The sequence below is a fragment of the Vitis vinifera genome, chromosome 14 (genome assembly GCF_030704535.1).
Source record: "Vitis vinifera cultivar Pinot Noir 40024 chromosome 14, ASM3070453v1".
In the NCBI taxonomy this organism is placed as follows: domain Eukaryota; kingdom Viridiplantae; phylum Streptophyta; class Magnoliopsida; order Vitales; family Vitaceae; genus Vitis; species Vitis vinifera.
The window spans coordinates 15,117,226-15,189,314 of record NC_081818.1 but is presented as its reverse complement, the minus strand read 5'-3'; the positions used below and the strand labels follow the sequence as shown (position 1 = coordinate 15,189,314).

The 72,089-nt window shown below is 40.1% G+C and overlaps 1 long non-coding RNA gene across 2 annotated transcripts; it reads left to right on the top strand.

The window, feature by feature from the left end:
- Positions 1–24,777: 24,777 nt before the first annotated feature.
- Positions 24,778–29,714, top strand: LOC104881538 (uncharacterized). 2 transcript variants are annotated; one of them, XR_009467690.1, is made up of 3 exons: positions 24,778–25,397; positions 25,554–29,279; positions 29,388–29,714. It is a non-coding gene; the product is annotated as an uncharacterized LOC104881538 (long non-coding RNA). The 2 variants fall into 2 exon arrangements; XR_009467689.1 differs by having other exon boundaries at positions 24,784–29,279.
- Positions 29,715–72,089: the final 42,375 nt, after the last annotated feature.

Here is a 72,089-nt window from a genome sequence, read left to right as displayed (position 1 = left end):
TTTAAAAACTAGACTAAACATGAGATCAACATAACAACCAAACTAATGATTTTTTTTACTTTTTTATTTTTTTAAAACAAACTAAACTAAGCATTAGATCAAAAGAATAACCAAACTAATGATTTTTAAAAAGAAACTAAACTAAGCATGGTATCAACAAAGAAACCAAACTAATAATTTTTTAAAAAAAAATAAATTAAACATGAGATCAATAGACTAACTAAACTAATAATTTTTAAAAAGTATACTAAACATGAAATCAACAAAATAACCAAAGTAATAATTTTTAATAGAAACTAAACTAAAGGTGATATCCACAAAGCAATCAAACTAATAATGTTTAAAAACTAAACTAAGTATGAGACCAAAAGAATAATCAAACAAATGATTTTAAAAAAAATTAAACTAAACGTAATATCAATAGAGCAACCAAATTAATAAATTTTTAAAAACTAAGCTAAACATGAGATTAACGGAATAACCAAACTCATGGTTTTTAAAAGAAACTAAATTAAGCATAATATCAACAAAGCAACCAAACTAATAATTTTAAAAACTAAACTAAACATGAGATCACTAGAATAACCAAACTATTGATTTTAAAAAGAAACTAAACTAAACATAATATTAACCAAGCAACCAAACTAAAAAAATTTTAAAACTAAACTAAGCACAACATTAATAGAATAACCAAACTAATGGCTTTTAAAAAAAATGATACCAAGCATAATATCAATAGAGCAACCAAACTAATAATTTTTGAAACCTAAACTAAATATGAGATCAAATGAATAATTAAACTAATGATTTTTCAAAGAAACTAAACTAAGTATAATATCAACAAAACAACCAAACTAATAATTTTTCAAAATTAAACTAAGCATGAGATCTAAAGAATAGCCAAACTACTTTTTTAAAAAAAGAAAGTAAACTAAGCATAGTATCAACCAAGCAACCGAACTAATAATTTTTTAAAAACTAAACATGACATGATATTAATGGAATAACCACATAACTAATTATTTTGAAAAGAAACTAAACTAAGTATAATATCAAAAAAACAACCAAACTAATAATTTTTATAAATTAAATTAAGCATGAGATCAAAAGAATAATCAAACTAATGATTTAAAAAAAAAAAAAAACTAAACAAAACATAATATGAACAAAACAACCAAACTAATAATTTTTAAAAATCTAAATTGATTTTTAATAGGATTAAACCAAGCAAAACATTAACAAAGCAACCAAAATAACAATTTTTGAAAACTAAACTAAATGTGAGATCAACGGAATAACCAAACCAATGATTTTGAAAAGAAACTAAACTAAGCATGATTTCAATAAAGAAACCACACAAATAATTTTTAAAAATTAAATTAAGCACGAGATTAACAAAGTAACCGAACTAATGATTTTTAAAAGAATTCAACCAAGCATAATATCAACAAAAGAACCAAACTAATAATTTTTGAAACCTAAACTAAATATGAGATCAACTGAATACCTAAACTAATGGTTTTTAAAAGAATATAAACTAAGCATAATATCTACAAAACAAAGAATCTAATAATTTTTTAAAACTAAACTACACATGAGATCAACGGAATAACCAAACTAATAATTTTTAATAGAAACTAAACTAAAGGTAATATCCACAAAGCAACCAAACTAATAATATTTAAAAATTAAGCTAAAGACAAGATTCACAAAATAATCACACTAATGATTTTCTATATAATTAAACCAATATCAACAAAACAACCAAACAAATGATTTTAATTTTAAAAACTAAATCAAACATGAGATTAATGGAATAACCATATGACTAATAATTAAAAAAAAAAAAACTAAACTAAGTATAATATCAACAAAGGAACCAAACTAATAATTTTTATAAACTAAACTAAGCATAAAACTAAAGAATAACCAAACTAATGATTTTTAAATAATACTAAGCAAAGCATAATATGGAGAAAACAATCAAATTAATAATTTTTTAAAAACTAAACTAAACATGAGATTAACAGAATAACCAAACACATGATTTTTAATAGAATAACCAAACAAAACATCAATGAAGCAACCAAACTAGTAATTTTCAAAAACTAAACTAAACATGAAATCAACGGAAGAACCAAACTCATGATTTTCAAAAGAAACTAAACTAAGCATGATTTCAACAAAGAAACTACACTAATAATTTTTAAAAATTAGACTAAGAATGAGATTAATGATGTTAAACCAGAAAAACTTATGAATAGATAAGGAAGTTGGGAGAAATCACTCTGCATAATTGGAGAACAAACTTGGCTATGATATAGCCTTACAGAACAAGCTGAAACAAGAAGACAACAACCCACGTTTAACAGATCCTAATAACGTGGTATGACTAAATCAAAACAAACAACCATCCCTTATCAATAGGGACTTATTGACTGAGTGATAACCAATCACTAAAACAACCCAACATCTAGAAAAACTTAACAATTCCTCCCTTAAACTGAATGCTGCTATAAGCACTCAGTTTATATCCATCTCAGAACAAACTCCCAATAGCCCTCGTAGCTTCAAAAAAGCATCCAACTTCAGTGGTTTAGTCATCACATCAGCCAACTGCTCCTGTGTGCCACAATGCACCAACTCCACAGTACCAGCCTTTGTGAGCTCTCGAAGGAAATGGAAACGCACATCTATGTGCTTACTACGACCATGCATTACTGGGTTCTTTGAAAGTTTAATTGCAGAGCTGCTATCACAATGAATAATAGTTGGCTTGCCTTGATTCTGACCCAGCTTTCCCAACACCCTTTTCAACCATACTGCCTGGCACGCACACGAAGCTGCAGCGATAAATTCTGCCTCTGTGGAAGATAGACTTACTATTGGTTGCTTCTTTGATGACCAAGATATTGCTCCTGAACTCAATAAAAACACATAACCTGAAGTACTCTTCCTTTCATCCAAATCTCCAGCATGATCACTGTCCGTGTAAGTAACAAGTTCATCATCTCCTCCCTTCCTATAGAAAATTCCAAACTCAGTTGTTCCCTGCAAATATCTCAGTACCCTTTTTGCTGCTTATAAATGAAGCTCAGTAGGATTTTCCATATACCTACTAATAAGACTCACCACAAACATCATGTCTGGTCGAGTAGCTGTGAGATACATGAGACTACCCACAACCTGTTTGTAGTAAGTCTTGTCCACCTTAACTCCACCTTCATCCTTCATAAGCTTAAAGCCAGGGACAATTGGATTATGAACAGAATTACTTTTGTCCATTCCAAACCGTTGCAGCACCTCCAATGCATACTTCTTCTGACTGATAAAAATACCATCAGATCTTTGCAAGACTTCAAGACCAAGGAAATACCTCATCTTACCAAGATCTGTCATGTCAAACTCATCCTTCATGGACCTTTTAAAATCTGTAAACATCAATTCATCATTTCCAGTAAAAATGAGATCATCAACATAAAGACTTACAATTAATACTTTGCCTTCTTTTCTTGTCTTGATGAACAAAGTATGCTCATAGTCACACTTCTCAAAACCTTCCTTCATGAAATAGGCTTCTATACGACTGTACCAAGCACGCGGGGCTTGCTTAAGCCCATAGAGTGCCTTCTTTAACTTGTAAACCTTCTGTTCATGTCCCTTTTGCACATAACCACAAGGCTACTCCACAAAGACCTCTTCATTCAATTCACCATGTAAAAAGGCAGACTTCACGTCTAGCTGGTAGATGGTCCATTTTCTTTGAGCTGCAAGTGCTACCACCAAACGAATTGTCTCCATGTGCGCTACAGGTGCAAATACTTCAGTATAGTCTACCCCATGCTGTTGAGTATACCCCTTTGCTACAAGCCTAGCCTTGTATTTGTCCACTTCTCCATTTTCATTAAATTTAGTCTTATAAATCCATTTCACTCCAATCTTCTTTCCTCCCTCAGGTAACTCTGTCAATTCCCACGTGCCATTTTTGTTTATTGCTGCCAGTTCCAAATCCATGGCTTTCTTCCATTTTTCACTCTTCACAGCATCTTCAAAATGAATAGGATCAGCAGCTGCAAACATGGCCAAATGAGCTTCATTATCTTCTTCAGAAAGGCCTTCTCCTATGTCATAGTCTCTCATCCATGCTGGTGGTCTTCGAATCCTCTCTGCAGTCGAGCTAGGAGAGCTGTCTTCAGTCAAAGAATCAGAGGAAAAATTATCCTCTTCTGCTTCTATATCAGCTTCAAGATCAGATTCAGTCCCCTCTTCATTTTCATCAAACATAGTTGCTTCCTCCTCAAGATCACCCCATTCCAAATCACACACAATGGATTTTTCATAAGTCTTATCCCAGTCCCAATTCTTGTGTTCTTCGAACACAACATCCCTACTTATTATGATCCTTTGTGAAGTTGGATCATAGAGTCTGTAAGCTTTTGACCCTTCACTAACTCCCAGCAAAACACAACTCAAGCTCTTATCATCCAGCTTAGTTCTTTTATTGTCAGGCACATGAACATGAGAGATACATCCAAAAACTCTAAAATGCTCAATTAAAGGCTTTACTCCACTCCAAGCTTCTTTTGGGGTCTTATTTTGTACTGCTAATGTTGGACTTCGATTCAAGACATGTACGGTCCAGTTGACTGCTTCAGGCCAAAAAGGTTTGGGGATTTTCTTTTCTGAAATCATACTACGAACCATATTCATAATAGTTCTATTCTTCCGTTCCGCAACTCCGTTCTGTTGTGGCGTGTATGCAGCTGTCAATTGTCTTCGTATACCATTTACATCACAGAAATTGGTGAACTCTTGTGATGTAAACTCTCCTCCTCGATCAGTACGTAAGGCTCTAATAAACGAATTTGTTTCCTTCTCAACATGAATCTTAAATCTTTTAAAAACAACAAAGGCTTCTGATTTCTCTATTAAAAAATAAACCCATGTTTTTCTACTAAAATCATCAGTGAAAGAGATCAAATACCTTTTCTTGCTGTTAGAAATGGGTTTGATTGGTCCACAAATATCAGCATGCACTAATTGAAGAATTTGTGAAGCTCGCCAAGTGCTCTTCCTTGGAAATGAGTATCTTTGCTGCTTTCCCACCAAGCAATCCTTACATAGCCTCAAAGGAGACTTAAGTTGTGGTAAACCATTCACCATCTTCTTCTGTTGCAGAGTCTTTAAGCCCTTAAAGCTCAAATGTCCATATCTACAGTGCCAAAGGTGCACTATATCCTCCGTAATTGCATTAAAACAAGTAGATGCAATAGGCTGAGAAATAGCATGCAACATGAACATTCGATTCGAAGACATCTTCATCTCCATGATTACGCCTCTCTCAGGATGAAACACTTTACACTTTCCACTTTGAAACAGAATGGTAAGCCCTTTTTCTTGCAATTGCCCAATACTCAATAAATTGTTCTTCAGCTCCGGCACATAAAATACTCCTGTGATGATTTGTGCTATTCCATTCACTTGCAATCGTACATTACCCTTTCCTGTTACAACCATGCTTGTGTTGTTGCCCAGCTTCACTGAATCTCTGAAACTTCCATCAAAATCTGAGAAGTATTCCTTCGTCCCACACATATGATTGCTACATCCTGAGTCAAGAAACCACATATCTTCTCTATGGGCCTTATTCATATCCACGTAAGCCATCAACAACATCTCTTCTTGAGTATCTGCATAGTTAGCCTCATTCTCCTTGCTTGGACACTCCCATTTAAAATGCGCTAGCTTGTGACAATTATAGCACTCCACTGTGGCCTTGTTGAAGTATTGTCTGCCTCGTCCCCTTCCTCTTCCTCCGAAACTTCCACGACCTCGACCCCTTCCTCCATATTGATCTCCATGAGTAATTTTCAAAGCGTGTTCTTCTTCAACATGAGAACTCATGCGTTGTTCATGCACAAGCAGGCTGCTTTGCAACTCGTCAATGGTTAAAGTGTCTGTATCCTTAGACTCCTCAATGGAACACACGACATAATCAAACTTGGGAGTCATGGATCTCAAAATCTTTTCAACTACAACAACATCTCCCTTGTTCTTACCATTTGCTTTCATCTTGTTGGCTATGGTAAGGGTCCGAGCAAAATACTCATTTACAGATTCTCCTGCCTTCATGTGAAGAAGTTCAAACTCCTTTCGAAGAGCTTGCAAGTGTGCACGCTTTACTCTAGTTGTACCTTGATATTTCTGCTTCAAAGAATCCCATATATTCTTCGCTGTATCCTTGTTAAGGATTGTCTCTAAGACTGAACGATCTAATGCTTGAAATAGATAGTTCTTTGCTTTCAAATCTTTCAACTTCTGATCATCAATGTTCTTTCTCTGGGCATCGGTGAGAACAACACCTTCTGCTACTGTAGGAATCCCACTTTCCACCAGGCCCCAATACTCCTTTGAACGTAAAAAGTTTTCCATGAGCATAGCCCAATGATCATAGTGCCCATCAAATTTCGGAACTGCTGGCTGCACAAATGAATTCTCTGCCATTATATTTCGATTACTACACACATAGAAGACTGCTGCTTCTAATTTTAACCAGGCCCCGTGATGGAGCTCTGATACCAAATGTTAAACCAGAAAAACTTATGAATAGATAAGGAAGTTGGGAGAAATCACTCTGCATAATTGGAGAACAAACTTGGCTATGATATAGCCTTACAGAACAAGCTGAAACAAGAAGACAACAACCCACGTTTAACAGATCCTAATAACGTGGTATGACTAAATCAAAACAAACAACCATCCCTTAACAATAGGGACTTATTGACTGAGTGATAACCAATCACTAAAACAACCCAACATCTAGAAAAACTTAACAAATGAAGTAACTGAACTAATGATTTTTTGAAGAATTAAACCAAGCATAATATCAAAAAAAGAACCAAACTAATAATTTTTGAAAACTAAACTAAATATCATATCAACCAAATAATTAAACTAATGATTTTTAAAACAAATTAAACTAAGCATAATATCAACAAAGCAACTAAACTAATAATTTTTAAAAACTAAACTAAACATGAGATCAATGGAATAACCAAATTAATGATTTTTAATAGAAACTAAACTAAAGGTGATATCCACAAAGTGATCAAACTAATATTGTTTAAAAACTAAACTAAGCACAAGATTAACAAAATAATCAAACTAATGATTTTTTAAGATAATTAAACCAAGCATAATATTAATAGAGCAATCAAACTAATAATTTTTTAAAACTAAACTAAATATGAGATCAACTAAATAACTAAACTAATAACTTATTAAAGAAACTAAACTAAGCATAATATCAACATGACGACCAAACTAATAATTTTTAAAACCAAAACTAAACATGAGATTAATTGAATAACTAAACTAATGATTTTTAAAAGAAACTAAACTAAACATAATATCAAAAAAGCAACTAAATTAATAATTTTTTAAAACTAGACCAAACATGAGATCAACAGAATAACCAAAGTAATAATTTTTTTTTTTTTAGAAAAAAACTAAACTAGGCATAATATCAACAAAACAACCAAACTAATATTTTTTTTTGAAACTAAACTAAACATGTGATCAACAGAATAACCAAAATAATGATTTTTGAAAGAAACTTAACTAAGTATAATATTAACAAAGCAATCAAACTAATAATTTTTTAAAGACCAAACTAAACATGAGATTAACAAAATAACCAAACTACTGATTTTTAAAAGAATTAAACGAAGCATAATATCAACAAAGTAACCAAACTAAATCAAAGTAAACCTAAAACATGAACTTTCAAATATGAGATCAATTTTATTAATGAACAAAAATTATCATAGTGCCTGAAATAAAATAAAATAAAATAACAAAATCAAAATAAATTTAAGACTTTTTATTTAATATGATGAACCAGAACAAAACTAAACTAAATTCAAACTTTTCAATTTAACAAAAAGAATCTATCTAAAAGAAAGCAAAATTCAAACAAAGAATCACAACTAAGTTAACAAACTCCTAACTTTCCAAATCAAAATTAAAATAAACTAGGATTTAACTTTTTAAACATAAATTAAAAATTTAAACTAAAGTAACAAGATTCTAATTTTTGAAACTAACTAGTAAGAATTCAAACCAAATCAAAACAAAGTTTTAGCCTTTAAAACTAACATTAAAAATCACTAACAAACTAAACAATTAGAACTCAAAACAACAAAATTAATGAACTAAAAAAATTTATATTTCAATCTAATGGTATGAAAACAAAATTAAAGATAACTAACTTACAAACCACAAAATAAGAATATATATATATATATATATATATATATATATATTAAGGCTAACTTACCTTTCTTGCTCCCAATGTGTGGAATGCATGGCTATGGAGATTTACATGAGTGGATACATTGCCATCTTTGTCACCATAGACTGCGTATGGCTCTTCCTTTTTCCATGTAGCAGCTTGTATGTGAAGATCCTTTTGGTGTGCGTCCTACCCTTATGAAAGTTGCATACGTCTTTTATCTAGGATATTGTGTGCTTCTCCCAATTCTCACATCTTCTAACTGCATGTGAGACTCTATCGGTCTAACGAATGCTTACTTTCCACTTATGTAGGCTTTACGAAGATCACCCCATGGTTGTGTGTTTTCCTTCTTGGGGTGGCAGGTATAGAGGCTTTTAAGTGTGTGTGGGATGCCCATCTATGGATGCATGTGCCGAAAGTGTTGTGCATGGTGGAGGCCTCCTTTTTCCTTCTCAAAAGCGTTGTGCATGAATGCTCTCTTTGAAAAAAATGCAATGGTGCGGTTGCAACCTCATGTGGTAATGATTTCCTTGGAAAAAACAGGTAGTGTGATCGGATGTTGCGGCCTATTGTAAAAAGACCTCAATGGAATCTGCAACCTCCATGCCCCCCAAGAATGCAACCTCCTCCAAAACCCTCTCTGATTTTGAACAAAAATATTCAACCTAAACCTACAATGTTCACATGAATTAAATAGTTGCTCAACCTAGTAATGAAATATTAATACACAACATCACTTCCCAGAATATGAGAACAGAAATATGGACAAGTAATTTCACATTCAGTTCCCTACGGGGTTAGTTAATTGGTCTCCTAGACTTCGCAGCAATATCATATAATTCTGGATAAAATAAATACAATGATATTTTCTTTAAACTTTATATAGGAATAGATAAGAACAACATAAAAAGCCAATTTTTTTTCTTTTACCCAAGCACCCATAAGCAAGGAGAAGACAACACTTGCTTCTACAGCATCCTCAACAACCAATTGCTTCAGTAACCTTCTTTGATCAGGATCCATTGTGGTTTCCCAAAGTTGTGCAGCATCATCTCCCCCAAGCTTGGATTGCACCCACAAAAATTAATATGAAAGCCTCAAAACAAAGATTTAACATCATGATATATAGATATGTAATTTCACATTCAGTTCCCTACAGGGTTAGTTAATTCATAGCCCAAACTTGGCAGTAATATCAAATAATTTTGGATAAAATAAATACAATGATATTTCATTTAAACTTGTCCTCAAAATAAATACAATGATAAAATGACACTTGAACCTATTTTAAACTTGAGTGCCTACATTGAATGCTAACACAAGTTGGAGGGGGGTTCTCGAGCTTAATTTGATACCAAAGAAAAGACTCAAAATAAGAATCTCCGAGTAAATTGAAATCATATCTATAGGCAACAATTAAAATAAATAAAATGATATTTCATTTACTGAATTGTTTGTTTGGTATATGTTTATCTTGGCACTATGAAAACATATAGACATATGTATTTTCCTATCCAACATATGCCATGTGCACCAGCATGTCAGCTCATACATATGCCATGCTAATGAAGTCATCTGTGATTTGTGAAGACAAACATGCAGGCAACAAGAACAGTTAAATTTTCCATCTGACTTTTGAACCACCCACTGAATGCTGTATGATGCATTTGGGGGTAAGGAACACTAAAGATGTTTTAAGTTCTACATTAAGACTATAGCAATAATATACCTATTTTCCCCTCTCAACCTACTCATTTCAGCAAAGAAAGCCCTGACAAGATGCTTATGAGTTGTGTTGCTACCCAGGCTAATGATTTCTAAACCTATCAAAGATGAAGGCTATTCTTAGCTTGCGCCAACATGTTTCTATGATCAAATTTCTATAACAGTCTTGAATAACTTTACATTTTTTTCATAGTCAAGCACACTTGATGATAAAGGGAAAAAAACATCACTCGAACAACTAAAAATTTCTCCATAACATAGGATCTGATGGGTAGTTTAATAAATAAATATGGTTGCGGCAACTTTGTTATTGACATGAGCAAGTCGATATGCCAACATGAAAACATAAACTGTATTCTATAAGCCTACAAGAAGCATGGGTTGGAAGTCAACCTAGACTTTTCTCTACTGCTTGTGGATCAACATAATATGATTCTCAAAATCAAAACAAAGACAAAAGACTATATACAACAGATGACCTAATGAATGATAAGTTTACAGAGTGAATTGTGTCATCTATATGAATAAAAAATTCACTGTAATAGAAGGACATAGAAATATCACAAGTATCTTTATGATTTACCAAAATCAATGCATGGGCTTTATGCATGTCTGAAATTTAGCAACATAAAATATCAAAGTCAGCTTTCATTTCACTGAAGTAATTAGAAATAAAATTGACCAGGGCTTTGGTTACATTTATAATTATGCGATCTTTTAAACAATTGTAGTTGTATAGTACTTACATTGATATGAAGCAGTCACTTGCTTGATTTTTTATAAGATTGGTTCTAGTGTTGCTAACTTGGGGTACCACTTTTGTGCCTGCTTTAGTCTTAACTGAAGCCCACAAATAATTAGAAACGTCACATTCATCAGTGTAGTTCTATGCGCTACATTTTTGAAGAATTTCAAAGCATAAAAGATTGTATCTCACCCAAGAAACTGGATTTTCCTTTACGTTGCTCTGAAGTTTCAACATTTTCCTATAACCAAACAAGAAGATGAATATTTTTTTTTTAAAAAAAATTACAAGATCCAATGGTCATAAGAACCTATATTTAAAGAAAAAATGTGAAATTACACTATGCGATCAAAATAAACCTTCTTTTCTATATTCCATTGAAAAGAGAAGAGGCACTGTAACTATAACAACCTTTAAATCACTTCTATCCACCTTGTTAACCCTCCTTATAATGACTTCCTTCAAGCAAAAAGAAATAATAAAATTGTCATGATTATTTATTTGTTCTTAACAAATAAACCAGACTATATTCTGCAAACTCACAAACCTTGTTAGTACATGAGAGAGCCTCGCAGTCCTAGCAAAAATTAGAAAAAGGAAAGAAAAAACAACTCATTGATTAACATTTTTGTAGGTATAAGAAAAACCACAAAGTAGGTTGTGTATTTAGTTAACAGCATTAAAAGATTCAAGTACTAAACTAAAATTCTTTAAATATGAGAAAACTAATGAAGAATACCTTCGAGCATTATTAACATATTCATGGCCATGACCTTGGTCATTTGGTTATTAGAAGAGACCTTCAAATTTTTTGCACTTGCTATTCTCCAGAAAAATAATGCACCATTTAATCAGAAAAAAATGAAAATAAAATTTCTGAAAAATAGCAAAGTACCTCTCTTTGAAGTATTACAAACACCAGCACCTTGACTTATATTTGTTCCCATTTTACCCTATTAAACAACAAGAAAATTGTCAATACTTCATGGATGCAAGCAAAAGATAAAAAAAAATGAGAACGGAGGATGGAAATATTTTGCCCTAATAACACCACTTTGGCATTTTGCTGAACACATAATAGGGTGCAAGCAATATTAGAGAGTGAGAAGGAGGGAGGATGTTACGCTGTTGCGTGCTCAAATTTATGTCCCTTGAAGTTACCTTTGCTCAAGCTTTGAGAAATAAATGAATTACCAAAACCAACTTGGAATTGTTACTCGGTTACTCTTTGTTAGTTAGCTTCACCCTTTCCAATTGAGTAATTGTTGTCTTTTCGTTTAGCAGATTTCTGCCTCTTATATTTATTCCAATGCATGTTTCTGGCCCTATTAAACACCAATTCCTTCTTTCTTATAACAAATAGTTGTAGGTTATGCTACAAACTTAGGTGGTGTTAGTTTTTTTACTTAATTCTAAATAGAACCTTAATGCTTAATAGTGTTAAACATTAGGTTGTTTGTTTTTGTAGTATTTTATTTCTATTAAATATTAAAAAGTAAATAAAAATTAATATGTTATTTTTTCTATTTAGAAAAAACTAAATATTTGGTTTTTTCATTAGTAAAAAGTTTATAATAAGTCATGTAAAAGCAGAAAAATAAACAACCTAAATTCTAAAAATAAATTGTTTTCAGTAAAAAGCCAAAAAAACAAACACTCTCTTAGTCTAGTTGGGCCTTATAGGAACTATTTCGCTTGCCTTTATCCTTCTAGAAACCCTTGAGATTCCCCTTTATATCAGAAGGAAAATAAAATGAATAAAGACTTCAAAAGCATCATACTGCAAACCTTACCAAACAACTGCCAAAATCAACAAATGCTAAAGAAGAGGAGCAATTGAAATAACTTTTGAATCACTTGAATTGCTCTGAGCAATCCCTTTGTTGAACTGCACAAATTTCCTCTTGTAGATAAAAAAGATAACAGTTAAAAGAACACAAGTTAACAAAAAGGCTCTTCTCTTCCAAGAAAAATAGCCATAATAGGGATACCTAAGGGAAACTTTTGTTCTCTTGGGTACCAGAAAATGTAAAACCTAAGATTCAAGAATTCTAACCCCCATTCTTCACCTACACTATCTTAGAACCCAATCAAATAGGCTTTGGAAATTGTCAATCATAAATGGTTGCTATTTGGGAATTAGAGCCCAAGAATAGTATAATCTCCACTGGACTGAGCTTTATAAAACCAGTTAGGTAAATTGAGGTGGGTTTTTTTTCTTTTGTTTTTCCAATTTTCAATGAACAAAAACATAAAACATGAGACTCAAATTTTCATTTTCCTTTTCATTTCCTCTGTTTTGTCTGAAATCTATACATTACTAATTCAAAAGTTGGTAAAATCACACACCTTGTTGGGATTAAGGTCTCTCTCATGGTTCTACTAAAATATTTGAAAACATAACATTGAATTTTGAGATAGCCATAAACAAAAACTTATTGTTGAAAACCAAATGAAAAACATCAAACCATACTTACATGCTACTAGGACCAATAGAATCACGGGAACCAACGTTAACCCTCTCATTCTCAGAATAAACCTCGAAACTTAAGTCAATTCTTTCCTATTAATATATGAGAATATAAAATTTCTCATTATAGAAACAATGTAAAATGTACCACTCTTCAGATTTTTTTGATCTCCTGCAACTCAACTTGAAGCTGCATTCAATTTTCCCTAAATTTATGGAGACAAAAGTTTGATCATGATTCAAAACACAGGAAAAGAAAAGGAGTTAGATAAGAATAAGAGTTGATATGTACCTTGACAACCACCATTTGGTTTTATACTTTTTCTTTTTCAGAATCTTCTGATGATCCAATACCCTACGAAGCAAAAGCAACATCCAAAGTTCAGGTAGTCAATTTTTGTCTTTCCTTGTCTTTTCTAGGCAACCAAACAGAAATTAGGGTTCCGGGGAAATCGTGACAAAAATTCTTCCTCTTAACTAAACAGTTTCCGTTAATGACCTACTGGGTGAACGATCCTAGTTGCGGAACAGTTTCCATTTATGATCTATTTGGTTACTGAAAAATCAAAGGAAGGAAACGAAAAAGAAAAGAAAAAAGCGAGCAGGAATCTTGGAAACACCCATTTGAAAGGCGAGAATGTACTTACAAGTTTGTGATTTCCTAGAAACTAAAGGACAGGAAAATCTGGATTTTCTCGGCAACCAAACGGAAAAAAGAAAAGTTAAAAAGATTGTAGAAAAAAAGGATAACAAGAATGGTGATCTTTTGCAGACAAGATGAGGGTGAAGAATGGTGAGCGCTGATTTGAAATGGTAGAAAAATCTCCTGTGATGTTCGCGGAAACCAGAAAAGAATAATGATGCATGTGTGATCTCTTGTTTCCTCTGAAAAATGGATTTCCAAGGGAAAATGGTGATTCCATCCTCGAATATGAAGATCCAGAAGCTCCAAAGATGGGTGTCTGATGATCCTTTCTCACTGTCGGTGGACTGCAATGGCTGTGATGAATATTGCTCTCTGATGACAATGAACTCTAATGGCGGTGATGACTCTCTATAAACGAACCAGCAAGCTTCAATGGTAGTGAACTACTCCGGCAGTGATGAACTCCATAGACGAACCAACAAGCTTCAACGGTGGTGAACTACTCCGGCAGTTATGAACTTGCCTTTTTCAAAGAGAATTTGCGCTCCGCCATAAAACACGCTAAAAGTGACTCCCTATGTCGGTGAAGAACTCTCCTCCAAAAAATGCCCAAAAAGACTCTCTATGTCGGTGATGAAGTCTCCTTTCCAAGAATGCCAGAAAGAGTTTCTCTGTGGGTGATGAAGTCTCTGTTTTTTCAGCCTCAAAAGTCTCTAGAACTACAACTGTTACTCCATTCCCGGTGTGGTGTGCATGCTCCCTCAACAGAAAGATTCCTCTTTTGGAGACTTCCCCAAAAACGACCTCACGAATGCCTGGCAGTTCAAAAAGGTGACTGGCAATTAGCTTCCTTGCATGGCCTGTGGTGATGCTCCCTCACGTGAGACTCTTCTCGAAACCATCATGATGTCATGTCCCGGAAGAAAATGGACCCTTTTTAAAAGTCTCATCGTCATGCCGAATGCATGTCTCCATCTCACTCGGAGCGCATGTGTGATAGCCATCCAGAATGCACGTGCGTCTAACCTACTGAGTCTTTTGGATCCCATGCATGGAGGTCAAAATTGTAGCAGATTTTCCATCTTGAGTGAAAGAAGTAATTACACACGTATTCATCCTTTATCTCATCCAAGCACTAGAATAATTGCAAAAAGATAGGGCCTGTTTTTTAAATTTGATTTTAAAAAAGATAACAAAAAATAGGTTTTTAGAATTTTTAAAAAACTAGCAAGATGTTTTAAAAAATAGTATTAAAAAAAAAAAACAAGAAGTTTGTTTGGATTAAAGAATTTGTATTATTTTTAAAAACAATATATTACTTTTATTTTATAAAAATTTTATAAAATTAATTTATAATAATATGACATTAAATTCAAGTTAAGTCTTATTAAAAAAATAAAAATTAAATTCACAATTATATATATAAGTTAAAGATAAATAATTTTTAAAAAATTATGAAACAATTTTTTTTAATGTAGTGAAACAAAAATTTATATAAGATAAAAATAATTTTAATATTCATTTTTAATACAAGTCAATTAAGTATTTTAATTAATTTTTAAAAAATATTGTTTGATCATGATTTTTTATGTTTTTTTTAGAAACTTTTTTAATGTTAAAGAATCAAAAAAAAAAAAAGTTTTTTAATGTTTTATAAAATTAAGGATATTTGATAATTTATTATTATAAAAGGATTTTAAAAATAAAAAACAAAAAGACTTATAACATTTGTATTGGTTCTAGTCTTTATGTTTACAACTCTCTTGACAGATGGTGCAGCTGAAACCTTCTTCTCAGCCATCATAGAGGTTGCTCTTTCTTTGCCTAATCCAATTCCAAACAAACTATCAATTCCATCATTCCCAAGAAGCTGTTCTGAGTATTTTGGGATACAACAAAGAGTTCTTCATAGCCCTCCATGAGCAGATCAACTGAACTACTGCTGATTTTACTAGTGTTAGAGATTCAAATCAAACAAGGTCTTGCCTGATTTGCATAAAGAAGGCAAATGAGGTTTGTGCTTTGCTTCAGAACAACCAGGAAGAGCCTGCTCCAAATACTCTGCCAAAAACTCGAACTGCTCAGAAATTGAAAGTGCCTGAGTCAGATGATCCGTAATTTCTGGATCCCAAATCTATTTCCCAGGAAGCTACCTTCCTCTTTTGGCACATCTCGAATACATTCTTAAATTCCCCAAGGGTTTCATAACCCAATTTCCTTTCCACGTCATCAGGTGAAGACAAGCTAACAAATGCAACTGCAAGCAAGCCTAAAGCAGAGAACTCCACAGGTTCAATGTAACCCATTGACAGACTATAAATTGAAAAGTGCAAGATGATACATTAGGAGGATATTCCCGAATCATAGCCTTAACCTTATCTGGGTGAACCTTGTTCAAGGCTATGGGTCCATCAGATGCAGTTCTATCATGGGAAAAAAAAATAGCACTGTGTTCACGCATAATTTGGGGTCAATGGGAAGGTTTCCCCTAAATTGACTTCTTTGGCGTCCTTCAACTGCTTCAGCATCAGTCATGTTGTTAGCTGAAATCTCCAACTCCAGCATTCGTTCTTTTCTTATTCTCAAAGCAGAACTTCCCCAGAGATAATCCATAGTAGCAATACTTCTAGATTTTAATCTGTCATTAGACTCAATCTCATGCATGAGACTGTAAATTTCAAAATCAACTTCATCAAACATTGCTCCATAAGAAGACCAAAGCAATGAGATTAGTTCTCTGGAATTTATGTCAACATATTTTTTTTTTAAATCAGAACCACCCCAGTTATTTAATTCCTTTGCTAAAGCCACAGCAGACTCCATATTCAAAGTCTTCCTTCTGCTTCCCCAGGCAAACCTGATTTGGTGGGAAATCGTTTAAATTTGCATGGTAGCAAGAACGAGCTTCTGGCTGTTCACCGCATGCAGTGCATTTCTTTCCCTTGAGAACTCCAGTAGCAGCTAAAATTTATTGTCCATGGCAAATGGATGCATCTGGCTTTCCTGTCTCCATGAATTCTTTCACAAAGGCAAAAACTTTCTCATTTAATGCTAAGCATTCTGGTGCTCGGCCTCCAGGGATAACAAAAGCATCATAGCTTGGGATGCTTAGATCTTCAAAAGTGGCTGTGAGAGTGAAATCATGGCCTGGCTTCTAACTGTAAGTTTGACCACCTCATAGTCTTCCATGTAATCCCCACACAAAAATAAAATCAATTTATCTGATATGCTGGTGATTTCCTCCTCGATAGTGGCAAACTTTAATTGCTCAAAAGAATAGGATCTTTCAGTGATTTTTGTTTTCTGATGGAAGGGGCTGCCAAAACCAAAGCAACAGAAGCTCCCAGCAATGTCATCAATTGTCTTTCAACAGAAGCTTGATGGTGGACTGATTCTTCAATCAACTTGGTACACATCCTGGCTTCCTCATCTTGGCTTTCAACTTTGGATCACATAATTCTCAGTGTCTCTCAACCACTTGTCAGATGGCACTTGGTTCCAAAAAATTGGATGGCACCACCCCTGAAATTCTAGAACAAATGATTCACTAGAGAAGTGTGAGTTCTAGAACAAATAATTCACTAGAAAGATAGAGGGAAAATGCTAACAGCCTATGCTTGTGCGTCATCTTCCAGTAATCATCCTGGTCCTGGAAAGAAATTAACCTAAAACATGGGATGCATAACCAGAAAATAAAAATATACAGAAGAGCAACTTTAGCACAAGAAAAGGGACATGTATGATGGTGTTTGCACATTGGAATAAAATTAAAAATAAAAGACTAAAAGATTGTAACGTCTGATGGTTCTAAAGTTGTTGCCCGCATTGAAGGATCAAGCAAAGGAATGAAAATGATTAATTAGGTGAGAAAAACAAGTGTATGGAGAAAACAACTCAAGTAAATAGCTGAGCACAATGGAAATGACGGGACTAGAGAATAGTTTTTAAGGAATAACAAGATTTATAACACAAATTTGAGACAAGAATTGCACAAAAAACTAGTAACCAGAATTTATAATATATTCCCTTTCACATCCCTATAATTAATTTCGTTTGTCACGCTTTATTTATTTTGAAGGCCTGTTTAGCCATGTTTTTTCAAACATAAGAATATTTTAAAAAATCGTATTCAAATTAAAGAAGAAAAAAAATAGTTTTTAAAATCTTTTAAAGACAAAAGTGTTTGACATGATGTTTAAAAAATGATTAATGGATTTAAAGAGACAAAAATATCTCAAATTTGTAAAATTAATCTCTCTCATATTTGAATTTGAAGAGTAACCTATTTTTAATATAAATATATTTGAATATTTTTATTATTTATATATGTATTTTAAAAGAAATGGTTATTTTGCTAGAAAAAAATAAGGGTATTTTTTGTCCAAAGTGGGAATGATTTCATCCATTTTAATCCATTATCCCTTTAAAAAATATTTTTTTCAAACAAAAAATGAAAAACTTATTTAGATGAAATAATTTATATTATTTTAAAAAATAATATATTACTTTATTTTATAAATATTTTATCAATTTAATTTATCATAAGATGAATTCAAATTCAAGTTAAGTCTAAAGTAATAAATAAATAAATCTACAATTATGCATGAGTTAAAGATAAATAATTTTTTAAATTATGAAACAATTTTTTTATTCCAATGAAACAAAAATTAACTATAAGTTAAAAATAATTTTAATATTCATTTTTAATACAAGTAAAATAAGCACTTTAATTTTTTTTTTTTTAAATTTCTTATTTGACCATGATTTCTTATGCTTATTTTTAAAAATTGTTTTTAAGTTAAAGAACCAAAAAAGTTTTTAAATTTTTTTATAAAAATAAGGATATTTGGCAAGTTGTTTTTATAAAAGCATTTTAAAAATAAAGAACAAAAGGACTTGTTTGGATAAATTGTTTTTTTTTGAAAAAAAAATATTTTGATTTTGTAAAAACATTTTAAATTTAATTTATATAATATTAATTAATTAAATTTAATTGAAGTCTTATTGAAAATGAAAATAATGTTGTAATTATATTAGTATTCAAATTTTAACATAATATTCTACAATGTTTTGATTTAATCTATAATTAATTGAATCAATTTTTTTATTACAAATTATTCTTAAAAATTAAATAATTTATTAGAGAATTTAAATTATTAATTATGACTTACTTGATTTATAATATATTTACATGGTGAGAAATTTTTTTTAAAAAATAATTGTGCATATAAGATAAATAGTAAAGTTATGACTATGATATATTAGTTTTTTTTTTCAATGATTAAATTTATTTTTGAGTTCCAAATTATTTTAAAAAAAAATTAATCTTGATAATAATTAAATAAAAAGTGTCATTTGATTTCGAGTTCATTTGCCTAGTGAAAAAAAAATTTAAAAATAATCATTTTTATGTAGAAGAGAAATAATAGAGTTGTTTTAAACTTATTTTTGTTCATAAATTTCTAGTAGTAATGAGTTTATTATTTAAGATTTAATTTTTTTAAAAAAAAATTAATAGACTTGTTATAAAATCTAACACATTAAGTCTTGTTTAATTTGAAATTAATTCGACTAACAAAAAAAAATCGAAAAATAATTATTCTACGTAGAAGAGAAATAATAGAGTGTGTTTTTCTATTGTTTTTAAAAATTGGTGAAAACAACTTTTACTTGTTCCCTATTTCACTTTGATTTTAAGTTAACATAACATCTTCATTTTACTTTTTTTTTCCCTCATTTATTCTAATTACCTTTACAATTTTTTTTGCTACTTTACAACCTCCACTATTACTCAGTCTTCTTTGCTATAATTATAATTTATGAGGTTATATGTCAATTTGATGATTAAGAATAAGATTTAAGTTAATTTTATCAAATAACTTTAATACTTAAAGTAAGAATTAAATAATAAGTTTTAAGTCAATAACTTAAGTACAATTTAACTTAAAAGTCAACTTAAATTATCAAGTAATAAATATTAAGTTTTACAAAACACTTCGTTAGCTTTCCTTGTCACTTCATCCACTCAATAGTTAGAAGATATTCAATAAATCAATTTAATGATTTAATTATTTAAATTTAAATTTATGAATAAATTAAATGTGTTTGATAAAATAATTTAATAACATAACTTCATATCAAAAATAACTTTTTAACTATTAAATCAAAATAATTTACTTATTTTTAATTGCAAATCTCTTTTACCTCATATACTCCCGAAAGAGCATTACACAACCATGAATCTTTCACAACTCATATTTTATAATAAATATTTTTTAATTGTCTTATACATCTATGATATATGTCTCATAAATAAATATTTTTTAAATTATCTTATACATTTATGATATATGTCTCATAAATAAATTTATTACTAGGATTAGTCAAAATAAATATTAGCTAAAATTGATAAAATGTAGAATGGTGTCCAAATGATAAGAGTCCAATGGAACAAATAATAAAATTATATTAAACCTAGGACGGTGTCCTAATAATTACAAACAAAATGAACAAATAATAAACTTACATATATCTGATAAGAGTCCAAAGAAACAAAAAATAAACTTAAATAGAATTTAGGATGGTCAATGATGAGAAACCAAAGGAACAAATAATAAACTTAGATAGAACCTAAGATGTCATCTCAATGATAAGAGTCTAAAGAAACAATGAACTTAGATTTAACCTAGGATGGTGTCCTAATTATTAGAAATCAAATGAACAAATAATATACAAAGAATATAGCCTAGGATGACATCCCAACGATAAGAGTCCAAAAGAACAAATAATGAATTTAGATTGGACCTATGATGGTTTCCCAATGATTAGTAACTAAAGGAACAAAAAATAAACTTAGAACCTAGGATTGTGTCCCAATGATGAGTAACCAAAGGAATATAGAATAAACTAACACAAAACCTAGGATAGGATCCTAATAATAAGAGTCCAGAAGAATAAAGAATAAACTTAGATTCAACCGAGGATGGTATTCCAATGATAAGAAATGAAAGGAACAAATAATCAACTTAGATAGAACTTAGGATGACATCCTAATGAAAAAACTCAAAAAGGAACAAAGAATAAACTTAGATTTAACCTAGGATGGTGTTCCAATGATAAGAAACCAAAGGAACAAATAATAAATTTAGATAGAACCTTGGGTGGCGTCCCAATGATAAGAGTTCAAAGGAACAAAGAATAAACTTATATTGAACCTAGGATGGTATCCCAATGATCAGGAAAAAAAAGAAACAACAACAACAACAAATAATAAACTTAACTAGAACCTAAGATGACATCCTAATGAAAGAGTCCTAAGGATCAAAGAATAAACTCAAATTGCATCTAGGATGGTTTCCCAATTATTAGAAACCGAAGGGACAAATAAAAGCTTAGATAGAACCTAAGATGACGTCCCAAAGATAAGAGTCCAAAGGAACAAGGAATAAATTTAGATTGAACCTATGACGATATCCCAATGATAGGAAACCAAATGAACAAATAACAAACTTAGATAGGACCTAGGATAACATCCTAATGATAAGGATCCAAAGGAACGAATAATGAACTTAGATTACACCTAGGATGGTGTCCCAATAATGAGAAGCCAACGGAACATAAAATAAATTTAGATAAGAGTCCAAAGGAAAATTGAATTAAGTTAGATACAATGTACGATAGCACTGCAATGATAAGAGTCTAAAGGAATAAAGAATAAAATTAAACCTAATATGGTGTCTCAATAATTAGAAACCAAATGAACAAATAATTAACTTAGATGCAACCTATGATAGCGTCCCAATGATAAAAGTCCAAAGAAACAAAGAATTAACTTAGAACTTATGATGGTGTCCCAATGATGAATAACCAAAGGAACAAAAAATAAACTTAGATAGATAAACTTAGATGGTGTCCCTTGTAGAATTGAGTAGAAAAACTGATCTTGGTTGATGACGATATCTCTACATCATTCCCAATGAGTAGATTGTTATCTACCTACAAGATCTTAGAGCACTACCACGCTTCCCTTCACTTTCTTGTACATACAAGACCCTTTGTTATGAAAATATATGGTTATATCATATAGATGTTAATATCAAGATAAACGTTTAAGAACACTATCTTGACATCTTATTGCAATATATCTCATAAATTAGATACACTGCAATGGATAAGAGTACTCTAATGGATTTGATTAAAACTACTGGTGAAAAGGTTTCCTATAATTAAAACAATGTTTCAAACTATAACCTTTAGCTACAACCTAACCACTTAAATCTCAACCTTTCCATCTACTCCTTTGTTCATTTTGTAGACCAACTTCCACTTATGAGTTTTATCCCTTCAGGTGCTTCTACAAGAACCCAAACTACATTAAAATTATAAGGATTCTAACTATCATTCATAGCTCCTTGTCGAGTTATGAGCACCAACACACTCATTGCTCCATCATAATATATGGAGTATAAACCTCCCACTATGATGTACTCATGTATTGGAAGTAATAGGAATGTTATGTCTCTATACCTTTGGATATATAGTATCTTGTGTATAGTGAAACCATCTTCTAATGTTTTTTTTAGTCTATATCAATGTTTGCCTTATTACACATCATACAATCTTTATCAAAAAATTAAAAAACTGTTTTTAAAAATTCCTAACACTGTTTGACCGTTGTTCTTAGGAAAACGATTTTAAAAAATAAAGTGAAATAAAGAATAGTTTTTAGAGAATAAGTAGAAATTGTTTTCACTAGTTTTTAAAAACAGTAGTAAAACACATAAAACTTTAGAAAAATAATAAAAACAAATAAAATTGAATATCATCCCACTCCCTTTCTCTTTTCACAATATAATATCGATATAAAAAATTTTAAAATATGATTTTCCTTTAAATTACACATATTTTTCTTTTTCTTTTATTTTTTTTTAAAAATTCATTACACAAATAAATTTCAAATCAAATTATACTTAATACATAAAATTTATTAATTTTTAAAAATAATTTAAAACTCAAAAACCAATTTAATTAATATTAAGAAGGAGCTCAATAATATTAATAAGCTATAGGCCAAAATTTATTTTAAAAGTATGAGTTAGGTTTTAATAAAACATCATAAAACTCCTTCTTGTTATTTAGCTTAAAAACATTTTTTAAAAATTAGAGCCCGTTTAGCGGAGTTTTTAAAAACAACTTTCTGTTTTTTAGAAGCATAAAATAATTTTTAAAAATTCATAATACTGTTTAATTATTGTTCTCTGTTTCTAATTTTTAAAATCAAAGTGAAATAGAGAATAACTTTTAAATAACAAGTAAAGTTGTTTTCATCAATTTTTAAAAATAATAGAAAAACACACATGCTATTATTTCTTCTACATAGAATCATTATTTTTCGATTTTTTTAGGCAAATTAACTTCAAATTAAATAGGACTTAATATGTTAGATTTGTTAACAAATCTATTAATTTTTAAAACTTAAATAATAAACTCATTAATACCAGAAATTTATAAATAAAAATTGGTTTAAAAAAACTTTATTGTTTCTCTTCTATATAAAATTATCATTTTCTGATTTTTTTTTTTTCAGTTGGTAAATGAACTTCAAATTAAATAAGATTTCATATATTGGATTCATTAACAACTCTAATAATTTTTTAAAATAATTTAAAACTCAAATAATAAACTTATTAAGACCATAAATTTATGAATAAAAATTGATTTATAATGACTCTATTATTTATTTTATGCACATAATTATTGTTTTATAAATTTTCTCACTAGAAAAATGAACTTCAAATCAAGTGGTATTTTTTTATTGAATTTATTAATGAGTTTAAATTTTTTTGAAATAATTTGCAACTCAAAAATAAATATAATCATTAAAAAAAAACACATATAGATCAGGAGTCATAACTTTACTATTTATCCTATATACACAACTATTCTTTTGAAAATTTTCTCACTAGGTAAATAGATTATAATAAGACATGATTAATAATTTTAATTCTTTAATAAATAATTTAATTTTTAAGATTAATTTGTAATAAAAAAATTGGTCCAATTAATTGTAGATTAAATCAAAATATTGTAGAATATTATGTTCAAAATCGAATACTAAATGTGTGCATATATAATAAAAAACTTGCTCATTTATATGTTAAAAAAGTAAAGCTTTATTCATTATTCATTTTAAATAATATACTATTGAAAAGTAGTATTATTCAGTTTAACAAAAATAAAATTAAAAAATATAAAAATGTTAATATCCTTATATTTCTAATATATAATAAAACAGTATATTTTCTACTAAAAATATAATTTATGGTTTTATTATAATATTAGTATTTATGTTTTATTAAAAACAATCTATTTTTTAAAAAAAAGTAGTATTATTCGGTTTAACACAAATAAAATAAAAAATATAAAAATGTTAATATCCTTATATTTCTAATATATAATAAAGTAGTATATTTTCTACTAAAAATATAATTTATGGTTTTATTATAATATTAGTATTTATGTTTTATTAAAAACAATCTATTTTTTTAATTTATTTATAATTACAAAATTATTTTCATTTTCAATTAAATTTAATTAATTAATATTATATAAATTGAATTTAATTTATTTTTACAAAATGAATTTTTTTTTTTAAAACCATTTATCCAAACAAGTCTTTTTATTTTTTATTTTTAAAATCCTTTTATAAAAATAACTTGCTAAATACCTTTATTTTTAACTATTTTTAAAGCATCTAGTAAAATACTTTTATTTTAAAAAAATTTAGTCATGGCTTTTTTTCTCTCTAATTTAGAAACGATTTTAAAAACAAACGAAATTAAAGATTGGGACATGAAAATATTATAAATTCTGGTTAAATGAGGCCGATGAGATACAAATACCATACTCATTCTTTAGTCTTCAGACTTCCTCTCTTTCACCTATTTTCTTCTCCTTTTCTCTTTTATGTACCTTATTGTCGTCACGATCTCACTTTCTCGTTCCAAACAAATTTTTTCCCCTGGTAGCGTAGAAAGTGAAAGAAACTGGAGGTAGGAAGACGAGGCTCTTGTGTCTCATCTATGGTGGCGTCTTCCCGGAGTGGAATCTAGGGCGCAGCGGAAGCCATAGGCTTGAAAGAAGGGGAAGTGAAAGGCGGAGGACTTTTGAGTTTTATTGGCCGAGAGGCTAGGGCACGGTGTGATTTGGTTCGATCTCAGTGTGGAAACTCGGGGAATCAACTTTGTGTGTAGTGGTTTTGTGGTTGTGGGATTTTGGAAACCTTAGATTTGGGTCAAGGTTGTGTGGTTGGCTGATTAAGCTAGGGGCGGGGCTGCCCATGCGATTGACTGGGTTTTCATGCCGTCAAAACCACTGCCTTGGGATCGGAAGGACTTCTTCAAGGAGAGGAAGCACGAGAGGTCGGAGTCTTTAAGTTTGCTGCAAGATAGAGGACTTGCATCAGGGTTCTTGGGAGTTTGCTTGTCGAGATCGGCAGACTTGCGCCGCCCTACAGGTGAGATGAATCCCACTGGGTTCTTGATGATGTCGGTTTTGGTTTAAACCAAGAAAAATAATCGGGTTCTTGGAAAATTTGGTCTTCGAGCCCTTTTGTTTTTTATGATTTGTTCCTTTTTGGTTTTTAATTTTGAATTTATTCTCTGCACGGAAGAAGCACGAGAGGTCGAAGCCTTTAGGTTTGCTGCAAGATAGAGGGACTCGCATCAGGTTCTTGGGAGTTTGCTCGCCAGGATCGGTAGACTTTCGCCCTCTTACAGGTGAGTTATGAATCCGGGTTCTTGATGATTGTGATGAAATTCGTAGGTTTTGGTTTAAACCAAGAATAATAATAGGGTTCTTAGAAAATTTAGTCCGAGTCCTTGTGTTTTTTTTATTTATTTTATTTTTTTATGATTTGTTCTTTTTTGGTTTTTGATTTTGAATTTATTCTCTCCACGGGTCTGATTCTTTGTTTTAGGGAATTAGTTTTTGATGATGATTCTTTCATGGTTATTGTAGATCTGTTTTTTTTTTAGTCCATTTGTTTGTTAATGTGCTGTTTAGTTGTGTAGAAATTGTTTTTATCTCTTTTAAGTCAAGTAAAACTACCTGTAATAAGAAAGTTCTAGGTTTTAAATTTTTGAAGTTTCATCGTGTTCTTTGGTATTTTGATTTACTATGAACTCATTTTGTATGAATATAGGCTATAGTTATTACTGTTTCTGGAAAGGCTTGTTTGGTTCATGATTTTTTTTCTTGGCTTACCTTACCTACAACTAAACTATTGAATGTTTAATATCTGAAGTTGTGATGCATAAGCCACATTTCATTTAGGTTTTTTAAATTTACAGTATCAGTGACGTTCATTGAAGGCACCACTTTAGGTTAATAGTCAACTTTTAACAAGTTATTAATTCTATGGAGTTAAGTACTTTTTTCAGTTGAATTTTTGGTTATTAGTATTTTACCTATTAAATTTCTTATTATGAAAATTTGGTTTTATTATTTCTATTTAAATCTAATGAGAAATTTGTTTTGTGAATATTTTTTTAGCTATCTTGAGTTTGCTTAGGGAGATTTCTTGCTGCAAAATGTTAGAGAATTGTGTCAGTCCAATTGAAATTTTGTCATGAAAACCCATAAAGGTACAAAACAGAGGGAAAAAAAACAAAATTCAAAAGTACTGTTGACAAATGACGAATATTTTTTCTTTGTTCATAAAATAGATTTTCTTATAGACTAGGAAATGCATTTATATTTTTTCCTTTTATTATTAACCTTCTTTGGCCAATTATAAATCTATGACACGGATTTTACCAACCAAAGTTCTTAAAAAATCACTGTAAAGGGGGCATTTTTATTAGACATTGCCTATATGAATTTAACTGTATTTGGAAAGAAATTGTTAAATTTTGAATTCTATTGTTAATCAATCCTTGGTTTGTAATAATGTTGTTGTTTGTGATTTTATTGTTTTCAAGAGATGAGTTGGAGTGAAGTCATCAAAAAGCTATAAAAATCTATTCTTTTTTCCTCCTCAACATTGTCCCCATATGAGTGTCTAATGTTGGTGTCAATAACAACTCCAAGGTACTCTTCCTTTTTATGTTATGTGCCTGAGTGTGTCTAATTGGTCACTTCTAATTTAGTAAAGTATTTTCATCGTGGATTTAAGCAATGCTGAGTTGTTGGAAGAAAGAGCCTATACACTCATGGAATTGGGATCCATAGAGGGTTTGCCTACTCAACATAATAGCTAATTCATTAGAGATAACCTTTTGATGCTCTTTGGGTCATCAGACCCAGTTGAAAATTACTTTTCTTTCATTGTAAAGTATGTTGTATAGTTAGTTTGATATTTTTAAATTTGATTGTTCATGTGTATATTTGTAAATTGGATTTTGTAGGAATGCATTCTCTAGGTTTGAGAATGCAATACTGTTGAAAAATTCAGGGACAAAAGATACTCTCTGTCGTATAATTAGGACATGTGCCACCAAATGCCACTACATGGCGCACTCATATGCATCAATATACACCAGATGCACAACTATGACTGTTATAACACCCCCATGGGTGATTCAAAGGACCAACCTAAAAGACCGAGTGAAGGACACTGTTAGTGCCAAAAGTATTAGGCGCTTTCTTGTGTAGTTCATTGACTAGCTTCCAAAGTTGATTTCAACCAATATTGGTATCTTGGTCATAAACTTCTTAGGAGAATATTAGAAGATGGGGAATGCTCTTGTTGGTGTGTTGGGAAAATTAATTTTGTAGGTCTTTGAGGATGTTGAGGGTAAAGTGAGTTCAAAATCTATTCAGCTTTGAACCAAGCAAGCCAAAATGGCCCATTTGATCTTAGGAAAACTCACAAAAAATGAGAGTGTCATTTGCAAACAAGAAATGCGACACCTCTTACCCTTCACCACTTTTCCCCCTCACACTAACTTCTATAAGAGATTCACCCTCCCTAGCTCTCTTGACAGGGTAGCTAAGGGCTTCCATTGCAACAACAAATAAATAGGGAGACAAGGGGTCCCCTTGCCTTAAGGCCTTGGAGCTTTGGAAGAAACCAAAAGGGATACTATTAGAAATCACAAAAAACCTTGGAGAAGATATGCACTATTTAATACATCCTACCTATTTTCGACCCAAATTCATCTTTTCAAGAACCGAGATCAAGAAATTCTAGTTGGCATGGTCATACAACTTTTTAATGTCTAACTTACACAATACTCCATAAACATTGCTCTTCAATAGAGTTTATTGCTTCATTTGTTATTAGCACTGCATAAAAAAATTGTTTAGCCTCTACAAAAACATTCTAGTTGGCATGGTCATACAACTTTTTAAAGTCTAACTTACACAATACTCCATAAACACTGCTCTTCAACATAGAATCTATTGCCTCATTTGTTATTAGCACCACATAAAAAAATTGTCTAGCCTCTACAAAAACATTTTGGGAATTGGAGATCACCTTGGCCACTACCTTCTTTAGCCTCATTGCTAAAACTTTCACTAGGACTTTATATAAACTGCCTACTAGGCTAATAGGTCTAAAGTCTTTTAAATCCTATTTAGATGTTAATCTATCATGAAAGATAAGATTTGATGATTGATGATGAGGAATTCAAGGTTCATGTGGTTTCTTCTACAAGAGTAAAGGCACTTTTGTTGGATTTATGCATTGCAGACAACAAGAACATGAAAAGTTATTTTCATACTGCATCTAAATAGATTGTTAGGAAATTCATTGATTGGTCATACTTCAGTATTTGAGCAAATCAAACCTTTGGTATTAAAAATCGTCAAGGCTTCATTTGTTGCACCGAAAACTTCCAGCTTTTGATACAAGTCACTAGGCTAATTGAATAAGGACAACTTTGTGACTTTAATTGGATTGTTTAAAATTGCAAATTGGAAGTACATCCATCCTAGTGTTCAACTTCACTTTAATGGGATAATTCCAAATTGCATGTAGGAAGTACATCAAGTGGTTCACTGTGAGGTAAGCTCCATTTTAGTCAAGATTACATTTTCATTAATTAGAATAGGATGTTATGAACATTTGGTTTCGACATTGTGTAATGTTATGTCAAGGCATCTACTATGGGATTTTGATATGTTTTCATTTTCATGCTACCTTATTCATTCATATTGAATTGTAAAACACAAGTGGTGGCTAGACTACTTCTTTGTCTCAGAATCCATAGCTAGCAAGGTTCATATCTCAGACATTCTCCCTGACATTGGTGGCAACAGTCATTGTCCAATTGGCCTCATTCTCAAGCTCTAGTTTTGCAAACAATAACATATCCAATTGTTGATGACAATTTGGATTGGGTGTTTCAGTGATCAACGCAAAATCACAACATGAAAATAAATTTTGATGGTGGTGAGGGAAAAAAATATAAAACTGAATTACAGAAGCACAATGACATCAATATAATGATGGAAGAATATTATTTATGGTTTTTGCATCATTTTTTTAATTTTTTTTCAGGAAAATAGTGAAACTTGTGCAGAGGAGAAATCAAAAGGAATCTTGAAGATTTATTTTTGAAATTTACAAAGTCTCAAAGACCATAAGATTCGAATGGCGGAAAATCTTTGGGATTGGACTCTCTAGCAACTGTTTTTGAGCCCTGCCATGTACTGGATGTTCAAAGTTTAGTAGGTTTGAGGTTTTTGGAGGTTGCAGCTCTTTTTGTCACTTGATTCCTCCTAAATGCTACCATTGAGATGTCTTAACTCTTATGAGTTGTAGCTATAGCTGTGGCGGGAACTGTGAGCACTTAATGAAATCATTTAAGTGTGCATGATTTATGGATGGCTCTCTACCTCTCCACATATTCACAGACTGACACATACAATTGTTCGGAGCATTTCCAAATGATATGTTCTTATTAAAAAAAATTATAAAACTTCAAGGTTGAATTGGGATATACTTCTCCAAATTCTCAAATCCAAATGCATCCCTCTATTATTCTGATTCTTTTTGTACTAAATTTTTGTTGCCAAATTTAGAATTTCAGCTAGCTTGTGTGAAAAATGATTGAGATCATAAATGATCATAATTTGGGATCAATACATGTCACACCAAAAAATGATTGACCAAATCGCATAGCAATGATAACTGAGTGAATGTAGCACAATGATGATGTTGGGGGAGAGGTGGTTTATCTATCACATAAATGAGGCTTCCTACTTTTGCACATCAATGGGTGTAGAAATAAACTCCTTGGAAAGTTCATCCTCTTGCAAATTCACTTTCTTTTTTGGTGGTTTCTTTGTACTAAGCTTAGGAAGGAAAAAATAATTGTAGTAGAAAATATCATCTTATTTCCTGCTAAACATAAATAAAATTTTATTGGTTATGGCCATTTTTTTTAGTATAAGTGTGTTGTGTGACTATTCTATTTAATTTTACCCTTGTCAATTCTTGTTTTACTTTTTTCTCTTTATTATTTGTGCTTATCACTTCTGCTTCTATTACATATTTGCTAAAATAATATTTTAGTTATATCTTTTAATTGATCTATAAGTTCAAGTTCATCATCCAGGTACCTTCATGCATGCAATCATTTTTTTTTTGTTTTGTAATTCCTTAAAACTTCTAAAGAGAAAATTGTGGAAGCCTTACAATGGCATACAAAAATGTAGTAATCCTAGTGTTCCCAAACTACTTTATTGACTTAATTCTCAGGTTTATGAAATACAAAAATGTCACATCTCAAACCATGGGAAAAATGGAAAGTAACATAGAATGCTCCAAAGAGCTTCCTCTTTTCATCTTCATATGAATATCCATGAAAGTACTTTCATCTCTCGTTACTTGTTAGAATAGTGGAGACACATATTTGTAGATGGCAAATATGGGAAATTGGATAGGATGTCAATATATCTTAAGGTAACATGGCCAAAAGTTATATTCTTCCACCTTCAAAATTTTTTGTTTTAGTAAAATTCATATTGTGCATGATATGGCATATATGCCTTCTTTTGCTATTTGATACACCATATATTTTATGTGCCAAAAATTGGCATTGGAAGCTTTGTCCTGAGCTATGTTAGTAAAAGTCCCACCTTCCTATTTGAGGCTGAATAAAGTAATCTTTTTCAGTATGAGCACCCACCATATCAGATGCTTGAATTATATTGCTTGCAGCCTTTGGACTAGCCTTCATAGTTTTTTTCTTTTGGTTTCCCACAACCCCTTCTAAACAACTTTATAATAGTTAACACATCCTTTGTTGCATTCTACGTTTTCCTTTTTCATATTTTATTGTTATATTTAGAAATTAGTATTGTATTCTATTCTTATATCAAAAATAAAAGTTCATTGAAATTAAGATTTGTTAACAGTTGATACTGTAGAGTAAATTTATGTGATGGTACTAATTATAATGGCCTTACCAATAGAATCATTCCGGAATTTCTAGTGATGGTAAATTGTTGGTTAGCATTATTATTAGGGTATTATTAGAATAGTGAAAAGTGCTAGCAATTTGGATATGTATGCTTGCCATTGGGTGGATTCCCTGCTGCTTTGATTTCTATCGACAGTTGCTTGCGGAGTCCTACCTTCCATTCAATTGCTGTAGTTAATGATAATTCTTTCCCTTGAGTACAATGCTTTGTCTAATCCCTACTTTGGTCAACTGATAATTCACAATGTCTTTTTCTAAAAGATTGGCAGTGATTTATTTGATTGAATGTTTATTGGTTGCTTAATAGGACTTATGTTTCCAAATCCTGTATATAATAATTGAATATGTAACCTGCAATTTGTTTTATTCTAGTAGCTTGTACCTTTCCTTAGGTTTTCAATATGAATACACTACAGACAAATCTTTAATTAGTCAAAGATAGATTATTTATACCTCAAGGGCTCATGTCCTATAGGGTGTTAAAAAAGAAGAATGCACATCAAATTATACAAGAAAAAAGGAATTTTTATTGCTATTATTATTGAAAAACATCAGCTCGCCTTTTACCACAATGAGATGAGGCAGAAGTTGGTTTGCAGGGGACTCCAAGTCCTTTGAAGCTTTGTGGATGTGTTTGGGGAGAAGCTTAAGGGGACCATTGTGGAAAGAAGTAGAGGTTTGACGTCGTGGATCAGGTTTAAGGGCCTTAGTTTATGTTGTTTGCTGGAAGGAGTGGAAACTTGCTATAGGGGTGAGTTTGCTAAGAGGTTTGTTAAAAGTTGAGAGGATGGAGGTAGAAAGTTTAGACTGGAATGTCGTGCAAATGAGACGAGTAGGTTCATTCATGCTCTATGGTTGACTTGGAAGAAGAAGTATTGTTTAGTGTTCCCGAAGGGGAAAGGCTTTCTGGGAGGTTGGGCCACGTTGGTTGAAAAGCTCCATTCTCTTGGAGTAATGACACGTGAAGAAAATTGTTGTAGAAAAGACTGGGAGGCTGCTAACTCTGACACTATGTTAGCGAGAGGGTCAGAGGAAAAAGGGTGTCCTCTATTTGGGAGGGGGCCTCAACTGAAAGGTCATTAGCCCAAGGCAAGAGCATTGTGGGCCGGGTGATGGAGTTTGAAGTGGATAGGAGGCCCAGTTGTTTTGAGGTGGGCCAAACCAGTGGTGCTTCTAAAGGCCCATGGAAAGTGGGTCGACCCATTGTTGAGGATTTAAAAGGTCCAACGTGTGTGGGCCGATCCTTTGCTAAAGCCTTAAAAGGGGTTAAGGCTCTTGGGGGCCTTTGAGCTGTTGAATGCTAGAGGCCATATGGGGATGATTTTGGCCTCTAGATGGGTTCGTGATTCGACTCATGGTAGTTTAGCTTTAAAGGCGTATCAACAAAATTTATACCTTGAATACTATTACTAAAGTAGCCAAGCTACTATAGCATAGTGGTTCTAGGATCGTTCACTGGGAAGGGTTTTCGCAAACACAAGTGATATTCAAATTAGGAAAATAGGTGATTTTCTTATGGATGTTAGCTTTAAAAGAATATGTAAATGTTTTAGAAATATTTAAACTAATCTAAGCTAACATTAAAGACTAAAATGAAAGGGTGTAAAAACAAGTTTCTCAAAGATAGGATAGCTATGCTCTGACTCTTATGCAAATTGGAAATCTCAGGATAGGCTCCTCGCATTGGGGTTGCAACTATGGTGATGCTTGCTTCCCAAACCGGTATGGATTTAGCAAATCAAGTTTTAATCCTTTAAAATGGCAAAATAGATGGTAGTGAATTTCATCAATGGTTATTCACCTTAGACTTCCTTTGAATGGCTCGTAAGAGATAACTAATGGTCTAAAGCCAAAAGCTTACCAAATATTGGCAACTCAAAGTCATTCCAGGTAATAAACTCACCTTTCAATGGCCATTGAAATTGGTTCTAACGGATTAATGTAAAACTTGGAATTGAAAACCTCACCTTCCAATAGCTCGTAGGAGATAACTAATGGATAGAAATCCAAAAGCTTATCAAGTATTGGCCGTTGGAAGTTGTCCAAAGGAAATAAAAACCAAACTTTGCATTAATGAACCTTTAATGAAAAACGACTACCTTACCTTCCGGGTGCGAGAAATTTCCATGGGATTGCATCCAAGCCATCACATAATATCCATACTTTGAGAAACTAAAAGTTTTAGCCAATCATCCTTTGAGGAAAAACCCTCAGAGGCTGTTTGGCTACTAAGAAAATAGAAATGGGAGAGCTCTGTAAATATTCTAAGTGTCAAACGTAATATATCATATTCTATATATCAATATATGTTACAACGGATGCAAGGGGATATAAATAGAGAAGTTTTTCCAACATTCCTAGCTAAGAAATCTTATGATTGGTGGATTATAAGGAGAAGAATGGAAATTTATACAAAAATATCCAAAAGAAAAGATCTCGTGTGGAGTCGGCAAAAACAGAGGAAAATTCGCACCACGCATGGGCTGTGCGAATTTGGAAGGTGTTGTGCGAAATTTTCGCACAAGCCTGGAGCAGTTGTCTTCCAAAGGCCATATCTTCCTCATTTCAGCTCCAAATCGTACACGGTTTGAAGCGTTGGATTCTTGACTTCCTGAGCTTTGAAATGGTATATAGCATGTAGAAAATGGACTTTAGGAAGTGCTTCAAAAGTTCCAAAGAAGACTGCAGCTGCTGTCCTCTGTTTTCCTCTTTGTTTCTTTTTGCTTCTCTTTGCTTCTCTTTGCTTTTCTCCTTTTGTTGGCTTGCTTTGGTGTAGCTAAAAGCTTGCTTTAACTTGTCCAAGTAGCTCCTCCATCATTTGGCATGCTTGAATTGATTCATAAGCTGATATAAACATGTAAACTTGCCACAAAATGGTTAAAACCAATTACTAAGGACCTTAATGAATTAATTGGGTTAAATGAATATGATTTCTACTCAAAGGTGCTTAAAACCATTATAATTAGGTCTACAAAATAACACTTTTTGGTAGTAATCAGTTCGCTTCCGCCGACACCTCATTGTGCATAACTCACCGACGAAGCTCTTATGGAGGAGGCCTCTAGGTATAGAGTTTTTCCCTTTTGTTCTCTTTTTTTCCTTGGGGAAGTGGGATTTTTCTTATTTTTCTACTCTTTCTGGCCTGGATGGGGCAATCGTCACCACTGGCGGGGGATCTGACTGGGGCTATGTTTCAGAGGTAAACAGGTTAGCAGTTTTGGACCCTTTAAGGGTAATTTTGGCATATGGGAGGGAGGCGGATGGTTTTGGATTTTTGTGTAAGGATCTAGGGGCCGATGAGGAGGTGATAGATGATTTATTGGAAAGGGCAATACAAGAGGTTTTGGAGGAGGGGGAGGAAACGGGTACTATTAGGTGGTCTTCTAGTTGTTTGGCTAAGTTCAGTCGTTGCATAGGAATGCCAATGGAGGGGTTCGAATGGGAGATTTTAACCTTGTTGAACAGGATGAAAGAGAGGAAAGATCAGAAGGGGAAGCTGGATGGTAGGAAAAGGAAAAAATTGGAGTTATCAAGGTTTGAAAGGGAGTTGAGAAAGTTGGAATGTACTGTGAATTATATTGGAGGAGGAGAAGAGAAGGGGGGCAACATTTTCAAGTCTAGGTGAAGATTCGAATGCTTTCCTAGAATGTAAGAGGGGCTAATGACAATGACAAGAGGAAGGTGATCAAAGCCTTGATAAAAAAGAATAAGGTGGATTTGGTTTGCTTATAGAAAACTAAGATCCAAGAAATGTCAAGGAGTCTCGTTTGCAGCTTAAGAGTGGGGAGATCTGGACTCAAGGGATGCTGTTGGAGGTATAGTGGTTTTTTGGGATAACAGGGTGTTGGAGTTGGTCGATTAGGAAATGGGAGTGTTCTCAATCTCATGCCATTTTAAGAATTGCGAGGATGGCTTCTTTTGGACATTTACAAGGGTTTATGGCCCAACTTTGAGGGGGGATGGGGAGGTTTTTGGGGTGAATTGGGGGCCATAAAGGGTCTTTAGAGTGGCCTGTGGTATGTTGTTGGGGATTTTAACTCGATTATTTGCCCTGAAAAGCGCAACAGGGGAGGGAGTTTGAATTTAGACATGAAAAGGTTCTTTAAGGTAATAGAAAACTTAGAGTTAGAGGACATACCGTTGTTGGGGGCTCCTTTTACCTGGAGTGGAGGGGTGAACAATTAGTCAATGTCAAGGCTGGATCGTTTTTTAGTGAATGAGGGGTGGGATTGGTGTTTTAGCGGGTCAAGGCAGTGTGTTCTCTTGAGACCTATGTCTGACCATTTCTCGATTCTTTTAGATGGAGGAGGTCTGAGAAGAGGCCCCTCCCCTTTTAGATTTGAGAATATATGGCTGAAGGTGGAGGGTTTTAAGGATCTTCTGAAGTCGTGGTGGGAGGGGGACAACTTTAGTGGCTCTTTAGGTTTTATTTTGGCAGCAAAATTAAAGGCTTAAAGTCTAAATTAAAGGAGTGGAACAGAGATGTTTTTGGTAGGGTTGAAGCCAGGAAGGATTTGGCTCTGAACCAGGTGGACTGTTGGGATGCTAAGGAAAAGACTAGCACCCTTTCTTTGGAGGAGTTAGAAGCTAGAAAAGAAGTGAGGGAAGAATTTAAAAAATGGGTTACGCTAGAAGAGATATCTTGGCGGCAAAAATCTAGGGAAGTATGACTAAAAGAGGGTGATAGAAATACGACATTCTTTCACAAGATGGTCAATGCTCACAAAAGGAGGAATAACGTGGACATAATTAGGATTAATGGTGTTTGGATTTCAGAGGAGAATGAAATCAAGGAAGGGTGGTCAGTGCATTTCGGTCTCTACTATCCAATCCGGGGGACTGGTGCCCTTTTTTATTGACTTTGGAGACTTTGGACATTTTAGCTTTGGAGGTGTTGTTCACAGAAGAGGATGTGTTTGGTGCTCTGTTGGGGTGTAGTGGGGACAAAGCATGAGGGCCTAATGGTTTCTCTATGGCTTTCTGACAATTCTTTTGGGACTTTGTGAAGGATGATGTGATGAGATTTTTTAGGGAATTCTATGAACACGGTAACTTTGTTAAAAGCCCGAATGCAACCTTTTTAGTTTTAATCCAAAAAAAAAAAAAAACGGGGGTTGAAGATTTAAGGGATTTTTGGCCTATAAGTTTACTGGGGGGTCTGTATAAGTGGCTGACCAAGGTTTCAGCCAATAGGCTAAGAAAAGTGGTCTCTAAGGCCCAAGGGGCTTTTGTGGAGGGAAGACAAATCCTAGATGCAGTGCTGATAGCTAATGAAGCCATTGATTCGATCTTAAAAAATAATGAACTTGGTATTTTGTGCAAACTTGACATAGAGAAGGTATATGATCACGTGGAGTGGTTTTTTCTTCTCATAGTTATGCAGAAAATGGGTTTTGGGGAGAAATGGGTTGGGTAGATCAAGTGGTGCATCTCCATTGAAAGTTTCTCTATGTTGGTTAATGACACCTGTACGAGTTTCTTTCAAAGCTCAAGGGGTTTGAGGCAGGGGATCCACTTTCGCCTTATTTATTTGTGATTGCAATGGAGGTGTTTAGTTGTTTCATTAAGACGGCAGTGGATTGAGGTTTTTTGTTGGGTTGTAGGGTGAAGGGTAGGAGTGAAGAAGGGGTTCAGATTTCCCATTTGTTGTTTGTTGATGATACCTTGGTGTTTTTCCAAGCTTCCCAAGATCAATTGACCTATCTTAGTTAGTTGCTTATGTGGTTTGAGGTTGTGTTGGATTTGAGAATAAACTTGGAAAAGAGTGAATTAATTTCAGTAGGTAGGGTGGAAAATATTGATGATGTTGCTTTGGATTTTGGTTGTAGAGTGGGTAGTCTAGCATCCACTTATTTGGGCCTTCTTTTGGGCGCACCGTTTAAATCAGTGATAGTTTTGGATGGAGTGGAAGAGCGGGTCCTTAGAAGGTTGGCTATGTGGAAGAGACAATACATATTTAAAGGAAGGAAGGGGACCCTAATTCGAAGCACATTGTCAAATTTACCCATTTATTTTATGTCCTTGCTACGCATGTCAAGCTCAGTTAGACAAAGACTAAAGCAAATTCAAAGGGATTTCCTTTGGGGAGGTGGAAATTTGGAGCGAAAGCCTCATTTAGTAAGATGGGAGTACTAGTGCTTAAGTAAGAAGAAAGGGGGTGTGGGGGTCAAATGCCTTTTCAATCTCAATAAGGTTATTCTTTATAAATCGAATTAGCATTTTGCAAATAAGATAGAGGCCTTGTGGAATCAAGTGATTAGAGGGAAGTATGGGGAAGAGAGAGGGGGATGGTGTTCTCGAGAAGTGAGAGAGGCGCATGGTGTTGGGTTATGGAAAGAGTTAAGGATGGAATGGGACTTTGTGGGTTCTAGGATTTCCTTCCTTGTAGGTAACGGGCGGAGGGTGAGATTTTGGAGGGATAGATGGTGCGGGGATTCTCCTTTGTGTGTGTCTTTCCCTTCCCTGTTTGCTTTAACTGATGATAAGGATGCGTGGGTGGCGGATATTTGGGACCCCTTGGCTTAGGGGGGTTTTGAGAAGGGAAGGGGGGTTGGAACCCTTGTTTCTCAAGAGCCTTCAATGATTGGAAGGTGCAGGAGGCGGAAACCTTCTTGGAGCGGCTGCATGGGAAGAGAGTGCGCAGAGATGTGGAAGACATGGTGTTTTGGACCGAATCAAAGTTAATAATTAATAAAAATATGAATAGTAAAGAAATATTAATTGAATCATTCTCTCGTTCAATTTAAATAATGCACATGATGCTACTATTAATTCCATGAGCGGTTAAAGTTAGGGATACTCCATGTCCAAGTTCATTAACATGCTATTGAAATCCTTTTGAGTTGGGTCCTATTTGAAGGATTGGACAATTAGACACATACACACCTAACTCCCATGGATGAACCCATGTAGAATAGTGCCTACCATACTTAAATTCCCTTTTTTTTTTTTGTTGATTATCTTGCACATGACATCACTTACCACAGTGAACAAGAATGAATACATGGTTCCTCTTGCCTCTTCTTTCTATCAGCCTTAAATTCACCTTTTGGCTTCTTAATTGATAAAAATGACAAAAACAACCTAGTCAAGCTACCCTCATCCATGTCTCCATTTGATCTCAAACTTCTCCCCACTAATGACGTGATCTAAACAATTCAAATCCACATGGTTATAAAGTATTTTTTAAGTAAACCTTGGAAACTACCCTTTTTCTTTAGCAGTTAATTTTTTTCATTTAAGATTTCAATAGCTACCAAGGAAATTGTCTCTTGTCAGGCCTCTTAAAACCTCTTTCATGAGACCTTAGCAATGATATTATATAAATGAGTAATAAGACTAATGAGTCTTAAATTTCTCATGTGGATGGAGCTTTCTTTTTTGGAGCTATAGCTAAAATGATTAGTTTTAATATTATGATTAATAACTCAATTTGCATGGAGCCTCTAAAAAAACTCTTAATCAATCCTCCTTTAAAATCCTCTAAAGATGCTAGAAGAAAACCATACTTGATGCAATATCACCATCAATATTAAAGACAAACTCTCTAATTTGTTTATAGATGATTGTCCTCTAATGTTAGTTAAGATAAGTATGTGTCGAGAATCTTTGGATCTCTTTATTCCTAGCCCTGAATCGCTTAGGGTGCATGCTACTAGTCCTAGGGCTCTTTACATCTAATCGTAGTAGAAAAACATGACAATAAAACCATAAATAAAATAAATCTAGAGAGAATGATTTAGATGTTCCCAAATCTATTCCAGTTCAATGAAGTCGTGTAGAGTGAATCGCAAGCCTCTCGCAAACCAAACAACCTTTCGTTCGACTCTCTCTCACAGACCCAGGCACTAGAGAAAGGTGGTCTTCTCTCTAGAAGGGAGGGTTAGGGTTTCTCTCTGGAATCGCAAAGTGAAGAGTACAAAACTGAAGCCCTAAACCCCTAAGAGAGGCTTCTTTGTGGGCTTTAGTGACTTGAGCCCAATTTGACTTAAATCCTTTAATCCATCTCACTTGAGTCTTAATTAGTTTATTATCCTTATTGAGTTCTAATTAATTAATTATCATCGTCTAGAAAAACCATTCATATGATTGAGTGCAACTTTCTGCCCTCAAAACTGTGTCACCATGAATCAAAAGCTTGAAGGGAGACCATTGAGACTCATAGGAAAATATTGGCTCCTTAGAATTTAATTTTGAAATTGACTCAACATTTTGCTACAAAGAGTCAACTATACTACAGTCTCCTATGAAATTACAACGAGATACAACTCGGGTCTATGACCTACTATTTGCAACATGCAAGCTTCCCATGAATTAATGTTTGTAATCTGAAGAAAATATTCTTCTTTTTTCTGTGCCAAAACTGAATACAAAGTGACCTATATATATATATACAAGTGTGATTCCTAATCTAAGTTATATAATATGCACAATCACTATCTCTAAGGAAACAATAACTAATTAGGAGAGATTCTCTCATCCATTAAAAATAGAAAATATCCTAACACAATCCCTTTAATCTTGGCACTTAATTACAAATCATAATCCCATATTTCCACACTCCCCCTCAAGTTGGGAAGTAGATGTCTAGCATTCCCAACTTGCTTTTCATGTTTTCGTAGGTGGCCTTTGGAAGTGCCTTTGTCAAAATGTCTACTGTTTGATGACTTGAAGGAATATACATAAGTCTGATTGTTCCCCCTTCAAGTTTCTCCTTGATGAAGGGATGGTCTATCTCCATGTGCTTGGTTCGGTCGTGTTGAACTGGATTCTTTGCAATACTTATGGTAGCCTTGTTATCACACAAAACTGTCATAGTGGAGTTTGATATAATTCCAAGTTCCTTGAGTATTCTTTGGAGCCACATTCCTTCACATATCCCATGATCCATTGCCCTAAATTCTGCCTTTGCACTGCTTCTCGCCACTACGGACTACTTCTTGCTTCTCCAAGTCACCAAGTTTCCCCACACATAGGAACAATACCCAGTAGTCGACCTCCGATTTGTCAAGGATCCTGCCCAATCAACATCTGTGAATACCTCAACTTCCCTACTTGAGGTTTTCTTGAAGTAGAGTCCTCTACTCGGGCTCTTTTAAGGTACTGTAAAATTCTATATACGGCTTTCATGTGTCTTTCAGTGGGATTGTTCATGTAGCTCAAAGCTGTGGATGATATGAGCAACTCGAGATGTTTTAAGCTCAAGCCTCAAGATGCTATGAACAATTCATGGCTGAAGATGATATTAATGATTCTTGGTCATGAGCCTATGTTTCTAATTGTTATAAATGGCTTAGAGCTATGGATGACATGAACGACTCTAGGTCATGAACTCAAGGCTCAAGATGTTATGAATAGCTCAGGGCTATGTATGACATGAACAACTCTGGGTTGTGGGTGGGTTGTGGGCTTAGGGTTCTAGATGCTATGAACAACTCAGGGTTGTTAATGACATGAATGACTCAAGGTCGTCTGCTCAGGGCTCTAAATGTTATGAACATATCAAGGCTATGGTGGGCATCAATGACTTCGGGTCATAAGCTCAGGGCTCTAGATGTTTTGAACAACTCAAGGTTGTGGATTACATGAATGACTTCTAGTTGTGAGCTTAGGGCACTAGTTGCTATGAACAACCCAGGGTTGTGAATGACATGAATTACTTCAGGTTTGGAGTTTAAGGCTCTAGATGCTATGAATAGCTCAGGGCTATGGATGACATGAACAACTCTGAGTGCTGTGCTCTGGGCTCTAGATGCTATAACAACTTAGGGTTGTGGTGGACATGACCGAATTTGGGTCATGAGCTCAAGGCTTCAGATGTTATGAAAAGTCAGGGTTAGGGATGACATGAATGACTCCGGGTCATGATCTCAAGGCTCTAGATTTTATGAAAAGCTTAGGGCTATAGATGATATGAAAGATTTTAGGTTGTGGGCTTAGAGGTCTAAATGCTATGAACAACTTAGGGTTATTGATGACATGAACGACTCTAGGTCATGTACTTAGGGCTCTAGATGCTATGAACAACTCAAGGCTACGGATGATATGTGCCACTCTGGGTCATGAGTTCAAGGGTATGGTTGCTTTGAATAACTAAGCTTTGTGAATGATATGAATGACTTGATATCCCATGAGCTAAGGCCTCTTAATGCTATGAACAAATTAGGGCTATGGATGATATGAATGATTTTTCATCATGAGCTAGGAGTGGTAGATGACATGAATGACTCTGAGTTGTGGGCTCACGACTTAAGATGCTATAAGCAGCTCAAGGTTGTTGTTGACATGAACGACTTCAAGTTGTGAGCTTAAGGCTCTGGATGCTATGAGTAGCTTAGAGTTATAAATGATATGAATGACTCGGGATCCCGTGAGCTTAGGCCACAAGATACTATGAACAACTAAGAGCTATGGATAATATGAAAGATTCTTGGTCATGAGCTTATGGCTCTAATTTCTATTAATAGCTGAGGGCTATGGATAACATAACGATTCCGGGTCGTGAGCTCACAACACTAGGTGTTATGAATATCCTAAGGCTTATGATGACATGAACAATTTAGGGTCGTGGGCTTAGGGGTCTAAGTGCTATGAATAGCTCAGGGTTGTGGATGACATGAACAACTCCGAGTAGTGTGCTTAGGGCTCTAAATGCTATGAACAACTCAAGCCTATGGATGATATGTGCCACTCCAGGTCGTGAGCTTAAGGATATGGATGCTTTGAACAACTCAACATTGTGGATGATATTAACAACTAGGGATCCCATGAGCTTAAGCCTTTAGATGCTATGAGCAGCTCAGGGCTATTGATGATATGAATGACTCTATTTCATGAGTTCACAGCTATGGATAACATGAACGACTCTGGGTTGTGAGCTCACGGCTCAAGATACTATGAATACCTCAAGGTTGTGGTTGACATGAATGACTTTGGGTCATGAGCTTTGGACTCTAAATGCTGTAAGCATCTCTGAGTTGTGGATGATATGAATGACTTAGGATCCCGTGAGCTCAATGTTTAGGATACTATGAAAAGCTCAGGGCTATAGATGACATGAGAAACTCTGGGTCGTGAGCTTAGGGCTCTAAATGCTATGAACAACTATGGGTTATGGTTGACATGAATGACTCCGGGTTGTGAGCTCAAGGCCGATGATACTATGAACAACTTAGAGCTATGGTTGACATGAATGACTTTGGGTCGAGAGCTCAGGGTTCTAAATGCTTTGAGCAGCTCAAGGCTGTGGATGACTTGAGCTACTCTAGGTTGTGAGCTCAAGCTCTGGATGCTATGAATAACTCTCTATTGTGTTTGACATGAACAACTCAAGGTCGTGATCACAGGGCTCTAGATTTTATGAACAACTCAGGGTTGTGGATGACATGAGCTACTCTAGGTCGTGAGCTTAGGGCTCTAGATACTATGTACAACTTAGGGTTGTTGATGACACCAAAGACTCTGGGTCCTGAGCTAAGGGTTCTAGATGCTATGAACAACTAAGGGTTGTGGATGACATGAATGACTCATATTCATGAGAAAAGGGCTTTAGATACTATGAACAACTCAGTGCTATGGTTGACATGAATGACTTCGGGTCATGAGCTCAGGGCTTTAGATGCTATGAATAACTTAAGGCCGTGGATGACATGAGCTACTCTAGGTCATGAGATCAGGAGTCTAGGTGCTATGAACAACTCTGACATATGGTTGACATGAACGACTTTGGGTCACGAGGTCAGGGCTCTTGATACTATGAACAGGGGCTATGGTTCAATTGAATGACTCTAGGTCGTGAGCTGAGGGCCTTAGATGCTATGAACATCTAAGGGTTGTCGATTCCATGAAAGACTTCAGGTCATGAGCTTAGGTGTCTAAATGCTATGAACATATCAAGGATGTGGTTGACATGAATTACTCTGGGTTGTTAGCTCAGGTTTTTAGATACTATGAATAGCTCAGGATGATCCAATACATGAGCTTCTATAGGTCGTTGATTAATACTCAAAAAGTGCTATATTATAGCATGTTATTAACTCTTTTAAACACTTTTGAGTAGTAGTTATTACCTTTAAACTCAATTGGCATGTTAAGGGCCCTTGCAATCGTTTCTAATCAAATTATGTTAAGTTTTGGTGTTTTTGATAGCTTTTTGAACACCAAAGCAATCTAAGAATGAGGGAGATCTTTGAATAGTTCATAGAAAACCAAGTTGAAGCTCAAATTCATAAAGAAACTAAGCTTTGGAGCTTCATAACCCTTTGCCAAAACCAAACGAGGATGCAAGGAGGAAAAACAGAGAGAGGAATCTAACATGAACCAAGGAGAGCATCTGTAGGACACATTTAGAGCATTTCTTGGAGTCCATTTTATACATACTATATATCTTTTCGAAGCTCGGGAAGTCAGGAGTCCAAAAATTCAAACGGTGTGCAAATCGGAGCTGAAACAAAGAAGTTATGGTCATTGGAAGACAACTGCACCAAGTTGAAGGACAATTTCGCAACTTACGAAATTTTCGCAAGTCATGTTTTCAACTTGCGAAATCCACCTGTGTAATCTCAGATATTTGTGACAGACTCTGTTAGATTTTTTATCTTCATATGTTTTTGTATAAATCCCTATTTTCTCCTTGCATTCCACCAATCATAGGTTTTCTTGGTTAGGAAGTTAGAAGGAGGGGTAAACAACCTCTCTAGAAATATCTTTTTGTAATATATAAAGGCTTGGGAGTTTTTCTGAGAGACGACACTTTGTATAGTTTTTTTCAAAAAGTAATACACAGAGCTTTGCTCTACCTTACCTACTCATTTTGTTTTCTCTTTTATATTATTTCTAGCCAATCAAACTCTGAAGATGTTTTCCCAGAGGATAAGTGGCCAGGCTTTTTGTTTCTTGGAGTGAAGGAAGCTAGGTAAGGTTCCTGATGCAAAATTGGAAGTTTCATTGTTTCAGTTTTTAATGAAAAGAAAGTGTGACCCGTTAATGGTTTTTATCTTTTTAGTTAAATTAAAATTCCTTAAAATCACCTAGGCCAACACTTAGTAAGGCAAGTGGTCTCCGTCCATTGAGATACACTAGTTTATCTCTTGCGAGCCTCTAGGAGGTGGTTTAAAGGTAGGATTATCTAGAATAGCCAACACTTGGTAAGCTTTTGGATTCCCAAGAGACATCCATTAGTTATCTCTTACGAGTTTTTGACAAGTAATCCAAGGTTAAGGATCACCTTAAATGGAAAATGCTAAGCGAGAGGTATGAGCCATTGCAAGATGATTCAGTGATAGGGATTTAGTGTTTGAACCCATTAAGGGGAAGCATCTATACCACACCGGTTCGGGAAATAACTATATGTTAAATCCCCAATGCGAGGAAAAGATCCAAGTGACCGAAATCTCCCTTTTTGTATGACGAACCTGAGCTTAGTGATCTAAAACTCCAAGAAGCACTTTTCTTTGTAAGTAATTTCCCTTACTTTATTATTGGTTTCACTTTAAACCAACCTTTTCAAACATATTTATGTTTTCTTTGAAAGCTAACCTTGAAAAGAAAAAGCACCAATTCAGTTTTTGAACTAATATCAGTTGTAATTTGAAAACGGATCCCTGTGGACGATCCTAAAGCCACTATGCTATGCTAGCTAATGCTACCCTAGTATATGGTGAAATAGGTTTATAAATTTTGTTGATTACTCCCGTCTGAGGGCTGAAATCAGAGTACACCAGTTGATTGAACACCAATCAACAGGGCATACACTAGCTGGGCACGAATCAGTTGTGAGCTTAAGGCTCTATATTCTATGAACAACTTAGGGTTGTTGATCACATGAACAACTCTGGCTCATGAGGATAGGGCTCTAGATGCGATGAATAACTCTAGGTTGTGGTTGACATGAATGACCCCAAATCGTGAGCTCAGGGCTTTAGATGCTAAGAACAACTCAGGGCAATTGATAACATGGGTTACTCGAGGTGAAAGGTAGAATCCAGGCGAGTACCGAAAAAGGGTTCGAATGAGTACTGGGAAAGGTAGAATCTAGGCGAGTACCGAAAAAGGATCCGGGCGAGTACCGGGAAAGGTAGAATCTAGGTGAGTACCGAAGAAGGGTAGAATTTGGGCGAGTATCGAAAAAATTGTAGAATCCGGGCGAGTACTAGAGAAGGGTCCGAGCGAGTATCGGAGAAAAGTAGAATCTAGGCGAGTACCGAAAAAGGGTCCGAGCGAGTATTGGAAAAAGGTAGAATCCGGGCGCGTACAGAAAAAGGGTAGAATCCGACCGAGTACCGGAGAAGATTTGAATCCGAGCGAGTACCGAAAAAGGGTCCGGGTGAATATCGAAAAAGGGTAGAATCCGGACGAGTACCGGGAAAGGTAGAATTCAAGCGAGTATCAGAGAAGGGTAGAATCCGGGCGAGTGCCAGAACAGGGTCTGGGCGAGTACCGGGAAAGGTAGAATCCAGGCGAGTATCGAAGAGAAGTATAATCCGGGCGAGTGCCGATGAAGGGTAGAATACGGGCGAGTACCGTAGAAAGGTAGAATCTGGGTGAGTAACGAAGAAGGGTAGAATTCAGGCGAGCACCAAAAAATGGTAGTATCTAGGCGAGTACCGGGAAAAGGGTCCGAGCAAGTACCGGGAAAGCTAGAATCCAGGCGAGTACTGGAGAAGGGTAGAATCCGGGCGAGTATCGGAGAAGGGTAGAATCCGGGTAAGTATTGGAGAAGGGTAGAATCCGAGCGAGTATGGTTGATGGGTAGAATCCAGGTGAGTACCGGGAAAGGTAGAATCCAAATGAGTATTGGAGAATGGTAGAATCTGGGCGAGTATCGGAGAATGGTAGAATCCGGGCAAGTATCGGAGAAGGGGATAATTCAGGCGAGTACCGGAGAAGGGTAGAATCCGGGCGAGTATCGGAAAAGGGTCTGGGCGAGTACCGGAGAAGGGTAGAATCCGGGAGAGTACCGGTGAAGGGTAGAATCGGCGCGAGGGCGAGTACCGAGAAAGGTAGAATCCAGGCCAGTACCAGAGAAAGGTTGAATTCGGGCGAGTACCGGAAAAGGGTTCAGAGGAGTACCGGGAAAGGTAGAATCCAGGTGAGTACAGGAGAAGGGTAGAATCCGAGCGAGTATCGGAGATGGGTAGAATCCGGGCGAGTACCGGTGAAGGATAGAATCAGGGTGAGTACCGAGAAAGGTAGAATCCAAACGAGTATCAGAGAAGGGTAGAATCCGGGCGAGTACCGGAGAAGGGTAGAATCCGAGCGAGTACCGGGAAAGGTGGAATCTAGGCAACTATTGGAGAATGGTAGAATCGGGGTGAGTACCGGGAAAGGTAGAATCCAAATGAGTATCGGAGAAGGGTAGAATCCGAGCGAGTATAGGAGAAGGGTAGAATCCGAGTTATTACCGGAAAAGGGTCCGGGCGAGTACAGGGAAAGGTAGAATCCAGGCGAGTACCGGAGAAGCGTAGAATCCGAGCGAGTACCAAAAAAAGGTTCGGGCGAGTATCGGGAAAAGGTAGAATCCAGGAGAGTACTAGAGAAGGGTAGAATTCGGGCGAGTACCGGGAAAGTTAGAATCCAGGCAAGTACTGGATAAGAGTAGAATTCGGGAGACTACCGTAGAAGGGTAGAATCTAGGTGAGTACTGGAGAAGGGTAGAATCCGGGCGAGTACCGAAAAAGGGTTGGGTGAGTACCAGGAAATGTAGAATCCAGGTGAGTACCAGAGAAGGGTAGAATCCGGACGACTACCGGAGAAGGGTAGAATCGGGGCAAGTAAAGGAAAAGGGTCTGGGCGAGTACAGAGAAAGGTAGAATCCAGGTGAGTACCGGAGAAGGGTAGAATCGGGACGAGTACCAGAGAAGGGTTAGGGCAAGTATCAGGAAAGGTCAAATCCAGGTCAATATCGAAGAAGGGTAGAATCCAAGCGCGTGCCAGAGAACGGTAGAATCTGGGCGAGTACCGGAGAATGCTAGAATCCAAGGGAGTACCGGAGAAAGGTAAAATCAGGGCGAGTAATAGAGAAGGGTAGAATACAGTCGAGTACCGAAAAAGGGTAGAATCCGGGCGAGTATCGGAGAAGGGTACAATCTGGGCGAGTACTGAAAAAGGGTAGAACTCGGGTAAGTACCGGAGAAAAGTCCGGGCGAGTAGCGGAGAATGGTAGAATCCGGGTGAGTACCGGAGAAGGGTAGAATCAGGGCGAGTACCGGGAAAGGTAGAATCCAGGTGAGTACAGGAGAAGGGTAGAATCCTAGCGAGTACCGCAAAATGGTAGAATCTAGGTGATTACCACTGAAGGGTAGAATCTGGGAAAGTACCAGAAAAGGGTCCGGGCGAGTACTAGAGAAGGTAGAATCCAAGCGAGTAGCGGAGAAGGGTAGAATCCGGGTGAGTACCAAAAAAGGGTCCGGGCGAGTGCCGGGAAAAGGTAGAATCCAGGTGAGTACCTGAGAAGGGTAGAAACTGGGATAGTACAGGGGAAAAGTACAATACAGACGAGTACCGAAAAAGGGTTCGGGTAAGTACCAAGAAAAGGTAGAATCTAGGGGAGTAATGAAGAAGGGTAGAATCCGGGCGAGTACCAAGAAAGGTAGAATCCAGGCGAGTACCAGAGAAAGGTAGGATTCGGACGAGTACCGAAAAAGTGTAGAATCGGGGAGAGTAAAGGAAAAGGGTTTGGGCAAGTACCGGGAAAGGTAGAATGCAGGCGAGTACTGGAGAAGGGTAGAATCCAGGCAAGTACCAGGGAAGGTTAGAATCTGGCAAGTACCGGAGAAGAGTAGAATCTAGGCGAGTATCGAAAGAAGGTTCGGGCGAGTACCGGGAAAGTTAGAATGCAGCAAAGTACTGGAGAATGGTAGCATCCAGGCGAGTATCGAAGAATGGTGGAATCAGGGCGAGTACCAAAAAAGGGTATGAGCGAGTACCGAGATAGGTAGAATCTAGGTGAGTACCGGAGAAGGGTAGAATCCCAGCGAGTACCAGAGAAGGGTAGAATTCGGACGAGTACCGGAGAAGGGTAGAATTCGGACGAGTACCGAAGAAGGGTAGACTCGGGGCGAGTACCGGAGAAGGGTAGAATACAGGCAAGTATAAGAGAAAGGTAGAATCTAGGCGAGTACCAGAAAAGGGTCCGGGCGAGTACTAAAAAAGGTAGAATTCGGGCGAGTACCGGGAAAGGTAAAATCCAGGCGAGTACCAGAGAAGGGTAGAATCCAGGCGAGTACCAAAGAATGGTAGTATCCAGGCGAGTACCAGAGAATGGTAGAATCTGGGCGAGTACCGAGAATGTTACAATCCAGGCAAGTACCGGAGAATGGTAGAATCCAGGCGAGTACCGGAGAATGGCAGAATCCGGGTGAGTAGTGAAAAAGGGTCCGGGTGAGTACTGGGAAAGTTAGAATCTAAGCAAGTACCGGAGAATGGTAGAATCCGGGCAAGTACCAGAGAAGGGTGGAATTAGGGCGAGTACCAAAAAAAGGTCCGAGCGAGTACCGGGAACTATAGAATCCAGGCGAGTACCGGAGAAAGGTAGAATCCGGGTGAGTACCGGAGAATGGTAGAATCCGGGCGAGTACCGGTGAAGGGTAGAATCTGGGCGAGTACTAGAAAAGGGTCCGAGCGAGTACTAGAAAAGGTAGAATCCAGGCGAGTACCGGAGAAAAGTAGAATCAGGCGAGTACTGGAGAAGGGTAGAATCCAAGTGAGTACCAGAGAATAGTAGTATCTAGGCGAGTACCAGAGAAGGGTAGAATCTGGGTGAGTAGCGAAAAAGGGTCCGAGAGAGTACCGGCAAAGTTACAATCCAGGCAAGTACCAGAGAATGGTAGAATCCAGGCGAGTACCAGAGAAGGGTAGAATCCTGGCGAGTAGTGAAAAAGGGTCCGGGTGAGTACTGGGAAAGTTAGAATCTAAGCAAGTACCAGAGAATGGTAGAATCGGGGCAAGTACCGGAGAAGGGTGGAATTAGGGCGAGTACCAAAAAAGGGTCCGAGTGAGTACCGGGAACTGTAGAATCCAGGCGAGTACCGGAGAAGGGTAGAATTCGGGTGACTACTGGAGAATGGTAGAATCCGGGCGAGTACCGGTGAAGGGTAGAATCTGAGCGAGTACTAGAAAAAAATTCGAGCGAGTACTAGAAAAGGTAGAATCCAGGAGAGTACTGGAGGAAAGTAGAATCCAGGCGAGTACCGGAGAAGGGTAGAATCCAGATGAGTACCGAAAAAAGGGTCCGGGCGAGTATCGGAGAAGGGTAGAATCCAAGCAAGTACCAAAGAATAGTAGTATCCGGGCGAGTACCAGAGAAGGCTAGAATCTTGGCGAATAGCGAAAAAGGGTCCGGGTGAGTACTGGGAAAGTTAGAATCTAAGCAAGTACCGGAGAATGGTAGAATCCGGACGAGTACCGGAGAATGGTGGAATCAGGGTGAGTACCAAAAAAGGGTACGAGCGAATACCGGGAAAGGTAGAATCCAAGTGAGTATCAGAGAAGGGTAGAATCCGGGTGAGTACCAGAGAATGGTAGAATCCGGGCGAGTACCGGTAAAGGTAGCATCCAGGTGAGCACAGAAGAAAAGTAGAATTCGGGCGAGTACCGGTGAAGGGTAGCATCTGGGCTAGTACCAGTAAACGGTCCGGGCGAGTACCAGGAAAGGTAGAATCCAAGCGAGTACCAGAGAAGGGTAGAATCCGGGCGAGTAACAGAGAAGGGTAGAATCCGGTCGAGTACCGAAAAAGGGTAGAACTCAGGAGAGTACATGAGAAGGGTCCCGGCACGTACCGGAGAAAGGTAGAATCCGGGCGAGTAGAGGAGAAGGGTAGAATCCTGACGAGTACCGATGAAGGGTAGAATCGGGGTGAGTACCAAAAAAGGGTCCGGGCGAGTACCGGGAAAGGTAAAATGCAGGCGAGTACTAGAGAATGGTAGAATCCGGGTGAGTACAGTAGAATGGTAGAATCCGTGCGAGTTCCGAAGAATGGTAGAATCCAGGTGAGTACCGAAAAATGGTAGAATCCAGGCGAGTATCGGGAAAAAGTATAATCCAGGTGAATACCGAAAAAGGGTTCGGGATAGTACCGGGAAAATTTAGAATTCAGGGAAGTATTGGAGAAGGGTAGAATCCGGGCGAGTACCGGAGAAGGGTAAAATCCAAGCGAGTATTGAAGAAAGACAGAATCCGGGCGAGTACTGAAGAAAGGCAGAATCCGGGCGAGTACCTTTAAAGGGTCAGGGTGAGATCGGGAAAGTTAGAATCCAGGCAAGTACCGGAGAATGGTAAAATCCGGGAGAGTACCGAAGAAGGGTGGAATTAGGAGAGTACCGAAGAAGGGTGGAATCCAGGCGAGTACCGGAGAAGAGTAGACTCCGGGCGAGTACCGAAGAATGGTAGAATCCGGGCGAGTACCGGTGAAGGGTGGAATCTGGGCTAGTACTAGTAAAGGTCTGGGTGAGTACCGGGAAAGGTAGATTCCAAGCGAGTACTGGAGAAAGGTAGAATCAAAGAGAGTAGCGGAAAAGGGAAGAATCCGGGCGACTACCAAAAAAGGGTTCGGGCGAGTACCGAAAAAATGTAGAATCCAGGGGAGTATCGGAGAAGGATAGAATCCGGGTGAGTACCTGAGAAGGGTAGAATCGAGGCGAGTACTGGGGAAGGGTAGAATTGAGGCGAGTACTGAAGAAAGGTAGAATCCGGGTGAGTACCGAAAAAGGGTCCGGGCGAGTACCGGGAAAGTTAGAATCCAGGCAAGTACCGGAGAATGGTAGAATCCGGGCGAGTACCAGGAAAGGTAAAATACAGGCGAGTACCAGAGAAGGGTAGAATCCGTTCGAGTACTGAAAAAGGGTAGAATTCGGGCGAGTACCGGGGAATGGTAGAATCTGGGCAAGTACCGGGAAAGGTAGAATCTGGACGAATACCAAAAAAGGGTTAAGGCGAGTACCGGAGAAGGGTAAAATCCCGACGAGTAACGGAGAAGGGTAGAATCAGGACGAGTATCGGGGAAAAGTAGAATCTGGACGAATACCGAAAAAGGGTTCAAGCGAGTACCGGGAAAATGTAGAATCTAGGGGAGTATTGGAGAAGGGTACAATCCGGGCGAGTACCAAAGAAGGGTAGATTCCAGGCGAGTACTTGGGAAGGGTAGAATCCGGGCGAGTACTGAAAAAGGGTAGAATGCGGGCGAGTACCGAAAAAAGGTCCAGGCGAGTACCGGGGAAGTTAGAATCCAGGCAAGTACGGGAGAATAGTAGAATCCGGGCGAGTACCGAAGAATGGTGGAATGAGGGCGAGTACTGAAAAAGGGTCCGGGCAAGTACCAAAAAAGGTAGAATCCAGGCGAGTACCGGATAAGTATAGAATCCGTTCGAGTACCAAAAAAGGGTAGAATTCGAGCGAGTACTGAGGTAGGGGAGAATCTGGGCGAGTACCGGGAAAGATAGAATCCAAGTGAGTACCAGAGAAGAGTAGAATCTGAGCGAATACTGGGAAAGGTAGAATCCAAGACACTACTAGAGAATGATAGAATTCGGGCGAGTAACGCAGAAGGGTAAAATCCGGGCGAGTACCGAGAAGGGTAGAATCCAGGCGAGTACCGGAGAAGGGTAGAATCCGTTCTAGTACCAGAGAATGGTAGAATCCGGGCGAGTAAAGGAAAACGGTTCGGGTGAATACCTAGAAAGGTAGAATCCAGGCGAGTAAGGGAGAATGATACAATCCGGGCGAGTGCCGAAGAAGTGCAGAATCCGGACGAGTACCAGAGAAGGTTAGAATCCAAACGAGTACTGAAAAAGGGTTCGTGCAAGTACCGGGAAAGGTAGAATCCAAGCGAGCACCGGAGAAGGAAATAATTCGGGCGAGTACTAGAGAAAAGTAGAATCCGAATGAGTACCGGAGAAGTGTAGAATCTGGACGAGTATTGAAAAAGGGTTCGGGCAAGTACCGGGAAAGGTAGAATCCAGGCGAGTACCGGAGAAGGGTAGAATCCGCAAGAGCACCGAAGAAAGGTAGAATCAGGGCGAGTAAAGGAAAAGGATCTAGGTGAGTACCGAGAAAGGTAGAATCCAGGTGAGTACCGGAGAAGGGTAGAATCCGGACGAGTATCGAAAAAGGGTAGAATCCGGACAAGTACCGAAGAAGGGTTCGGGAGAGTACAGGGAAAGCTAAAATCCAAGTGACTCTCGAAAAAGGGTAGAATCCGGACGAGTACCGGAGAACGGTACAATCCGAACGAGTACCGAAGAAAGATAGAATTCGGGCGACTATCGGAGAATGGTAGAATAAGGGCGAGTACTGAAAAAGGGTCCGGACGAGTACCGGGAAAGGTAGAGTCCAGGCAAGTACCGGAGAAGGGTAGAATCCTAGTGAGTACCGAAGAATAGTAGAATCCGGGCGAGAACCGGTGAAGGGTAGAATCTGGGCGAGTACCAAAAAAGGGTCCGGGCAAGTACCGAAAAAGGTATAATCAGGGCAAGTACCGGATATGGGTAGAATCCGGGCAAGTACCGGAGAAGGGTAGAATCCGGGCGAGTAGAGGTGAAGGGTAGAATAAGGGCGAGTACCGGAGAAGGGTAGAATCTGGGCAAGTACCGGAGAAGAGTAGAATCTGGGTGAGTATTAGAGAATGGTAGAATCCAAGCGACTACCAGCGGAGGGTAGAATCCGGGCGAGTACCAGAAAAGGGTCTGGGCGAGTACCAGGAAATGTAGAATACAGGCGAGGTTTGGAGAAAAGTATAATTCGGGCGAGTACCGGAAAATGGTAGAATCCCGGCAAGTACCGGAGAATAGTAGAAGTCAGGCGAGTACCGGTGAAGGGCAGAATCTGGCCGAGTACCAGAAAAGGGTCCGAGTGAGTACCGGGAAAGGTAGAATCTAGGCGAGTACCAGAAAAAAGTATAATCTGGGCAACTACAAGAAAAGGGTAAAATTCAAGCAAGTACCGGAGAAGGGTTGAATCCAAGCGAGTAGAGGAGAATGGTAGAATCCGGGCGAGTACCAGAGAATGGTAGAATCCGGGCGAGTGCTGGTGAAGGGTAGAATCTGGGCGAGTACTAGAAAAGGGTCCGGGCGAGTACGAGGAAAGGTAGAATCCAAGTGAGTACCAGAGAAAAGTAGAATCCGGGCGAGTACCGAAGAAGGGTAGAATTTAGGCGAGTGCTAGAGAAGAGTAGAATTCGGGTGAGTAGAGGAGAAGGGTAGAATCCGGGCGAGTACCGGGAAAGGTAGAATCCGGGCGATTACCTAAGAATGGTAGAATCCGGGCGACTACCGATGAAGGGTCGAATCTGGGCGAGTACTAGAAAAGGGTCTGGGTGAGTACCGAAGAAGGGTAGAATCCGGACGAGTACTGAAAAAGCGTCTAGGCGAGTACTGGGAAATGTAGAATCCAGATGAGTACCGAAGATGGGTAGAATCCGGGGAAGTACTGGAGAGGGGTAGAATCTGGACGAGTATTGAACAAAGATCCGGGCAAGTACCGAGGAAAGTGGAATTCAGGCGAGTACCAGAGAATGGTAGAATCCGGGCAAGTACTGGAGAAGAGTAGAATCTCGGCAAGTACCAAACAAGGGTCCCAGCGAGATCTGGGCGAGTTCTAGAAAATGGTAGAATCTAAGCGAGTACCAGGAAAGCTAAAATCCAGCCGAGCACCGGAGAATGGTAGAATCCGGGCGAGTATCGGTGAAGGGTAAAATCAGGGCTAGTACCAAAAAGGGGTCAAGGTGAGTACCGAGAAAGGTAAAATCCAGGTGAGTACTAGAGAAGGGTAGAATCTGGACGAGTACTGGAGAATGGTAGAATGCAAATGAGCACCGAAGAAGGGTAGAATTAGGGCGAGTAAAGGAAAAGGGTTTGGGCAAGTACCGGGAAAGGTAAAATCCAGGTGAGTACAGGAGAAGGGTAAAATCTGGACGAGTACCGAAGAAGGGTCCGGGCGAGTACCGGGAAAGGTAAAATCCAGGTGAGTATCGGAGAAGGAAAGAATCCGGGCGAGTACCAGAGAACAGTACAATCTAAACGAGTACTAGAGAATGGTATAATCCGGGTGAGTACCGGAGAAGGGTAGAATAAAGGCGAGTACCGAAAAAGAGTCTGAGCGAGTACCGGGAAAGGTAGAATCCAGGCGAGTATCGGAGAAGGGTAGAATCTAGGTGAGTACCGAATAATGGTAGAATCCAGGCGAGTACCGGTGAAGGGTACAATCATGGCGAGTACCAGAAAAGAGTCTGGGCAAGTACCGGAAGAGGTAGAATCCAGGCGAGTACCGGAGAAAAGTAGAATCCTGGCGAGTATCGAAGAAGGGTAGAATCCGGGCGAGTGCTGGAGAATGGTAGAATCCGGGCGACTACCGGTGAAGGGTAGAATCTGGGCGAGTACTAGAAAAGGGTCCAGGCAAATACCGGAGAATGGTAGAATTCGGGAAAGTACTGGAAAAGGGTAGAATATGCGCGAGTACCAAACAACGGTCCTGGCTAGTATCGAGAAAGGTAGAATCCAGGCGAGTACCGGAGAATGGTAGAATCCGGGCGAGTATCGGAGAAGAGTAGAATCCGGCAAGTAGCGAACAAGGATCTGGGCGAGTACCGGGAGGTAGAATCCAGGCGAGTACCGGAGAAGGGTAGAATCCGAGCGAGTACCAGGAAAGGTACAATCCAAGTGAGTATCGGAGAAGGGTAGAATCCGAGCGAGTACCGGGAAAGGTGGAATCCAGGCAACTATTGGAGAAGGGTAGAATTCGGGCGAGTAATGGAAAATGGTAGAATCCGGGCGAGTAACGGAGAAGGGTAGAATCCGAGCGAGTATCGAACAAGGGTTCGGGCGAGTACCGGGAAAGGTAGAATCCAAGTGAGTACCGAAGAATGGTAGAATCCGAGCGAGTACCGGGAAATGTGGAATCCAGGCAACTACAAGAGAAGGGTAAAATCCAGGCGAGTAACGAAGAAAGGTAGAATCCAGGCAACTACTTGAGAATGATAGAATCTGGGCAAGTACCAAACAAGGGTCCGGGCGAGTACCGAGAAAGGCAGTAGTATCCAGGTGAGTACTGGAGAAGGGTAAAATCCAAGCGAGTACCGAAAAAGGGTAGAATCCGGGCGGGTACCGGAGAAGGGTAGAATCCAAGCAAGCACCATAGAAAGGTAGAATCCGGGTGAGTACCGGAGAAGGGTAGAATCCGGGCGATTATTGGGAAAGGTAGAATCCAGGAAAGTACTAGAGAATGATAGAATCCGGACGAGTACCGGAGAATGGTAGAATCGGGGCTAGTAAAGGAAAAGGGTCAGGGAGAGTACCAAGAAAGGTAGAATCCAGGCGAGTACGAGAGAAGGATAGAATCCGGACGAGTGCCGGAGAAGGGTAGAATCCGGACGAGTACCGGAGAAGGTTAGAATCTGGACGAGTACCAAAAAAGGGTTCGTGCGAGTATCAGGAAAGGTAGAATCCAGGCGAGTATCGGAGAAGGGAAGAATCCGGGTGAGTAGTGGAGAAGGGTAGAATCCAAACGAGTACAGGAGAAGTGTAGAATCTGGATGAGTACCGAAAAAGGGTTCAGGCGGGTACCGGGAAAGGTAGTATCCAGGCGAGTACTGGAGAAGGGTAAAATCCAAGCGAGTAACGAAAAATGGTAGAATTCAGGCGAGTACCGGGGAAGGGTGAAATCTGTGCGAGTATAGAAAAATGGTCCAGGGGAGTATCGGAAAAGTGTATATTCCAAGCGAGTACCGCAGAAGGGAAGAATCCAGACGGGTACCGGAGAAGTGTTGAATCTGGACGAGTATCGAAAAAGGGCAAAATCTGGGCAAGTATCGGAGAAGGGTAGAATCCGGGCGAGTACCAGAGAATGGTAGAATCCGAGCGAGTACCGGTGAACGGTAAAATTCACGCGAGGACCAACAAAGGGTCTGGGGGAGTATCAGAAAATGGTAGAATCCGGGTGAGTACTAGGAAAGTTAGAATGCAGGCGAGTACCGAAAAAGAATGGAATCCGAGCGTGTACCGAAAAAGGGTAGAATCTAGGAGAGTACCGGAGAAGGGTAGAATCCAAGCGAGTACCGGAAAAGGGTAGAATCCAGGCGAGTATCGAAAATGAGTCAGGACGAGTATCGCGAAAGGTGGAATCCAGGTGAGTAGCGAAAAAGGGTCAGGGCAAGTACCGAGAAAGGTAGAATCCTGGTGAGTATCAAAGAAGGGTAGAATCCGGGCAGTATCAGAGAAGGGTAGAATCTGGGCGAGTATCGGAGAAGTGTAGAATCCGAGCGATGATGGAAAAAGGGTTTGGGCGAGTGCCGGGAAAGGTAGAATCCAGGTGAGTACCGGAGAAGGGTAGAATCGGGGCGACTAAAGGAAAAGGGTCCGGGCGAGTACTGGGAAAGGTAGAATCGAGGTGAGGACCGGAGAATGGTAGAATCCGGTGGAGTACCGGAGAAGGGTAGAATCCGGTCGAGTACCGGAGAAGGGTAGAATTGGGGCGACAAAAGGAAAAGGGTTCGGGCGAGTGCCGGGAAAGGTAGAATCCAGGTGAGTACCAGAGAATGGTAGAATCTGAACGAGTACGGGAGAAGGGTAGAATCCGGGCAGTACTGGAGAAGGGTAGAATCCGGTGGAGTACCGAAGAAGGGTAGAATCCGGTGGAGTACCGAAGAAGGGTAGAATCCGGTGGAGTACCGGAGAAGGGTAGAATCCAGTTGAGTACTGGAGAATGGTAGAATCGGGGCGACTAAAAGAAAAGGGTCCGGGCGAGTGCCGAGAAAGGTAGAATCCAGGTGAGTAACAGAGAAGGGTAGAATCATAACGAGTACACGAAAAGGGTAGAATCAGGGCGAGTAAAGGAAAAGGGTCTAGGCGAGTACCGGGAAAGGTAGAATCCAGGCGAGTATTGGAGAATGATAGAATCCGGACGAGCACCGAAGAATGGTAGAATCCGGACGAGTATCGGAGAAGTGTAAAATCTAGACGAGTACCGAAAAAGAGTTCGTACGAATACCAAGAAAGGAAGAATCCAGGCGAGTACCGGAGAAGAGAAGAATCGGGGCAAGTACGGGAGAAAGGTAGAATCCGAACGAGTACCGGAGAAGTGTAGAATCTGGACGAGTACTGAAAAATGGTAGAATTCGGGCAAGTACCGGGGAAGGGTAAAATCTGTGCGAGTAGAGAAAAAGGGTTCGGGGGAGTATCAGAAAAGTGTATATTCCAAGCGAGTACCGAAAAAAGGATAGAATCCAGGCGAGTACCGAAGATAGGTAGAATCCGGGCAAGTACCAATGAAGGGTCCGGGGGAGTATCGAAAAAGAATATATTCCAAGCAAGTACCAAAAAATGGTAGAATCCGAGTGAGTTTCGGTGAATAGTAGAATCCAAGTGACTATAAAAAATGGTAGACTCTGGGCGAGTACTGGAGAAGGGTAGACTCCGGACGAGTACCGAAAAAGGGTCCGAGGGAGTATCGAAAAAGGGTAGAATCCGAGTGAGTACCGAAAAAGGCTAGAATCCGGGCGAGTACAGGAAAAGGGTAGAATCTAGGTGAGTAAAGGAAAAGGATCCCAGTGAGTACCGGGAAAGGTACAATCCAGGCGGATACCGGAGAAGGGTAGAATCCGGGCGAGAATCGAAAAAGGTAGAATCCATGCGACTACCGAAAATAGTATAATCCGGGTGAGTACCGGAGAAGGATCAGGGCTAGTACCCAAAAAGGGTCTGGGCAAGTACCGAAAAAGGTAGAATCCGGGCGAGTACACAGAAAGGTAGAATCCGGGCGAGTACCAAAGAAATGTAGAATCTGGGTGAGTACTGGTGAATGGAAGATTCCGAGCGAGTACCGAAAAAGGGTCCGGGCGAGTACCGAGAAAGGTAGAATCCAGGCGAGTACCGGAGAAGGGTAGAATCCTGTTGAGTACCGGATAAGGGTAGATTCGGGGAGTTTAGTGGGCAAAGTAGAATCCAGGCGAGTACCAAAGAAAAATAGAATCCGGGCGAGTACCGGAGAAGGGTAGTAGAATCCAGGCGAGTACCAATAAAGGGTCCGGTCGAGTACTAGGAAAGGTAGAATCTCGGCGAGTACCAGAGAAGGGTAGAATTCGGAAGAGTACCGGAGAAGGGTAGAATCCGGGCGAGTTCCAAAGAAGGGTAGACTCCCGACAAGTTGCGTAGAAGGGCAGAATCCGGGCGAGTACCTGTGAATCGTAGAATCAGGGTGAGTACCGAAAAAGGATCCGGGCAAGTATCGAGAAAGGTAGAATCCGAGCGAGTATCAGAGAATTATAGAATCCGGACGAGTACAGGAGAATGGTGGAATCCGAGCGAGTTCCCGAGAAGGGTAGAATCCCGACGAGTATCGGAGAAGGGTAGAATCCGGGTGAGTTCCGAAGAAGGGTAGAATCCGAGCGAGTTCCAGAGTAGGGTAGAATTCGGGCGAGTACCGGTGAAGGGTAGAATCGAGGCGAGTGCCGGAAAAGGGTTCGGGCGAGTACTGGGAAAGGTAGAATCCAAGCGAGAACTAGAGAATGCTAGAATCCCTGCGAGTACCGGGGAAGGGTAGAATTAAGACAAGTACCGGAGAAGGGTAGAATCCTGGCAAGTTCCAAAGAAGGGTAGAATCCGGGCGAGTTACATAGAAGGACAGAATTCGGGCTAGTTACATAGAAGGACAGAATTCGGGCGAGTACTGGTGAAGGGTAGAATCGGGGTGAGTACCGAAAAAGGGTATAATCGGGGTGAGTACTGGAAAAGGGTTCGGGCGAGTACCAGGAAAGGTAGAATCCAAGCGAGTTTCGGAGAAGGGTAGAATTCGGGCAAGTATCGGAGAAGGGTAGAATCCGGACGAGTTATGAGAAGGGTAGAATCCGAGCGAGTACCGTTGAAGGGTAGAATCCGGGCGAGTACCGGAAAGATGTCCTGGCCAGTACTGGGAAAGTTAGAATCCAGGCGACAATCGGAGAATGGTAGAATTCGAGCAAGTACTAGTGAAGGGTAGAATCCGAGCGAGTTCCAGAGAAGGGTAGAATCCGTCCGAGTATAAGTGAGGGATAAAATCAGAGCAAGTATCGCAATAGGGTCCAGGCGATTACCGATAGTGGTAGAATGAAGGCCAGTACCGGAGAAGGGTAGAATTCAAGCGAGTTCCGGAGAAGGGTAGAATTCAGGCGAGTAACGGAAAATGGTAGAATCCGGGCGAGTACTGGAGAGTGTTAGAATCCGAGCAAGTTTCAGAGAAGGGCAGAATCCGAGCGAGTACCGTTGAAAGGTAGAATCAGGGTCAGTACCGAAAAAGGGTCCCAACGAGTACCGGGAAAGGTAGAATCCAGGCGAGTTCCGGAGAAGGGTAGAATCCGAGTGAGTATAGAAAAAGAGTCCAGGCGAGTACCGGGAAAGGTAGAATCCAAGCGAGTATCGGAGAAGGCTAGAAGTCGGGCGAGTACCGGAGAAGGGTAGAATTCGAGCGAGTACCAGAAAAGGGTCCTGGCCAGTACAGGGAAAGATAGAATCTAAGCGAGTATCGGAGAAGGGTAGAATTCGGGCGAGTACTAGAGAAAATTAGAATCCGGGCGAGTTTCGGAGAATGGTAGAATCCGAGCGAGTACCGGTAAAGGGTAGAATCAAGGCGAGTAGTGGAAAAGGGTTCGGGCCAGTACCGGGAAAGGTAGAATCCAGGCGTGTACCAGAGAAGGGTAGAATCCAAGCGAGTACCGGAGAATAGTAGAATCTGGGCGAGTACCGGAAAAAGGTTTGGCTAGTAAAGGGAAGGATAGAATCCAAGCGAGTACCGGAGAAGGCTAGAAGTCAAGCGAGTACCGAAGAAGGGTAGAATCTGGGCGAGCTCTAGAGAAGGGTAGAATCCTTGCGAGTACCGATGAGGAATAGAATCAGGGTGAGTACCGCAAAAGGGTCCGGGCGAGTACCGGAGTAGGTAGAATGCAGGCGAGTATCGAAGAAGGGTAGAATTCGGGTGAGTACCAGAGAAAGGTAGAATTCGGGCGAGTATCGAAAAAGCGTCCGGGCAAGTACCGGGAAAGGTAGAATCCAAGCGAGTATCAGAGAAGGCTAGAAGTCGGGCGAGTACCGAAGAAGGTAAAATTCGGGCGAGTACCGGAGAAAGGTAGAATTCGGGCGAGTACCGAAAAAGGGTTCGGGCGAGTATCGGGAAAGGTAGAATCCAAGCGAGTATTGGAGAAGGCTAGAAGTCAGGCGAGTACCGGAGAAGGGTAGAATCCGGGCGAGTATCGGAAAAGGGTCCTGGCCAATACGGGGAAAGATAGAACTAAGCGAGTATCGAAGAAGGGTAGAATTCGGGAGAGTACCGACGATGGGTAGAATCCAAGCGAGTATCGGAGAAGGGTAGAATTGGGGCGAGTACTAGAAAAGGGTAAAATCCGGGCGAGTTTCCGAGAATGGTAGAATCCAAGCGAGTACCGGTGAAGGGTAGAATCAGGGCGAGTAGCGGAAAAGGGTCCGGGCCAGTATCAAGAAAGGTAGAGTCTAGGCGTGTACCGGAGAAGGGTAGAATCCAAGCAAGTACCGGAGAAGGGTAGAATCCGGGCGACTACCGGAAAAAGGTTTGGGCCAGTAAAAGGAAAGGTAGAATCCAAGCGAGTACCGGAGAAGGCTAGAAGTCGAGCGAGTACCGGAGAAGGGTAGAATATGGGCGAGCTCCAGAGACGGGTAGAATCTGTGCAAGTACCGGTGAGGAATAGAATCGTGGCGAGTACCGCAAAAGGTTCTGGGCAAGTACCGGAGAATGGTAGAATTCGGGCGAGTATCGGGGAAGGGTAGAATCCAAGCGAGTTCCGAAGAAGGGTCTGGGCCAGTAAAAGGAAAGGTAGAATCCAAGCGAGTACCGGAGAAGGCTAGAAGTCGGGCGAGTATCGGAGAATGGTAGAATTTGGGCTAGCTCTAGAGAATGGTAGAATTCGTGCGAAAACCGGTGAAGAATATAATCAGAGCGAGTACAGCAAAAAGGTCCGAGCGAGTATCGGAGTAGGTAGAATGCAGGCGAGTACCGGAGAAGGGTAGAATTCGGGCGAGTACCGGAGAAAGGTAGAATCCGAGCGAGTACAGAAAAAGGGTCCGGGCAAGTACTGGGAAAGGTAGAATCCAAGCGAGTATCGGAGAAGGCTAGAAGTCGGGCGAGTATCGGAGAAGGTAAAATTTGGGCGAGTACTGGAGAAAGGTAGAATCCGGGCGAGTATTGAAAAAAGGGTCCGGGCGAGTACCGGGAAAGGTAGAATCCAAGCGAGTATTGGAGAAGGCTAGAAGTTGGGAGAGTACCGGAGAAGGGTGGAATCCGGGCGAGTATCGGAAAAGGGTCCTGGCCAGTAGGGAAAAGGTAGAATCTAAGCGAGTATCAGAGAAGGGTAGAATCCGGGCGAGTACCGAAAAAGGTTCGGGCAAGTACCAGGAAAGGTAGAATCCAAGCGAGTATCGGAGAAGGCTAGAAGTCGGGCGAGTACCGGAGAAGGTAAAATTCGGGCGAGTACCGGAGAAAGGTAGAATCCGGGCGAGTACCGAAAAAGGGTCCGGGTGAGTACCGGGAAAGGTAGAATCCAAGCGAGTATTGGAGAAGGCTAGAAGTCGGGCGAGTACCGGAGAAGGGTAGAATCCGGGCGAGTATCGAAAAAGGGTCCTGGCCAGTACGGGAAAGGTAGAATCTAAGCGAGTATCGGAGAAGGGTAGAATTCGGGCGAGTACCGACGATGGGTAGAATCCAAGCGAGTATCGGAGAAGGGTAGAATTCGGGCGAGTACTGGAGAAGGGTAGAATCTGGGCGAGTTTCGGAGAATGGTAGAATCCAAACGAGTACCGGTGAAAGGTAGAATCAGGGCGAGTAGCGGAAAAGGGTCCGGGCCAGTATGAAGAAAGGTAGAATCCAGGCGTGTACCGGAGAAGTGTAGAATCCAAGCGAGTACCGGAGAAGGGTAGAATTTGGGCGAGTACCGGAAAAAGGTTTGGGCCAGTAAAGGGAAGGGTAGAATCGAAGCGAGTACCGGAGAAGGCTAGAAGTCGGGCGAGTACCGGAGAATGGTAGAATCTGTGCGAGTACCGGTGAGAAATAGAATCGGGGCGAGTACTACAAAAGGGTCTGGGCGAGTATCAGGAGAGGTAGAATGCAGGCGAGTACCGGAGAAGGGTAGAATTCGGGCGAGTACCGGGGAAGGGTAGAATTCTAGCGAGTTCCGAAGAAGGGCAGAATCCAAGCGAATAACGGTGAAAGGTTGAATCGGGATTAGTACCTGAAAAGGGTCCGGCCAAGTACTAGGAAAGGTAGAATCCAAGCGAGTGTCGGAGAATAGTAGAATCCGAGCGAGTATGGGAGAAGGGTAGAATCCGGGAAAGTACCGGTGAAGGGTAGAATGGGGTGAGTACCGGTGAAGGGTAGAATCGATGTGAGTACCGGAAAAGGGTCTGGGCGAGTATCGGGAAAGGTAGAATCCAAGCGAGTGTCGAAGAAGGGTAGAATTCGAGCGAGTACCAAAGAATGGTAGAATCCGAGCGAGTTCCAAAGAAGAGTAGAATCCGTGCGAGTACATGTAAGGGATAGAAACGGGGCGAGTATCGCAAAAGGGTCCGGGTGAGTACCGGGAGAGGTAGAATGCAGGTGAGTATCGAAGAAGGGTAGAATTCGAGCTAGTACCTGAGAAGGGTAGAATCCGAGTGAGTTCTGGAGAAGGGCATAATTCGGGCGAGTACCGGTGAAGGGAAGAATCGAGGTGAGTACTGGAAAAGGGTTCAGGCGGGTATCGGAAAAGGTAAAATCCAAGCGAGTGTCCGAGAATAGTAGAACCCGGGCGAGTACCGGAGAAGGGTAGAATCCGGGCTGGTACCGGTGAAAAGTAGAATCGGGGTGAGTACTAGAAAATGGTAGAATCGTGGTGAGTATCGGGAAAGGTAGAATCCAAACGAGTATCGGAGAAGGGAAGAATCCGAACGAGTATTAGATAAGGGTAGAATCCGAGCGAGTACCGAAAAAGGGTCCAGACGAGTACCGGGAAAGTTAGAATCCATGCTAGTACCAGAGAAGGGTAGAATTCAGGCAAGTACCAGAGAATGGTAGAATCCAAGAGAGTACCGGAGAAGGGTAGAATCCGAGCAAGTACCGAAAAAGGGTAGAATCTGGACAAGTACCAGAGAATGGTAGAATCCGGGCGAGTACCCGACAAGGGTTCGGGTGAGTACCGGAGAAGGAGAGAATCCGGGCAAGTACTGGAGAAGGGTAGAATCCGGGCGAGTATCGGAGAAGAGTAGAATCCGGGTGAGTACAGGAGAAGGGTAGAATTCTGTCGTGTACCGGAGAATGGTAGAATCCGGGCTAGTACCGTTGAAAGGTAGAATCGGGGTGAGTACCAAAAAAGGGTAGAATCGTGGTGAGTATCGGGGAAAGGTAGAATCCAAACGAGTACCAGAGAAGGGTAGAATCCGGGTGAGTACAGGAGAAGGGTAGAATTCCGTCGTGTATCAGAGAATGGTAGAATCCTGGCTAGTACCGTTGAAAGGTAGAATCGGGGTGAGTACCAAAAAAGGGTAGAATCGTGGTGAGTATCGGGAAAGGTAGAATCCAAACGAGTATCGGAGAAAGGAAGAATCCGAACGAGTATCGGATAAGGGTAGAATCCGAGCGAGTACCGAAAAAGGGTCCAGGCGAGTACCGGGAAAGTTAGAATCCATGCTAGTACCAGAGAAGGGTAGAATTCAGGCAAGTACCAGAGAATGGTAGAATCCAAGAGAGTACCGGAGAAGGGTAGAATCCGGGCAAGTACAGAAAAAAGGTAGAATCCGGACAAGTACCAGAGAAGGGTAGAATCCGGGCGAGTACCCGACAAGGGTTCAGGTGAGTACCGGGAAAAGTAGAATCCAAGCGAGTACCGGAGAAGGGGAGAATCCGGGCAAGTACTGGAGAAGGGTAAAATCCGGGCAAGTACCGGAGAAGGGTAGAATTTGGGTGAGTATAGGAGAAAGGTAGAATTCGGTCGTGTACCGGAGAAGGTCAGAATCCAGGCGAGTACAGGAAAAGGGTCCAGGCGAGTACCGGAAAAGGGTCCGAGCGAGTACCGAGAAAGGTAGAATCCAAGTGAGTACCGGAAAAGGGTAGACTCCGAGTGAGTACCGGAGAAGAGGATAATCCGGGCGACTACCAGAGAAGAGTAGAATCCGGGCGAGTACTGGAAAAGGGTCCTGGCGAGTACCAGGAAAGGTAGAATCTAGGCGAGTACCGGAGAAGGGGACCACCTGTGCGAGTACCCGAGAATGGTAGAATCCGGGCGAGTACCGGAGAAGGTTAGAATCCGAGCGAGTACCGGAGAAGGGTAGAATCAGGGTGAGTACCGAAAAAGGTTCCAGGCGAGTACCGGAGATGGGCAAAATTTGGGCGAGTATTAGAGAAGGGTACGATTCAGGCGAGTATCGGTGAAGGGTAGAATCGGGGTGAGTATCGGGAAAAGTAGAATCCGAGTGAGTACCGAGAAAGGGTCCGGGCCAGTACTTAGAAAGTAGAATCTTGGCTAGTACCGGAGCAGGGGAGAATCTAGGCCAGTACTGGAGAAGGCAAGAATCCAGGCGAGTACTGGAAAAGGGTATGGGTGAGTATCGAGAAAGTTAGAATCGAAACAAGTATCGGAGAAGGGTAGAATCTGGGCGAGTATCGAAGAAGGGTAGAATTAGGGCGAGTACCGATGAAGGGTAGAATCGGGGTGAGTACAGGATAAGGGTACAATTAGGGCGAGTTCTAAAGAATGGTAGAATTCGGAAGAGTACCGGTGAAGGGTAGAATCCGGGAAAGTACCGGTGAAGGGTAGAATCGGGGCAGGTACCGGAAAAGGGTCCGAACGAGTACCAAGAAAGGTAGAATCCAGGCGAGTATTGGAGAATGGTAAATCTGGGTGACTACAGAGAAGATTAGAATTCAGGCGAGTACCGGAGAAGGGTAGAATCCCAACGAGTACTGAAAAGGGTCCGGGGGAGCACCGGTAAAGATAGAATCCAGGCGATTACCGGAGAAGGGTAGAATCCGGGCGAGTACCGAAGAAGGGGAGCATCCGGGCGAGTACCGGAGAAGGGTAGAATCCGGGCGAGCACCGGAGAGGGTTCGAATCTGGGCGACTACCGGAGAGAGTGAGAATCCGGGCGAATACGGGAGAAGGGTAGAATCCTGGCGAGTACCAGAAAAGGTACAATCCAGGCTAGTACCGGAGAAGGGGAGAATCTAGGCGAGTAACGGAGAATGGTAGAATCCGGGCGAGTACCGGAGAAAGGTAGAATCCAGACGAGTATCGAAGAAGGGTAGAATCCGGGCGAGTACCGAAGTAGGGTAGAATCCGGTCGAGTACAGAAGAGGGTTAGAATCCGGGTGAATACCGGAGAAGGGTAGAATTCCGGCGAGTACCCGAAAAGGGATCGGGCGAGTATCGGGAAAGATAGAATCCAAGCGACTACCGGAGAATGATGGAATCTGAGTAAGTACTAGAAAATGGTCCGGGCAAGTACCGGAAAAGGTATAGTCCGGGAAAGTACTGGAGAAGGGTAGAATTCGGCAGAGTATCGGAGAAGGGTAGAATCCGGGCGACTATTGGGGAAGGGGAAAATCCGGGCGAGTACCGGAGAAGGGTAAAATTCGGGCGAGTACCGGAGAAGGATAGAATCCGGGTGAGTACCGGAGAAGGGTAGAATCCCGGCGAGTACCCGAAAAGGGTCCGGGCGAGTACTGGGAAAGATGGAATCCAGGCGACTACCGGAGAAGGGGAGAATCCGGGCGAGTATCGGAGAAGGGTAGAATCCGGGCGAGTAACGGTGAAGGGTAGAATTCTGGCGAGTACCGGAGAGTATTAGAATCCGGGCGAGTATCGGAGAAGGGTAGAATCCGGGCGAGTACCGGTGAAGGGTAGAATGAAGGCGAGTACCGAAAAAAGGTCTGGGCATGTACCGCGAAAATTAGAATCCATGCGAGTACTAAAGAAGGGTAGAATCAAGACGAGTACCGGAGAAGGGTGCAATCCGGGCGAGTACCACAGAAAGGTAGAATCCGGGCGAGTACCGGAGAGGGTTAGAATCCGGGGGAGTACCGGAGAAGGATAGAATCCCGGCAAGAACCGGAGAAGGGTAGAATCCGGGCGAGTATTGAAGAGGGTTAGAATCCGGGCGAGTACCGTAGAAGGGTAGAATCTGGGCGAGTACCGGGGAGGGTGACAATTCGGGCCAATACCGAAGAAGGGTAGAATCCTGGCGAGTATCGGAGAAAGGTGGAATCCGGGAGAGTATCGGAGAAGGGTAGAATCCAGGCGACTATCGGAGAATGGGAGAATCCATGTGAGTACCGGAGTAGGGTAGCATCCAGGCGAGTACCGGAGAATGGTAGAATCCGGGCAAGTACCGCAGAAGGGTAGAATCCGGGTGAGTACCGGAGAAGGGTATAATCTGAGCAAGTACTGGGAAAGGGTCCGGGCGAGTACCGGGAAAGGTAGAATCCATGCGACTTTCGGAGAAGGGGAGAATCCGGGCGAGTTCCAGAGAAGGGTAGAATCCGAGCGAGTAACGGAGAAGTTTAGAATCCGGGCGAGTACCGGAGAGTGTTAGAATCCGGGCGAGTATCGGAGAAGGGTAGAATCCCAGCAAGTATCCGAAAAGGGTCCGGGCGAGTATCGAGAAAGATAGAATCCAGGCTACTATCGAAGAAGGGTAGAATCAGAGCGAGTACTATAAAAGGGTCCAAGCGAGTACCGAGAAAGGTACAATCCAGGCGAGTACCGGATAAGGGTAGAATCCGGGCGAGTAACGGAGAAAGGTAGAATCCGGGCGAGTACCGGAGAGTGTGAGAATCCGTGCGTGTATCGGAGAAGGGTAGAATCTGGACGAGTACCGGTGAAGGGTAGAATCGAGGTGAGTATCGAAAAAGGGTCTAGGCAAGTACCGCGAAAATTAGAATCTTGGCGAGTATTAGAGAAGGGTACAATGCGGGCGAGTACTGAAGAAGGGTAGAATCCGGGTGAGTACTGGAGAGGGTTAGAATCTAAGCTAGTACCGGAGAAGGATAATATCCGGGCGAGAACCGGAGAAGGGAAGAATCCGGGCGAGTACCGGAGAGGGTTAGAATCTAGGCGAGTACCAGAGAGGGTGAGAATCTGTGCAAGTACCGGAGAAGGGTAGAATCCTGGCGAGTACCGAAGAGGGTTGGAATCCGGGCGACAACCGGAGAGGGTGTGAATCCGGGCTAGTACCTGTGAAGGGCAGAATCCGAGCGAGTACTGGAAAAGGGTCCAAGTGAGTACTGGGAAAATGTACAATCCAGGCGGGTATCGGAGAAGGGTAGAATCTGGGCGAGTATAAGAGAAGGCTAGAATCTAGGCGAGTATCGGAGAATGGTAGAATCCGGGCGACTATCGGAGAATAGGAGAATCCATGCGAGTACCGGAGAAGGGTAGAATCCGGGCGACTATTGGAGAATGGGAGAATCCATGTGAGTACCAGAGAAGGGTGGAATCCGGTCGAGTACTGTTGAAGGGTAGAATTCGGGTGAGAACCGGAGAAGGGCATAATCTTAGCGAGTACCGGATAAGGGTGGAATCCGGGCGAGTACCGGAGAATGGTAGAATTCGGGCGAGTAACGGAGAAGGGTAAAATTCGGGCGAGCACGGGAGAGTGTTAGAATCCCGGCGAGTATCGGAGAAAGGCAGAATCTGCTCGAGTACTGGTGAATTGTAGAATCAAGGCGAGTATAGGAAAAGGGTTCGAGCAAGTACCGTGAAAATTAGAATTCTGGCGAGTGCCAGAGAAGGGTATAATGCAGGCGAGTACCGGAAAGGGTAGAATCCAGGCAAGTATCTAAGAGGGTTAGAATCCAGGCGAGTACCGGAGAAAGATAGAATCTAGGCGAGAACCGGAGAAGGGAAGAATCCGGGCGAGCACCAAAGAAGGGTAGAATCTGGGCGAGTAGCGAAGAGGGTTAGAATTCGGGCGAGTACCGGATAGGGTGAGAATCCGAGCGAGTACCGGAGAAGGGTAGAATCCGGGCGAGTACCAAAGAGGGTTAGAATCCGGGCAAGAACCGGAGAGGGTGTGAATCCGGGCTAGTACCGGAGAAGGGTAGAATCCGAGAGAGTACTGGAAAAGGTACAATCCAGGCAAGTACCAGAGAAGAGTAGAATCCGAGCGAATACCGGAGAAGGGTAGAATCCGGGCCAGTATTAGAGAAGGGTAGAGTCTAGGCGAGTATCAGAGAAGGGTAGAATCCAGGCGAATGTCAGAGAATGGGAGAGTCCATGCGAGTACCAAAGAAGGGTAGAATCTGTGTGACTACCGGAGAAGGGTAGAAACCAGGAGATTACCGAAGAAGGGTAGAATTCGGGAGAGTATCGGAGAAGGGTATAATCCGGGTGAGTACCGGAGAGTGTTGGAATCCGGGCAAGTACCGGAGAAGGGTAGAACTGGGCGAGCACCAAAAGGGAGTCTGGGCGAGTACCGGAGAAGGGTTGAATCCGGGTGAGTACCGGAGAAGGGTAGAATCCCAACGAGTACCCGAAAAGGGTCTGGGCGAGTAACGGGAAAGATAGAATCTAGGTGACTACCGGAGAAGGGGAGAATCCGGGCTACTACCAGAGAAGGGTAGAAACCGGGAGATTACCGAAGAAGGGTAGAATCCGGGAGAGTACCGGAGAAGGGTATAGTCCGGGCGAGTACCGGAGAGTGTTAGAATCCGGGTGAGTACCGGAGAAGGGTAGAACTGGGCGAGCACCAAAAGGGAGTTTGGGCGAGTACCGGAGAAGGGTTGAATCCGGGTGAGTACCGGAGAAGGGTAGAATCCCAGCGAGTACCCGAAAAGGGTCCGGGCGAGAACCGGGAAAGATAGAATCTAGGTGACTACCGGAAAAGGGGAGAATCCGGGCGACTACCGAAAAAGGGTAGAAACCGGGAGATTACCGGAAAAGGGTAGAATCCGGAAGAGTACCGGAGAGTGTTAGAATCCGGGCGAGTACCGGAGAAGGGTAGAACTAGGCGAGCACCAAAAGGGAGTCTGGGCGAGTACCGGAGAAGGGTTGAATCCGGGCGAGTACCGGAGAAGGGTTGAATCCGGGCGAGTACCGGAGAAGGATAGAATCTGGGCAAGTACCGGAGATGGGCAAAATTCGGGAGAGTACCAGAGAAGGATAGAATCCGGGAGAGTACCGGAGAATGGTATAATCCGGGCGAGTACTATAGAGTGTTAGAATCCGGGCGAGTACCGGAGAAGGATAGAATTTGTGCGAGTACCGAAGATGGGATGAATCCCGCCGAGTGTCGGAAAAGGGTCCGGGCGAATTCCGGGAAAGATTAAATCAAGGTGACTACCGGTGAAGGGGAGAATTCGGGCGAGTAGCGGGCAAGGGTAGAGTCGAGGTGAGTACCACAAAAGGGTTCGGGCAAGTCTTTTGAAAATTAGAATCCTAGCGAGTACCAGAGAAGGGTAGAATGGGGGCGAGTACCGGAGAAGGGTAGAATCCAGGCGAGTACCGGACAAAGGTAGAATCCGGGCGTGTAGAAGAGAATGATAGAATCCCGGCGGGTACTGAAAAAGGGTCCAGGCAAGTACCGGGAAAGATAGAATCCAGGCAACTACAGGAGAAGGGGAGAATCTGGGCGAGTACCGGAGAAAGATAGAATACGGGCAAGTACCGAAGAAGGGTAGAATCCGGGCGAGTATCGGAAAAGGGTCCGGGAAAGTACCGAAAAAGGTAGAATCCAGGCGAGTACAGGAGAAGGGTAGAATTCGGGCGAGTATCGGAGAAGGGCATAATCTGGGCAAGTACAAAAAAAGGGTTCGGGCGAGTACCGGGCAATGGTAGAATCTGGGCGAGTATCGGAGAAGGAAAGAATCGGGGCGAGTACTAGTGAAGGGTAGAATCGGGGCGACTACTAGAAAAGGGTTCGGGCAAGTACCGTGAAAATTAGAATCCTGGCGAGTATAAGAGAAGGGTAAACTGCGGGTGAGTACAGAAGAAGGGTAGAATCCGGGTGAGTACCGGACAGGGGTAGAATCCGGGCTAGTACCGGAGAAGGGTAGAATCCCGGCGAGTACCGAAAAAGGGTCCAGGCGAGTACCGGTGAAGGGTAGAATCGAGGCGAGTACCATGAAAATTAGAATCCTATCGAGTACTAGAGAAGGGTATAATGCGGGCGAGTACCGGAGAAGGGTAGAATCTGGGTGAGTACTGGAGAATGGTAGAATCCGGGCGAGTACCGGAGAAGAGTATAATCCAGGCGAGTACCAAAGAGTGTTAGAATCTGGGCGAGTATCGGAGAAGGGTAGAATTCGTGCGAGTACCGGAGAAGGGCAGAATCTGGGCGAGTACCAAAAAAGGGTCCGGGCGAGTTCCAGGAAAGATAGAATCTAGGCGACTACCGGACAAGGGTAGAATTCCAGGCGAGTATCGGAGAAAGGTAGAATCCGGGCAAGTACCGGTGAAGGGTTGAATCTGGGTGAGTACCAGAAAAAGGTCCGGGCGAGTACCGTGAAAATTAGAATCCCGGCGAGTACCGGAGAAGGGTAGAATGCGGGCCAGTACCGGAGAAGGGTAGAATCTGGGTGAGTATCGAAGAAGGGTAGCATCCGGACGAGTACCGAAAAAGGGCTCGGACGAGTACCGGGAAAGGTAGAATCCAAGCATGTACCAAAAAATGGTAGAATCCGGGCACGTAGCGGAGAAGGGTAGAATATGAGCGAGTACTGAAAAAGTGTCTAGGCCAGTACTAGGAAATGTAGAATCCAAGTGAGTACCGAAGAAGGGTAGAATCCGGGGAAGTACCAGAGAAGGGTAGAATCGGGGCGACTAAAGGAAAAGGGTTCGAGCAAGTACTGGGAAAGTTAGAATCTAGGTAAGTATTGGAGAAGGGTAGAATCCAGACGAGTACTGGATAAGGGTAGAATCGGGGCGAGTAAAGGAAAAGGGTCTGGGCGAGTACCGGGAAAGGTAGAATCAGGGCGAGTACCGAAGAAGGGTAGAATCCGGGCGAGTACAGGAGAAGGGTAGAATCTAGGCGAGTATCGGAGAAGGGTAAAATCCGGGCGAGTATCGAAAAAGGGTAGAATCCGGGAGGGTATTGGAGAAGGGTAGAGTCCGGGTGAGTACCGGAGAAGGGTTGAATCCGGGCGAGTACCGAAAAATTGTATGGGGGAGTATCGGAAAAGGGTAGAATCTAAGCGAGTTTCGAAATATGGTAGAATCCGGGTGAGTACCGAAGAAGTGTAGAATCCGGGCGAGTATCGAAAAAGGGTCTGGTTGAGTACCGAGAAATGTAGAATCCAAGTCAGTACCAGAGAATGGTAGAATCCTGGCGAGTACCCGAGAAGGGTACAATCCGAGCGAGTACCAAAGAAGGGTAGAATCTAGGCGAGTACCAGAGAAATGTCGAATCCGAGCGGGGATCAAAAAAAGGTTCGGGCGAGTACAGGGAAAGGTAGAATCTCGGTGAGTACCAGAGAAGGGTAGAATCCAAGCGAGTATCGAGAAAGGGTTCGGGCGAGTACCGGGAAAGGTAGAATGCAGGCGAGTACCGGAGAAGAATAGAATCCGAGCGAGTATCAAAAAAGGGTAGAATCCGGGCGAGTACCGTAGAAGGATTAAATCCAGGCGAGTACCGGAGATTGGTAGAATCTGGGCGAGTACCGATGAAGGCTAGAATCTAGGCAAGTACAAGAAAAGGTTCTGGGAGAGTACCGGGATAGATGAATCCAGGAGAGTACCGGAGAAAAGTAGAATCCGGGCGATTACCGAAGAAAGGTAGAATCCGGGCGAGTACCGAAAAAGAGTTCGGACAAGTATCAGAAAATG